Raw genomic sequence first — 68,623 nt, 5'->3', positions numbered from 1 at the left:
CATGCATATACTGCCTAGGTAAGGGATTGCAGTTTGTAGGGTAGTTTGTCCGCCTTGCTCCCTGGCTTGCATTCAGCTCTTACCTGTGGCTTCTAGAAGTTGTCAGCATGTGACAGCAGCCACACATTGTGAAGGGCTTTGATTGGCCGGCTAAACCAGGTAAGGGCAGCCGATGGGTCTCAAATCCTAGATGAGTTGGGGACTTCTCCTGCATACAAAGACAGGCTCCAGCTGATTGAGTGGACGAGACCGATAGCGGGTCCAACAGTCAAGAAGATGGTTTCTCCCCGTGCTGCAGAGGGAAGTGAGGGGCAGATGAGACTCGTCAGCTTGGGAAGGTATCCCATCTAGGAGAAGGAAAACTCTGGTCCTAAAACTCCACTGCCTTGTGAGATATCTTTAGGAGAAGAGAAGGCTAAGGATTAAACCTACACAAATCTGGAGTCCCTAAGACGGTTGGGTGGCGCCTTGTGCGCCTCCTTCCAGCAACTCCTGCAACCAAGCTGGGACCAAACATATTGCTCTGCTTTCCTTTGGACCACATCAATGAGATGGAGAGGGGGGAGGTCTTGTTGTCTGGGCAGCCCAGGACCTCCATGCATGCTGCCCAGGCTTGTGCCCCGTTAGGCAAGGTGAGGCCACGGTTTGGCATCACCCCACAGAGGCGCACTCCATTGTCTTGAGACAGACCGATGCCAACACTGATGGCGTGCTATTAACAACCCAGTATTGCATATCACCATTTTGTCTTCTGCAGCCACGCTCAGCCCGGCCTGTCCGGAAGGTCCACGCTTTTGGGAAGAGAGCAAACTCCATCAAGAGAGACCCCAACTCGCCTGTCATCATGCGGGGGTGGCTTTATAAACAGGTAAAAGGAGCGTGAGAAACGAAGTGGGTTCCTTAGCTCAGAAGCAGCCAACGTGGTTCCCTCCAGGTGTTTTCAGCTACATCTCCTCCCATCTGCCCCAGCCAGTGTGGCCATTGGTCAGGAATGAGGGGAGTTGTTACTCACATAATATGGGTGTTATCACGTTGGCTGTGCATTAGCCTGGAGGATGAGTGGCTGAATGCTGGCATGGGTGGACCCAAAAAGAGCAAAGGAAGCCAGAGGCTGCTGGTGGCATCACATGCTCAGCATCTGTCATTCTTGGGCAGCTGTTAGAGCTCCAGTGTCGCAGGGGCCACCACAGATGAGACCATGCTCCCCACCACCACTGTCAGCGTTGCCAACACCACAGTAGATCAAGATCTTGCAGAGATTTTGAGATCTCGCCCAGAGTTGTCATGATCTTGCCCTAAATCAATGTTGATGGTGGTGCCACTTAACGAGCAGCTCAATAAATAGCCAACGTCGTGTCATCTCCCTGCAAGGAAATTAGGACGAATCTTTGATAGAGAGGTCTTCTGGAAGTAGCCCATGTCCTCTAGCCAGGGACAGAATGTTTCTCCTCCATTTATGGCAGAAAGCCACATGTGTGACTCTTAGCAGCTTTACTACCAATCCTGTACCCACTGATAAAACAATATGTTTGACGTAACCAAGCAGAATGATCATGGGTTCTCCTGGGAGTTGATGCCCTGGCCACCTTTGATTTCCCTTTTCCTTTCCTTTCCTCCTCCAGGACAGCTCTGGTCTTAAACTCTGGAAACGACGTTGGTTCGTCCTTTCTAATTACTGCCTCTTCTACTACCGAGGTAATTGGGATTTCCCCATGGTTCTGCCAGAGGTGGGCGGAAGTGATGTCATTGTGCTTTTGGAGGGAGGGCTTTTTTCAAGTCTCAGGCAAAGTAGGCTGGTCAAGCATCGGAGGGTGTGCCTCCTTCTTCCTCCTGTTGCTTTCTCAGCCTATTACATTCCTTATGGTCTGTCTGGGAAGCAGAGCTGGGAAAATATGCTGTAGGCTGGGGTGGAAGGCTCATGGGCCTCCAGCTGTTTATTCCTTTTACTTACTTATAAGCATATTTTTATACTGCTGCAGCAAAAAATACATCAAAGTGGTTTACAACAAGAATTTCTATATGTATTCTAAAAGCCCATATGTTCTGTATCCAAATCTAAAAAGGGTGTGCTGAGAATTTGGTTGCTTTCATTTCATTTTCGACTCTGCTCCTGACTCTTTCTGGTGGAGGAGTTTAGCCTTATATATATCCTTTTTCTTCTGATTCCTCAGGTTTGCACAAAACCAGATGTTGTGTTCTTTTGGTTCATCAGATTTGCCCAAAGCCAGAAAACTGCACAAGCAGCTATACAGTTGCCTGGCTCTGTGCTTTTGTGTACTTCTTGGGTGGGGGATATTAAAACAAAAACAAGATGAGGATACAGCTATCTGTGGTCATGCCCTATTGGCACTTAACTGGGGTGATAGAATCCACAAACTAGAAAGCAGGGAAAAACACAAAAGATAACACCTACTGGTATGAATAGGAAAGACCGAAATTGTTTCTCATACGGAAATTAAAATATGTGTGGGTGTGGACTACTCCAGTGTAATTCAAATTGGGTGTGTGGGTGTGGATAAACAACTAAATAGTGCTCAGATGTGGACAAGCCCTTTTGTCCCCCAACTCAAGCCCTACGGTTGAGAGAGAAGGCCTTGACTCTTCTCCCTACCAGCCAGACCTTAGGCAGTGAAGTGGACTGCTAGCCAGGTTTGACGGATTGGAATCGCTAGTTCAGGCCCCAGAGATCTTGAGGGCCCCACAGGGCTGGAGGGGAGAACCTGTGGCTCTTCAGACATTATAGGGATCCAACTCCCATCAGCCCTGACCCTTGGGCAGGTGGGCTGGAGCTGATGGGAATTGGAGTCCCAACAACATCTCAAGGGCCACACAGGGTTCTTTCCATCTGGGCTTTAGGGAAAAGTGCATTGAAGCAACTTCTTAGAATCATAGATCTCAAGGGTCCTCTAGTCCAAACTGCCCCCCCCCCCCAATGTAGGTCTCTCCTGTGACTTTTTTCTTTCCTTTAGCAGGGTTGGAAATGTGTGTGTGTTTGTTTTCCAGACAGCCGCGAAGAGAAAGTTTTGGGCAGCATCCTCCTCCCCAGCTATGAGATCCGGACAGCGTTCTCCAAGGAGAAGAAGAACCGGCGCTTCATATTCAAGGTCAGTCCACCCAGAGTGAGATGCTTGTTTTCTTCCAAGTCTGATATTTTGCTGTCACCCAAGGTCTGTTGACAGCCATGAGTGATGGGTGGGAGATTCAACTTGGTTTGTATTTGAAGGTGAACTTAAGTCCCACTGTGCAAAGCAATAGGAGAACCCGAACAGAGTCGCCCTTCGGAACCCGCATTTCTGCATATTTTGCAATGCACACAGTGTGTGCGTATACTAGGGGAAAGTGTGCACGTAAAGGAAAACAGCATACGAAAAGGCATTATATTAGGGGGAACTGCTTTGCAAAAAATGTGTACATGAGGCAAAATTGCACACGAACATACGTATATTAGGAGAAAATTGCCGAATAATTTTCACGAAGCCCTTTTTTTAAAAAAGAAAGCTAATAAATCGCAAACTGATGTGGAAATGTGGGGAAATGACTGGAAAAAATGAGAAATGGAGAGAACCAAAGCCGACAGATTCTCTCCTCCATTAGCCAGCCATGCAGAAAGCCCACCAGAAACCCTCAAGCCCACCCTCGCCTCTGCTCTCCAGCTGTTGTCCACCAGAATTTCTGTATGCCTGCTGCCCCCTTGAGGATGCGTTGGGCCACTGCAATGACCCCTCTTTTTCATCTTTTACCTTCCAGGCCGAACATCCTGGCATGAGAACCTATTATTTCAGTGCAGACACCCAGCTGGACATGAATAGCTGGATCCGCGCCATGAACCAGTCAGCTGCCGCCGAGTGCGACTATGGAAGCTAGTAAGGGCTGGGGACGGGTGTATTCTACGCACAGCCCTGCGCTGGCTGGCTGGCTGTAACCTTGCCTCTGGGGTTCTCTGGTTTGGGGATGGGACATGAGCCCATCAAATGAGGGACTGAGAAATAGGAACTTTTGAAAGGGAAGCAAGTTCCATTATGGTCAGGATCGTGGAGAGATTAAAGGTGCAGATTTTTAAAAGTTTTCTAGGAGAGAGATTTGGTTTGCTTAGGATGGGAGGCTCTTCTTCCTGTGATGGTCCCTTGGGGAGGGGGCATCACCTATCAAGGACCACATCCAGCGGCTGGGACAGATGCCCACTGTGGGGAGGAGGGCAAAGCCAAAAATAGGCAGTGCCGCTCGCCTTTCTTCCTTTCAGCCATCGCCTTCTCTCTCTCCTTCTGCCACCCCCCACCATCGCCCTCTGCCTCCCCACCCAGCAGGCTGCCCAGAGAGGGACAAGTTGCTGATGCCAGACAACCAGACTCGTCACTTTGAGATTAGTTTTGAAATTAGCCCGTGGACAACCTTATTTTAGGAATACGGGGTGTCTGGATTCATGGGTTACCCAGAAGCAACGTGGGCGAAATGGGGAGGTTAAGCTGTGAGCTTTGAAGGAGTCAGCTAGGTTGCGGTGCAGGCGGGTCCATTAGGGCGAAGCAAGGCATGGCTCCACCCATCTCAGCCTGCCCTCAGCCGCTCCACATCTTCCTTCCTTCCTTCCTTCCTTCCTTCCTTCCTTCCTTCCTTCCTGTCATTGACTCTCTGGCGCCACCTACTGTTGGGCTCCCTGCATTCCGCCCTACCAGTCTCAACGGCCGCCACTGTGAGGTTGGACACTGGGTGGGGTTGGAGGGGGAGGAATCTTGATCTCAAACTCTCTGCGGGCAAAGGGGAAGGTCATTGCAGGGGAACCAGGCATCTGGGCTTTGATACAGTCTAAAGAAATCTCCCCTTCTGCCCCGCCTCAGCAACCGGAGGGGTCTCCAAAGTCAGTCCCCATCCACGTGCACCAGCTTTGAGGACGTCACGCTCACGCAAAACGACTACGCCAAAAGCGCAGAATCCCTGGAGATCGCCCGTCTCTCGGAGGCACACGATGGGGAGGCCTCGTCGTCCGACAGCCTCCACGTGCAGGACAGTCAGCAGGGGACTCCGCGGCTCGGGAGGACGTCGTTGTGCAGCTCGCTCAACGGCGGATACAGCCACATAAGGAAAGAGCAACCAGATTTAAGGTAAGTCGGTGGGGGGAGAGGGAGGGAGGGAAGAACCAGTTTTCCACCAGGGGGCGCCGTGGGGAGCTAATGATGATTGGCTCCCACAGGTGCTGTTGCGGCGGTACTTAGATTGTCATGTTTGTTGTTTGATTCTGTGCCTTTCTATTTTTCTTCCCTCTGTTTCCATTGACAGCTCCCTGTCTTCCCAGACTCACGGAAGCCCCTCGCCTGTCATCCACCCCAAGCTCTCCTCCCGGCCACGGTCCCCCTCCGAGAGCCCCACGCCTTCCTCCCCATCCCGGACCCCTCAGCCTTCCCCTCTGCTTTCCATCCGCTCCTCTCGTTCCTACTCCCTCCCCCTGACCCCTGCCGAATCGCCTCAGATACCCAACGCCCGCCAGTCACCCCCTCGCGCCCGCAGGAAGCCCCCGAGAGCTGCCGCCGCCGCCACACAGGCCATCTCCTGCGAGGACCTGTCCTCCGCGGCCTCCCCAAGGGGCCTCGGGCGCCCCAACACCCCCATGGGGCGCGTGGACATTGCCCCCGGCGAGGGCCCTCCCAACAACCCCTATGCCGCGCTGTCACCCACCACCAGGGGGCGCACCCTGACGCCTGCTGACCGGTATGATGTGTTCCCCTCCTCCGAAGACCCCTATGGCAGGCGTTACGCCCGGAGCCCTCACCACAGCAGGGCCCGGCCCGTGGGCGAGGAAGGCCTGGCACCCTCATTGGCGAGGCAGCTGCCGCCCAGCAGAGTAAGTAGAAGCTGCGGCAGCAGTGGGCATGGCGGCTTTGGGTTTGGGGCTTATCTTGGCTTTGATCCACCCCAGCGCTAACCTTTCCTTTCCTGCCAGTTTGCAGACCGAGGTTATCTCTCTCCGCCAGCTGGGACGTCCCGTGCTCTGGTCATGTCTCGGCTACATGGGCGACTGGTGAGTACCGGGGGCTGCGTTCGCCATCTTTCCCGTTCGCCATGGTCCTCCTCTCCCTGGCCTTCCTCTCCCTGTGACACGGAAACAAACGAGTCTGTTGGCTTGAATGTCTCTTTCCCTGCTCATGACCTGGGCTGTGTGTACCCTGTACTTAACGTTTCTGAAATCCTGAGCCAAAGGAGTCTCAATTCTGCAGCAGGAAAAGCTCAATTCCGCAACTTGCGTGAATTATGCAAATGTTGAGCTACAAACTTGCTTCCTTTAAAAAACAAAAAGATTTTTTTCTTTCCTTTTTTTTCTAGAAAGCTGCATTGTGCGGCCAATATTATATTGCGCAGTCTTTCTGTGCAATTTGTGGCATACCCTGTTTAAGGAAGTTTTTAATATTGGATGTTTTATTGTGTTTTTAATACTCAGTTGGGAGCCACCCAGAGTGGCTGGGGAAACCAGCCAGATGGGCGGGTTATGTATGTATGTATGTATGTATGTATGTAAATATATATATATGTAAATATATAAATACATACATACTATTATTATTATTACTATTATTATTACAGTCATACCTCATGCTTCAGGTTACGTGTTTTCGGGTTGCGGTCCGCTGGAAACCCGGAAGTACCGGAACTGGTGACTTCCGGGTTTCGCCACTTCACACATGCACAGAAGCGCCAAATCACGCCTGCGCAGACGCAGCACTTCAGAATGCGAATGCTGCGAGTTGTGGATGTGCCTCCGTCACGGATTACGTCCGCAAGCCAAGGTTCCACTGTATACCACACAGTCCTGCTCATGAGCTTCCCTGGCTACTCTCCCTAACACTTGCCTTCCCTTTCCCTACAGATCACCCCCCACTCTGCCTCCTCCAGCTACCTCCACCTACCACCCCTGCCCCCCCTGCCTAACCGGCCCACCCCTGGGAAAAGGACGTCTTTGGGAACCACGGTATGTGATTTCGTGCTTGATCCTCCCTTGAGTCTAGGACTTATCAAACGCTGGCTTAGCAAAAAGAATAGGCTGGCCAGGAAAGGACAGCAGCACGTTCTCTGAGTTCTGTTTTAATATCAAATTGTCCTCCCGTCTGTAATGGTTAACACTGGGCTCCACTGTTCCCCCCCCCCCGTTAGCTTAACATTGGATTGAACAGCCCTTGAAGTAGTTGGTCTTTGAAGCCATGGGCAACTTATCCTGATAAATACGCCCTCTTAATGCTGAACACATAAATGTCTTGGGCATATTTAATTTTCTTTTTTAAAAAATATAGTTTTTATTATTTTTCCATTTAACAATACATAATCACATCATTATTATCCACTATTATCCGCTCTAGCTCTTTCTAGCCTATCAACTTCCTTCCCTCCCGCCTCATGATATAACCTTTATATCATAGCACTTTATGCATTTTCCAATTCTAATTACACTCATTACAAAATACCTCAAAATTTAAGTAAATATAAGAAGGAAGAAAATTTCTCATCACAAGTCTTCAGACAACCCTGCTAGTGATTTCAATCGCTTACAATGATCTTTCAAATATCGTGTAAATTTACTCCAGTCCTTTTGAAATACTTGACTGTGCTTCTTTCGGATTCTTCCCTTCAGCTTCGCCAGTTCCGCAAAGTCCATCCTTTTCACCTGCCACTCTTCTTTCGTTGGCACTTCTTGTTGTTTCCATTTTGGGGCTCAAAGAATTCTTGCTGCTGCTGTTGCATACATAAACAGTCTTTTATGGGCATATTTAACTTTCGTGGTGCAACAAGCTGGCGTTTCTCCTAGGAAACCATGTGGGAAGTTCGGGGGCTTATCCAGACGTGCCTTTGCATGTTGTTCACACCAACCATTTCTCTGTCTTTCCAGTGCCGGACTCTGGTGCGAGAGAGGAGCATCCATTCTGCCGGGGGGCAGCGCTTCGAAAGCGACACTGATGTACGCACTTCTGCTTCTTCTCATATCAAGGGTTCATTTGTGTGTTGTTGTTGTTGTTTAAAAAAACTTTTAAAATTATTTGCATCCAGCTTAGGAAGCCTAGAGCATAAACATCACTTTGAGCAGGGGCAGGGGAACCTGTGGTCCTCCAGGTATTTGCTGGACTCCAACTCCCACCAGAGATGATGGTAAAAAAGGTAAAAGGACCCCTGACCATTAGGTCCAGTCGTGACCGACTCTGGGGTTGCGGCGCTCATTTCGCTTTATTGGCCGAGGGAGCCGGCGTACAGCTTCTGGGTCATGTGGCCAACATGACTAAGCCACTTCTGGTGAACCAGAGCAGCGCACGGAAACGCCGTTTACCTTCCCGCCAGAGTGGTGCCTATTTATCTACTTGCACTTTGGTGTGCTTTCGAACTGCTAGGTTGGCAGGAGCAGGGACCGAGCAACGGGAGCTCACCTCGTCGCGGGGATTCGAACCGCCGACCTTCTGATCGGCAAGCCCTAGGCTCTTGGTAGTTTAACAATTTCAGAATAAGGAATGCCTCATTTATAAAACGGTGTTTGAAAGCTCATTTTTGAAATCTCTTGCAAAATAAGTAACTACTTCCAAGAAAACGGGGTTGGGATCCACTGTGGGGGTCACTGCAAAATAAATAACATTAAACTGGGTTGGAATCCACTGTAGGGTCACTGCTCAATGCTGAATTTACAGAGAGTTAGTCCTACAGCTTGTTTTATTGTCACCTGCACAGCCGTCAGGAACATCCCCAGATTTTTGCCACTTTCTGTTTACATTTTCAAGCAAAAACCAACTCGGAGAAGTGCCTCTCTTCTGACACTCAAACAAAGGCTTTGTTTGAGTCATTTTACTACACACTGAAATTGGCTGTAGGTGGAATAATTCCCCCCAATAAAACTGTGTACATCGGTTTCATGCTGCAGCACATCAGTTTTCTAACAGCATTAGACGTCACATGGGGTTTTACAGGGTGGGAAATCACCCTGTAAGACTAGATGTGCCCAATGTTTTGTTGTCTTGGGTGAGGTCAGGACAGTCAAAAAATAAAGTGCTTTTTCACACAGCGCACTGTTGGACTGTGGAACTCACTCTCACAAGAGGCAGCAAACGCCACCAAGTTGGGATGTTTTTAAAAGAGGATTAGATACATTGATGGAGGGCAAGGCTATCAAGAGCTACTATCCCATGGGCAGAGTGCAGTTGTGCTCATGTCCTGCTTGTGGGTTTTATATGGCCTCATCCAGCTCTCCTTATGGTTTTTTTAAAAACAATCTGTCTGAATTAATTTGGATCTCATTTTTAGTCCATTCAGAATTTGAGTTTATTAATTTAAATGATTAACTCACTGGCCTTTGGAACGCTACATTGTTAATAGCGTAACCCATCTCTGATTTGGAAGCTCTCAGCGGGGGGAAAAGAATTTCGCCAGGGCTGTCTTAAACATATACGGTGCTGGGATGCAAAGATCTGCCCGGCTGGGGACCCCGCCCCCTCCAGGTCGCCCAGTCCCAGGCGTGCAGGAAGGCAGAGCTGGCCAGCCGCCTCAGCGTCTCGCTGGCTTGGTCACCCCCGAACTCGCGGCGCAGAGCTGCCCACAGCACAAGAGCCTGCTGCGGCACTCTGACTGACGGGCGGGCTCTTCCTCGGACTCAACTCTCGGGCCCCGGACTCTTGGCCTGGCGCCCCTGAGAGCCTGGCTCTCTCACAAGTGTGTTTGCCTGCTTTTATAAAGCCATGGTTGTATGTGCCACAGCAGCTTCTGGTGGCTTCTCTTAAAATAGCACCCCCCTCTCTCTTTCTAGACTCTCTTGACAAAACTTTGCGGCCAGGACAAGGTGCTTCGTGGTCTCGAAGAGGACACGGCACAGCTCCGGGCTGAAAAGGTATGTCTTACTTTACCTTCATTTCCTTTTCCCCTTACTTCTGCTATTAAACCGGCCATCTGATTTATTTTGGCTTAAGTTGAAATGGTTGGCCTCTTTTTTCTTACAGGAGCGGATTGAGAAAGCCTTGGAGGTGACACGCCTGAGGCTGGAGGAGTTTAAAGGCCAAGACGCCACGATGGAGAAAATCTGCTACCAGCAGAGGCAGCTGCAAGACGAACTGGTGCAAACCCGAGCTCGCCTCTGCGATCTAGCGCTGGTGAGCTGCTTTTATTCCCATGCGGGAGGCTGAGCTGAGAAAACATTGTACAGAGGTACTTCAGGTTAAGAACTTAATTCATTCTGGAGGTCTGTTCTTAACCTGAAACTGCTCTTAACCTGAAGCACCACTTTAGCTAATGGGGCCTCCTGCTGTTGCTGCGCCGCCGGAGCACAATTTCTGTTCTCATCCTGAAGCAAAGTTCTTAACCTGAGGTACTATTTCTGGGTTAGCGGAGTCTGTAACCTGAAGCGTATGTAACCCAAGGTACCACTGTAGCTAGGGGCAAAGGAAGGAGGGTGCGGTGGGGGTGGACTGCCCCGGGTGTCACCACTGAGGGGGGATGACAAAATGCCAGCCGGCACCACGGGGTCTGCAGCGCGCCCGAGCCACACATCTGTCCTGGGAGAGACACAGTGGCTTAGGCTCCACGCTGCCCAAACGGTCTGCCCACCGCCTCCCCCCTCAGCTGTAGGGCGGCTGAGTGGAGGAGGCAGACAGACTCCTCGGAGGCCCCACGGAGCGCCCTGCCCCAGCTGGCCTCACCCCTGGGCACACACACCGCCCCAGGCGCCCAATCGGCTTGCTCTGCCGCTGACTGTAGCCATAACCTCTGAAGTTTAGGGTGAAGGGCTGTGCTGAGAGAGCGATGGGATGCTCACAGTAGCTGTGCAGTGACTAGTTCTTGGTTAAAAAGGTAAAGGGACCCCTGACCATTAGGTCCAGTCGTGGCCGACTCTGGGGTTGTGGTGCTCATCTCACTTTATTGGCTGAGGGAGCCGGCGTACAGCTTCCGGGTCATGTGGCCAGCATGACTAAGCCACTTCTGGCAAACCAGAGCAGCACACAGAAACGCCGTTTACCTTCCCACCGGAGCGGTACCTATTTATCTACTTGCACTTTGACGTGCTTTTGAACTGCTAGGTTGGCAGGAGCAGGGACCGAGCAACGGGGGCTCACCCCATTGCGGGGATTCGAACCGCCAACCTTCTGATCAGCAAGTCCTAGGCCCTGTGGTTTAACCCACAACGCCACCCGCATCCCAGTTCTCAGTTAGTTCTCGGTTAATACTACAGATCAGAGATGAAGCAGAGGCTCCTTTTGGTTCCCCATCAAAATTCCTCCAAGTTGCAGCAAAGCTCAATCTACTTAAATTTCCGCCTCTTACCTCCTTCGAAGCCAAATCGAGAACCTGGTCGCATGAGGAAGTCTCATACCCCAATTGCCTTGCTTACAGACTGATTGGACTTTTAAAACTTTTTTCCGCACATGAAGTTGACCCAGCGTAGAGCAGGGACTCCTGCCTTTGACACTAACGTTTTTCTTTCAAGCCCCTCAGCCACAATTATCAGGCAACACCCTCCCACTGGGGATACACAGCAACATTTTGTTGCTTTCTATTCGACCAATGTTCAAAGGCGCATGCCTGGTACTTAGAGGGCCAGAACCTCTGTGCACAAGTAGTAGCAGGCTTACAGAAACCCCCCAAGTTTACAGAAGTACAAAAAAACTTTGGGAGGGGGGAAACATAAATGCATATTGCGGGCACCCTCAAGATAACCCAACAAGGACTGAGAATGCCCAGTGGCCACTGACTGCTGAGTGGCTATTGTTGTTGTTAGGGGGCAATTGCACACAGAACGGTGGGTGGGAATGGATGGGAGCACTCCATACTGCAACATTTTGTTGCAGATCTTGTGTGTGTGTGTGTGTTTTCATAAAATATTAGGCAGGAGGCATTAAAAATAGCATCTTTCACCTGAAGTGGTATAGCCCACCCAGGATTCTACGACCTCATTCTGCAGCAGGGGTTTACCAGGCCTTATCTGCAGTGAATCGATTCTTCATAAGGGATCTGGATAAGCCGCTGTTTTGTTCTTCCCCTACTCAGGACAGTGAACGAGCGTGGGAGGATTACGCCGCCTTGGAAAATGACCTGCAGATGGTGAAGGGCTCCTTGGAGCATATCCGGACTGTGGGGCACCCCCAGGTATGTGCTCCCCGTTTCCAAACCTCTCCCTACCACTTTTTTGTGGTACTTTGCAAGCATTCGGGCTGTGCATAGTTGCTGCAAAAAAGTGACAAAACTCCAAATTCTGTACTCTGAGAAGTCAGGTTTTGTAATCTGAGGACTTTGTGCAAATAAAGACAATTTTGTCACCGTGCATACATATAAAGCAGCAATCCCTCTTGCTGTTCTGGCTTCTGGGATAGCTGCGCAGCCTGCATTCGCTCCACAAGACGCACACACATTTCCCCTTACTTTTTAGGAGGGGAAAAGTGAGTCTTATAAAGCAAAAAATACGGTATTTCTTTTTTTCTGCTGGGTGGGTAGGAAGATGAGCTGTCCACCAAATATTAAAGTCCTCCTCTTCTGACCTGTGGAAATCCACCTCAGTCTTCATCCCGGCCCTGTATTTTCTGGGATTCATGTCTATGTCTGCCGCTGCCACACAGGCTAAAAACTTATTCAAATTTTTTTTTAAATAATAAAAGGCATTGATTCCGTGCTTCGTAACTGCAACCTGCTCAGTAGTTGGTGAAATAATCCAACCCCAAAATGGTCTTCCTCAGAAATAAATGGCAGGGTTGAGATTGTGGAATCACTGCTAGATTGAGCTCATGGCTCTGATCTGGAGATAGTGTGGGTTAGGGGGGGTGAGTGGAAACATGTTACCCCAGGCCCACAGCTCAGAGCATCTGTTTTGCATGCACAAGGACCCAGGTTCTGCCCCTGGCATCTCCAGGTAGGAGTAAGAAAAACCCCTACCTGAACCCTTGAAGTAAGGGAGAGATAGGGAGCTTCAAGCCAAACCTCTCTATCTATGACTCTTCCCCAGACCACGCCTCCTCTCCCCAGGCCACACCCCTTACCAGACCTGCGTTGCTGAGCTGGGAATGGAAAAGTCCTTCCCCGCCCCCCGCCCCCATCCCCTGCCCTGGTGTCAACAATCCTGAGCTATGCAGGTTGATGGCTTGGTGCAAGGCAGCTTCCTATCTTTCCGCCCTAATTCCTGTTGCCTCCACCTGTCTGATCCTTTCCTCCTTAGGACCAAGTAGCTGCCCAGCAAGATTTGTGGAGGATCCACGACATCCTGGCAGGACTGAGATCCAGCCCAGCCAACCACCACGCCCTAGAAAGCAGAAGATCAGGTGCTGAATGCAATACTGTCCTAGGAGCTGGGAGCCGGAAGCCCAGGAGGAGGAGGAGGAGGGAGGGAGGGATGGGGGATATTTAGCAGGTGTTGCCCCTTACGAGTCCTCGTTTGTAACATCTGAACCTCTCCATTGCAGGTGTGTCTCCAGCTACCACCCCAACCCTGGATTCTCATCTGGGTCCAAGCCACACACCCCAGCAGCTTTGTGCAGGAATGGAGGTATGGGGTTGGTCTCTGAGTTCAAATGGCACAGTGGCTTCACCATCGAGACCTTGGGCTTAAAGCACTTTGAAGTTAGGGGTTCTGTGTTTTAATTGTGGGTGTTTTTGTATTTCAATATTGGTGCCCCTGCTTTTGGTAAGCTACTTAGAAGCCTATTTGGGCATTAATCTCTATCTCTCTCTCTCTGTGTGGGTGTGTGTGGGTGTTTATGTACTTACTCTATGGCTAGATAAATACAGTCATACCTCATGTTACGTTTGCTTCAGGTTGAGCGTTTTCAGGTTGCGTCCCGCGGTGACCCAGAAGTACTGGAAAGGGTTACTTCCAGGTTTCGCCGCTCGCACATGCGCAGACACGCAAAATGATGTAACGCACATGTGCAGAAGCGGCGAATCGCAGACGCACAGAGTTCTTTTCAGGTTGTGAATGGGCCTCCGGAACGAATCCCGTTCACAACCAGAGGTACCACTGCAATATTTATTTCATGTACACAGCTTCATTGTAAAGGCAAGCTCAAAGCAGTTTACAAAAATAGGAAAAGCAACTGACAACAGCAATTTAAAACTTTCATAAGTTAAAATAGCCGTAGACTAAAAACGGACTTAAACTTGCATCAGCAATCTGGGTAGGCTTGTCTAAACAAGATTGTTTTTAGCAGGTGCTGAAAAGAGAATAGTGAAAGTGCCCGCCTGATAGCTGTCTATCTATAACACACACGCACACAGGCAGACTAAGGATGCATCACTAATAATGTTCACTCTTTTTCTATGGGCGCCCGAAGGAGTTTGAATCGTCTCCTCCTCCCAAATCCACCCTGTCCTTCCACGAATCCACCACCAGCCACTTGCCAGCCACAGTGGGCCAGCTGGACAGCCCTCGGGCAGCGAATCCGCCTGTAAGTTTCTGCCCCAACAGCATCCTCAGTTCCCTCCTTGCAGCCATGCCCACTTTCTCTTGGCAGCGACTGAGGTTCACTGACGTTGTGTTCTTTGCCGGCAGAGTCCACCTGCTTCCTGCAGAGGGCAACAGGGGTCATCACGGCAGTCAGATGCCACCAGGCGGCCTCGATACAATTCCTCCGGGGAGCCCGCAGAGTCCGAGAAAGTGAGGGCAAAGGATGTGATTGGTCCAGGTAAGTGAGATGCGGGAGGAACATGGATTTACGTATAAGCTAAACAAGTTATAGCTTAGGGCCCCACTCTCTTGGGGGCCCTCAACAAATTTAAAGAAAAAAGATGGATAGACATTTCCAAAATATAAGATAAAAAAAAAATAAAACCTACATACAGCAACAGTGTTTTGTGCTGTTTAGGCTCCTATGATGTAAGTAATGGGCTGTTGGCTGCTCCCTAAAATATCACTGGTTTGCTGATGTCTAAAATAGGGTGCCTACATTCCGCATGGACTGGTTGCATGGCAACAGGCTTTAGATACCTATTGGGTCCATAAATTACCACATAGCATATATTCAACTCAAAAAACAGCAACAATTTGTTGTTTACAAAGGACAGCTGGACATATAAAGGGCCCCATTACCTTCAGTAGCCTCATCAAACCTAAATCTGGCCCTGCACACATACAGGGTGCCTTCTTGGGTCTCAAGTTTCAGTGTGGGTTGACTTGGGTAGTTGACATTTGCTTCTTAACCCAGGATGTGTTTTGGGCACTTCTGGTTAGCAAGAAAGGCGGATCCCTTCATTCTTTTCACAGCTTTAGTTGTGAAACTTTGGATGCTTTAGTTGAGATTGGACTAGATGACCCTCGGTGTTCCTTCCAAATCTCCCGATTCTATAATTCTATGAACTCTTACTTCCCTTTTGAATTACCCACCCTTCCCTTTCCCCGCCCACTTTCAGAGTGCTGCTTTCCCATTGGTCAAACAAGGATTCCACCACTGGTGCTCGCCATTGGTGGTTAACCTGCCCTGATATTGCCACAGAGTGTGATGCATAAGAGCAGCCTTTCGAGTTGCGTTGAGGGCCTATCCCTGCCAGGACAGAGGTGGGAACTAGGAGAGAGAAGCAGAAAACTTGGTTCTGCACCCTCCGAATGAATGCTCTGTCTCCCTCCTCCTTCGCAGATCACGGGAGCCACATCAGCAAACTCTGTGAAGACACTGAGCACAGCATAATCAAGGTACGCAGAGGACACTCAGAATCATGGCAGCAGAGAATCTATGCATTGCAGGGGTGTCGTGCCCCTCCAGATCTTGTTGGACTACAACTCCCATCATCCCTGTCCATTGGCTGGGCTAGGCTGTCTGGAGTTGATGGAAGTTGGAGTCCAAGCACTTCTGGAGGGCACTGTGTTGGCTATCCCTGTTCTAGTGCACAACAGGGGAAAGGAAGGATTTGTTATATTACTTATTAATATGTTTATGCTCTGCTTTTCCTAAAAGGTTTGTAGTGGTTTGCATTGCAAAAAAAAATACAATTTAAGCTTCGTGGCTCCTGTTGAAACTGGAGCGGCTAATCGACATCTTGCAGGTGGGTGGGTCTGATCCAGGCCCCCAAGCAATACCCCGGGCCTGACTCTTACCTATTTCAGCAGGCAGGAACCACCAAGGGAAGAAGGCTCAGAGCCAGGGGGTTAGCAGTGGGGTGATGATGATGAGTGGGTAGAAGGAGAAGCCTGGGAAGCAGAGGTGGAGAAAAGTTCAGAATCAGATGCTGAAGCAGGAGAGGAGTCCTGCTGTTGTAGAAGCCAGGGTGTCTCTTCCTCCTGCTGCAAAAAAACAACTTCCCTCCACCCTGGTCTCCCGTAACCAGGAGAGGCATTAAGAAGGAAGAAGAGAGGTTGGCTTCATGCAGGCGCCGTCTCTGATTGCTTGGGGAAAGTCCTGGAGAGGAAGGAACTAATGGCTGGATGAGGTGGGGACTTCCACTCTCGGCAACTGACCAACAGGGGAGAAGCTGCTGTGATCATTAGGCCTGAGACTCAGGCAAGACTCGTGTTCTTCCTAATAAATAGTTAATTCCAACTTCAATGGTGTGATATACTGCCAGCTCGCTCCTGAGAATGGATAAGAAAGGAAGCCTCTAGGACTCTTGGGGTGTACCACGTACACTTCAGAGCCTGACCAGGATGGCAGGATGCCAGCGTGGCTGGACACTGGCAGTAGCATATAGGGAAGTTTTTAATATTTAATGCTGTATTGTTTTTAACACTTGATTGGGAGCCGCCCAGAGTGGCTGGGGAAACTCAGCCAGATGGGCAGGGTATAAATAATAAATTATTATTATTATTATTATTATTATTATTATTATTATTATTATTATTATTGGCAGTTGTTGAGAGCAAAATCCCATTTGTGGCAAAGGGAGGGACCCGGAGACCGGCGTTGTGTTCTGGTCTGACGCTGGATCCCACTCAGAAAGCAGCAAGGCTGCCAGACCGTAGTTTGCTCCGACAAAGGTTGGGAGCAGGCTGAGTCCAGCAGTCTGCTCAGGGGCCTGATCCTGACTCATCTCCCTCCCGGTGCCCCTGCTGCCTCCGACTCCGGATCACTGCTAGATTCAGGGGTCATGAATCTCAGGGTCGTGAATGAGGTCAGGTATCATGAACGAGGGCCACTGGTCGGCACCATCTCCTAACCCCTGATCTTGCGTCACGTCTAGGTCGTCCCCACAGAAGCGGTCGCCTCTCGCCGGCCTCGCATGAGTGCCCAGGAGCAGCTGGACCGGATGCAGCGGAACCAGGAGGCCAAAAGGAAATCGGAGGCCGCCCAGCCAAACGCTCTGGGCCACTGGCGAGACTCTCTCAAGCGCGGGTCCAGCCGGGTGGGTGAGAAGCCTTTCGGAGGGGGGCACCCTGCGCTCAGCGGGGAGGGGCCAAGAGGCAAGGGCGAGGTCTCAGCCATCCCCTACAGGGAGGCCCCACGTCCTTGACCCTGGATGTCTCGGGACAAGGGGTGGGGGTGTGGTCAGAAGGACAGGTGTCGGAGGGGGGGGAGGAGGGGAGGTGCATCCAGTGGGAAGTGCTTGAGGGGCTGGGTTCCTCATTTTTCCTGCCCGGGAACAGGTGGGTAATGTAGCTGGGAAACAGATACAGTGGTACCTCTGGTTACGTACTTAATTTATTCTGGAGCTCCGTTCTTAACCTGAAACTGTTCTTAACCTGAAGCACCACTTTAGCTAATGGGGCCTCCCACTGCCGCCGCACCGCGGCCGCACAATTTCTGTTCTCATCCTGAAGCAAAGTTCTTAACCTGAAGCACTATTTCTAGGTTAGCGGAGTCTGCAACCTGAAGCGTATGTAACCTGAAGCATCTGTAACCTAAGGTACCACTGTATACCTTTGAGTTCTGTAAGAGGGAGAGGGAAATCTCATTGCAGCTGGAGCGTGGAATAGGAAAGCCAGGACTCCTGGGTTCAGAGAGGGGGGGGGGCTTGGAAGGGCTGGAACTCCTCGGGCAGTGGTGTGAGATGCCATGACTTTGGCTGAAGAAAGGCTGAAATCAGGGACTCCTGCCCTTTTATGCAGCAAAATGGGATTGTGTATGTGTTTTAGAAGAGTCATCCACATCTTTAATTAAAACCACAGGGAAGGTTATTATTTTCGTGGTGTGCTTAAGTTCCAATTTGGGTTGGTGAATGAGGGGACATGCTCTGACCTAAGGGGGCCAGTGGGGACAGAACAGCCTTGTTCATGCCCCGTTCCCCTTCCCCGTGATTTAATCTCTCCTTCAGCCCCTCCCCAATACCCCCCCTGAGCCATCACCCAAGGAGGGCGTGCAAACTGGGGGACTCAAGCCTCCTCGGTGCCCCCCGACCCCTGAGTGGGAGCGACAGCGAGTAATCCAGCTCTCCTACGCCCTGGCGACAGAGGCTTCGCAGCAGCGGGGGAAGCGCATCGCAGGTACTAGGAGAGGCAGTGGTGGCTTTCCGGGGTCTGTGGGACGGGAGGGTCAGGTAGTCAGGGGGTGGGACTCAAATCTATTTGTCTGAAACATTTCTATCCTTTCTCAATTCTCAACCTCCCTTCCCCCCCCCCAAAAAAAACCCCATCTTCCAGCTGCTGCTGGGCCTGATTGTGTCCCTGCCCTGCCTTCTACTGGAACGCAACAACAGCAGCAAATGCTAAGCAGCCCACTCTATAATATATATGCCAATATCTCCTGTTTGCTGTGCACAGAATTCACGTGTCCATATGGTTGATGGGAATTCTTAATGTCGTCTTTCTCCCCAGGAAGGACCAGCTCTCACTCCTCCCTAGACGATATCCCTGTGTCCCATGAAAGCCAGAACCATCACGGCCTCCCCGGTGACAGCCCCTGCAAAGAGCCAGAGCTCCGTGGACCTCTGCTATCTGAGCATGACCAAACAGCTGCTCGGAACTCAAGCTGCCATGATAACTCCAGAACGGCAAATCAGGGGCCACCCCATGCAACCAATCGAGTGCCGGGTGCTTCGGAAGCATCCGATTGGCCGCCGCCTCCTCTTCCCAAGGAGGCGGGCCATTTAAAGCCCAAGACTCTGCAGTTGGAGTCGCACCTGCTGGAACCAGCCAATGAAGAGCTGCCCCTGGTCAGTGGTCCTCCCTGGGCGGCGCCTTTGCCTCAGCCAACCAGCCAGCACCTGTCTATCTCTAGAACAGCCAATTGGGCATCTGAGCAAAGCCTCATGGGCGGGCAGGGTGCAGCCAATGGTAGGTGCCTTAAGTGGAGAGGCGAGAGCCAGTCCCGCCATGTGGTGGCCTGCCTTGGCGAGACGGCGCAGCCTGTCAGGGTCACCCTGGTAAAATCCAGCTTTTAGCTCCAGAGGGTGGAGGACCAGGATTGAGGGGGTGGGGTGAGGAAGCCCTGCTGCCTGGCTCCTTCTTTCTCTAACAAGGACAGGGCAGAAGAATAAGTTCAGTCCCATAGAGTTGGCAGGCTCAGAGCGGCCGTTTCCATAGGAACATGAGAAGCTGCCTTATAACAAGTCATGCCATTGGTCCATCTAGCTCAGTACTGTCTACACTGATTGGCAGCTGATCTCCTGCATTTCGGGCAGGGAGTCTTTGCCAGCCCTATCTGGAAATGCCGAGGATTGAACCTGGAAACTTCTGCATAGAAAGCAGATGCTATACCACTAAGCATCTCTTCCACGCCTTTTTTTGTAACTCTACAACCCTAGATAGCATCATAAAAAAACTTGTTATAAATCCCAGGGGTCAGAACCGCAACACTGCCCCCCCTGCTCAAAGCGCATGCATTCACTTATATATGAACATGTTACACGTGTCTTCGCGCACAAGGGCACGAGTCTGGCAAGATGCACCATTCCATCGCTATCACACTGACTTGCACACACAAGTTTAGGAGAGTATCTTTGACAGGGCTCATTGCACTCGTCTCCTGCAACCACCTTTGCAGGATGAGAGTGGTGGGAGACTTATACAATGGCATGACTGTGGAAGCACAACAGGGATATGGGGGTCCCAAATTCAAATCCCTGAGGCAGAGTGCTCAGTTGTTCCCAGTTTGCCTCAGGAGACTGTGCCTGAAGTCAAGCTACTTGCCCAGGTCTCTACAATGAGTTGGTGGCAGAGATGCTTCCCTTAATGCTGTTCTGGACTACAGCTCCCATCCGCCCCAGCAGCATGCTTCTGGCTGGGGCGGATGGGAATTGTAGTCCAAAACAGCTGGAGGGCATCAGGTTGGAGAATGCTGCTCTGGGTTGTGGCAGATGCAGATATTTATTTAGCCCTTCCCAGGGAGAAGGCCGGGGGTGGGGTGGGATTTTTCCTAAAGAAATGAGCATCTGTGCTTACAGATGCATAACTGCTAGTTTATGATAGGAAACACATACTCAGGCACCCATATCCGTTCCTGCCCGTCTTGACACCCTGTTTGCTCCCATCAGGGGAGCCAACTTGAATAAAATATTGTGGGGGCCCAGGTAAGCCCTGCCCCACATAATCGGTCAAATGATGCAATGCTCACACCATTTGAATGGGAATGCCAATCAACTTTGTGGGGGCCTGGCCCCCTCAAATATTTTATCATGGGGGCTGAAGCCCCCACAGCTCCTAGGAGTGGGCTCCTATGGCTCCCACAGATTCACATCCACCCAAGCCCATTTCCTGAGGCACCCAATACGGCTAGAGTGCCTTGCTCCATGCAAATTCAGCTCTTCAGAAGTTACTGGCCTACAAAGATGGTTTAGGGTTCTTGCTCACAAACGCCTGTGGTCCTCATCCGTGCAGACTGATTGTCATCTTGAAAAAAAGACAACCAACTCTTTTCTCCCAGTTTACCTTTCCTAGTTGCCTGGAGGTGTTTAGTAATCGCCACAGGTGATCAGAGAAGGGGCTTTGTAAAAGCCTGTGCTTTTGCCTTTTGCAAGGCCAGTCAATTTAGAGGGCAAGGTGAACATCTAGGCAGGCAGAGCAGCTCCCCCTGAAGGCGAGTAGGAAACAGCAGGTTCATGGGTCTAGGGCAGGGGTCTGCAACCCACGGCTCCGGAGCCGCATGTGGCTCTTTTACACCTTTGCCGCGGCTCCGGGGTGGATACTAGCGAGGGGAGGAGGCGCATTGTGCGCCCCGACACTCCCCACTGTGGCGGGCGCTGTACTGGCTGTGATGTCGCATGGGGGCGGTGCGTGCGTTAGTCACGCACTGTCCCAACGTCACCTTCCTGCCCGCTACATTGTAAGGGGCATGTACGCTGGTCACTGCATTGAAAGGGGGCATGTACACTGGTCACTGTTTTGAAGGGGAGTGAAGAACACACACACACAAAAAGGTAACTTGTTAATTTAATGTTTATTTCTATGAGGAGGAGTAATTCTGAGGGGTCAAACAAAGAAATAATTTTAAAAAGTGACAAAAACGTTATTTTTATAATGACGAGTTTTGCGGCTCCCAGTTTTTTTTTCTTCGGAAACGGGTCCAAGTGGCTCTTTTTGTCTTAAAGGTTGCAGACCCCTGGTCTAGGGAAATCTGGTTTTCCAGCATTTATTAAGCTATATTTGCACAGGCCCTCCTTAATGGCAGGTGTTCAGGGTTTCCTCTGCCCTGATTGTCTGTAAGAGGCTTTTCTAATGCTCCCAGGCCCTTAGGTTGTATATTGGGCCAGGGTTTTTTTTTAAGAAAAAGCACATGCCAGCAATCTCCCCCCCTCCGCAAATAGTGAATGCATCCTCTGCCTCTGGGTGATTCAAGTTCCTAGAATTGTACAATGTTGGGTGGGGAAAAATGAAGGTGTCTGTTGTTGGAATGTGTACATTAGGGGAAAAGAAGGGAAAGCAGAACGTGAATAGCTTTAAAAGAGGATCAGACAGATTCATAGAGGAGACAGCTTTCTTATGGTTACTAGCCATGACATCTAAGCTTTGCCTCCACAGTCAAAGACAATGATACTTCTGAATGCCAATGGCTGGAAAGGGGGGGAGAGCGCTGTGTCACTCACAGGCTTCTGGTTGGCCACTGTGAGAACAGGATGCTGAACTGGCTGGGACGCTGGCCTGATCCAGCCAGGCTCTTCTCATGTATTTGTGGAAGGGGAACGGTTGGCCGAAGGCAGTGATGTGAGAGGCACCGTGGAATGCCTATCCAAGCCAACGCAGGGGGTGGCGTATGAAGGTTGAAAAATGCCTGCTTAAAACGAGGCCCTCGCTTTTATGCCAGGGCAGCCAGGATTTGGCAAGGGTTAGGTAGGTGTGGCAGTGTGGGCTGCACAAAGCTAGGCAAGGGCACATCCTGGAACAAAATTGCTTGTTGGATAGGCAGAGAGAGAGACGCAGCTCAGAGAGAAAAGGAGAATGGATTGGGCAAGGTGATGGGGGGAAGGGGAAACTGCAAGGGAAGAAGAGGGGTTGTATCAGAGGAGAAACAGTGGGGAGAGGGACACTGGCTGCTGCAGAATTTGGAAGGGGGGCGGGGGATTTCAGTTGCTGAGGTGCCCAGATAAGGTGCCCTGCCAATGCAGAACGGGTTAACTGGTGAATCGTAGCCCTGGTGGGCAGCTCTACTGCTTTGCCAAGGTGCCCTGGCCCCAACACCAGCTCTGTTGCCAGGCTTGTAGCCCCACCAAGAAATGCAATCCGTAACGTTCCTGGATGGAGACTTTGGCATGGCGAATTAACAAGCGGAAACCCAAAATCAGGACTGCGAAAGCAAAACGCCATAACCCTGGGCCTGCCCCGGGGAGCTCAAGGGACGCCGGAGCGATGCAGCTTGAACGAGGGCATCCCTGGGGCAACACACACCTGCACGTCTGCCAAGGCAACTGCTGCATCTCAGCGCTTGGGGGGGGGGGAGGATTCCCTCTACAAAGACTTGCTTCTCCCCCAAAGGAGGCAGCTTCCACCTCCCTTTGCATTTTAACACTAGCAGCTGCCTGCTCCCCATGTGTGAAAGATTCCAGTTCGTATACTCAATAAAAGATTAACACGATATACATCCCGGAGTCTGCCTGACATATTTATTCCAAGGCTACCATGCTGAAATTCACTTTGGGCAATAATGTAAATACAGAGGAGTGACGGATGCAGGGCAGGGATGGGGAACCTGTGACCAGATGGACTACAACTCCCAGCATCCCTGGGCTTAGTTTTTATGGATTATTGAAACTGCCAGCCCTCCAGGTGTAGTAGAGCTACAACTCCCCATCAGCACCAGCCAGCACAGCCAATGGGCACATCCCTGCAACACTGATCTGTTAAGGGGCAGGAGGGGGTCCTGCAGGGAACTTGTGGGTGTTCCTTTTCCATTGAAAATCCTGGGCCTGCAACTGAAAACAAGCAACAGAGCTAAGCACCTCTTTAACCTGGCATACCAGGCAGTGTTCTGGTCAGCCATTTGGTGCGTCAGAGGGGCGAAGGAAGCAGGCCATTAGAGGGTGTGTTTCAACCACAAAACAATTGTGATCTGCGCTCAGGATGTAATGGGGCAGTTAGGCATGACTGTTCTTTCAGTGGCCATTTGCGCCTGCGAAACTTAACCAGTTCATATCCTGCTGATATCCTGTAATTTTCCAGACTGCAAGCCTCCTGCTTTTTGTCATCTTTTTTGGGGTCTTGCTTCTGCTGTACTATAGCAGAAGAGTGCCCCTCCCGCTTCAGCCATGAAACTCACCAGATGACCTTGGGCCAGTCCCTGCCTCATAGCCCAGCCCACCTCACAAGGTTGTTGTGAGGATAAAATAGGCAAGCAGGAAACCACCTTGGAGAAAAGGTGAGGAAAAGAAAACAGATGCTCACTAGATTAGCCTAGCCCCTGCGCAAGGATGTCACACAAATCCGTGAAGCGTCCCATAACTTAAAAAAGAATAGAATAGGAGAAAAGGTAAAAAACAGAAAAATGGATTGATATATGGATGGTCCAGTATGGATCCACTAACGTCCTGTACATCCATAATAATACACCTGCAAAAAAAGATACATTATTGTATATTCTACCAAACAAGATGCTGCCTGACCCTGTTCACGTTTACTTGGAAGCAGGGCCAGATTTAGGTTTGATGAAGCTCTAAGCTACTGAAGGTAATGGGGCACTTTATATGTCCAGCTGTCCTTTGTAAACAACAAATTGTCGCTGTTTTTTGTGTGTTGAATATATGCTATACGGCGATTTATTATTGTTAGGTTATAAGTAAATCCGGCACTGCTTGGAAGTAAAAAGTGTTGTTTAGAATCACAACCGTGGACAGTGAACCTGGATTTTACGCCTGCTTGCTCCAAAGTGAAGTCATTTACACTTGCAACCCTGATTGCACTTACCTGGGAGTAAGCCCTACGGAATTCAATTAAGCTTACTTCTGTGTAGACCCTGGTACATTGCAGTCCTAGCTCTCGTAACTATGTACATAGGATTGCAACCTTAAACGCACCCCCCCCACACACACACACATAGGAAATGCACGCTTATTTAGGAGTTTGAGTAAGCTTGCGCAGGATCGCGCTGCACCGAACACGAAAACGAAACGCAGGAGCAAGGACTGCATTTCCCAGCATGCCCGGAGACACAGAGCATGCGCAATGGGCGAAAACACATGTTGCAGCGTCCGCGTCCAAAGTTCAGCTGGATGTTCGTGATTTGGAGGAGCCGCGACAACATCTGGAATGGCAACTGGGCTGCGGTACCCGGGCAAGGTCGTCATAGTAACGGGGGGCACGCGGGGTATTGGCGAAGGCATCGTGAGAGAATTTGGTGAGGGTGGAGGGAACCGGGGGGCGGTTGGGGTTTAGGGCAAAGGAGTTTCTACAAATAAGTGCCGGGGCTCAAATATGCCAGGAAGGCTGGCCTGGAATCCTTGTTCCCCAATCTGTATGTGTTGAGATCGGAGAGGGACTGGATGAAGTTGCTTCTGATAGGAATGTTCTCTGCACGAGTTCAGAGGCGATGCTGACGTTATTGCAAAACCGAAACTTTTTGGACATAGTTGAGGCAGGGCAAAGAACATTACCCTTCTCTGTAATGTTGTTGTTGTTTTACTGCATGGGTCAGTGTTGAGCCCTTGAACGGAAAACAGGAACTGGTGCCCGGACATGAGCTCTTCTTTTTCAGAAATGGGGAGGTGGGGGAAAGGGGAACGTGTTGTTGAAGCAATTTCAGTCTCCCTACCAGGAAATGCAGGGCGTGCTGACTTTGCCGTGAAGCTCTTAAAGTGGAAAAGAGGAATCTGTAGCCCCTCCAGATGTCACAGAACTACACTTTCCATTATCCCTGGTCATTACTGGTGGGGGCCTCTCCACCCCTGTGTTAAAGGCACAAAGTTCTGCCTTTGTGGCTTTAGGTAGAGAATCTTCCTCCTAATTTTGCCCTCTCACATGTTGGGCTGACAAAATACGCATATTTCAAAGAACAAGGTGGACATCTTTTTCTGGCAGGATTTCTGTACATATGTGGCTTTACTTGGTGATTTTCCACCTGTAAGTCGCCACTGTTAATGGCCAGAGCCTAGGGGGTTGGATGGTAAGGCTTAATCTGAAGTCTAAGAGCAGCCGAAAAAGGAGCATCTGGCTCTGATTGCCTAGGAAGCATAAGAAAAGCTGGTTTTGCTGACCTGCAAACATGAATCTTGTGGCAACTGAAAGACTAGAAGATTCATCATGGCATCAACATGGACTACAGTCTCTTTCATCAGATGCCTGAAATTATATCTTTGGTTGGTAGGCTTTTTGCTGAAGGGGAAGTAAGTGTGGAATGCAAACAGGGAACAAAAGGAGTAATTAAATTAAGAGTTTGTGACAGGTAGGCATGCAACTGACCTTCTTTCGCATCCCCTTTTTGGGGATAGGCATATGTTGATTATCTGCTTGTCACTAAAGGCAGGGAGTCTCTGGCAGGATGCAGAAAGACAGGAATCTGAGTTCCAAATAGGTTCATATGTTTCGCGGCCAGTCATCAGTAGTGCAGTACTTGAAGGCGTTTGTGATGCATGCGGAAGGTCCAGTTTCTGTCTTCCCAGTTCAGGCTTGGAAAGACCCCGGTCTTTCAGCTGGTGTAGGTCAGTGGTTCTCAAAGGGTGTGGCGGGGAGAATGGCAAGTGTGACAGGAAGATGCAAGGACAAAGAAACGTTGAAGCATTTCAGTATAGTGTAATACAGTCGTATCTTGGCTTTCGAACAGAATGCATTCCAGAAGTTAGTTCGACTTCAGAAATGTTCGGAAACTAAAGCGCAGCTTCCGATTGGCTGCAGGAGCATCCTGCAGCCAATCGTAAGCTGCGGAAGCCGCACTGGACGTTTGGCTTCCGAGGAAAAGTTTGCAAATTCGAACACCTACTTTCGGGTTTGTGGCGTTCGAATTCCAAGTTGTTTGTGAACTAAGCTGTTCGAAAACCAAGGTACAACTGCATAGTATAGCATAGTATAGTATCAAAATATTATTTTTGGGGTACACAACCAGAAATAGTGTCTTTTCAAGAGCATTGGTTACACTTCTACAGTTCTCCGCAACATATTGTTGTGACAGGGATTTTCAACTCTGACAAATTTGAAAGATCAGAAAAGAGAAAGATTTATTTGTGTTGATGAGGAGATGATAGTTTATTTGTCTCAAATTAGACCTGATATAAATGAGAAGATTACCTGGCAAAAGCAAGCTCACTCCTCTCATTAGGCTTGTATTATACATACTTAAGGTACATATCAAAGAGGCTTGTTTATAATTATATTTTGGGGATGAGTCATATTTTTTTTGCAGCTGAATTTATACTTTCTGGATGCCCCATGTCCTAAAGTATTTTATTCTATGTTATAAATTATGCACTGCTAGGAGTTGTTTCTTTTTGTTTTCCAATGTATTTCTTGTCAATTAAAAAATTGATGTGGCGTGAACAAATTTTTATTCTGTAAGTCTGGCCCAGAGAAAAAAAGTTTGAGAACCTCTGCTGTAAACAATGGACCCAAGGGTCTGACTCTGGGATGATTTCTATGCTCCTGAGCAAGTGAGTTGCGTTCATGTCTGAGAATTGGGCCTCTGGGATATTTTACCTTGCATTCATTTCTTCCCCTAACTTTCCTTCCCAGTTCGCCATGGAGCCAAAGTAGTCTTCTGTGCCCCAGGATCTGAAGGTGAGGCTTGGAAATCTTTCATTACCCCCACTCATTGTTAAAGGGTCCCCTCGGTCTCTCACTCCCAATACGTATATCCAAATCGGTTTGGCTAATGCAAAGGAGATATGCAAGGTTAAGACAGCAGAGGGCAGCAAAATGTCCCAAGAAAGTTGAGAAAGAAAAGCATGGCTGGAAAAAACAGTCCCGTTTTGTGGCAGAGGTACCGGTAGATATTCTGCAGGTGCAGGCTTACAAAAGATGCAGTGATGAAGCTGCACCTTTGAATTTCTGTCTCTCAAGTAGGTGTCAAATTGTATAAAGAGCCCTGCCAGGAAAAGGGGGGAACCTAATTTTGCCTGCATACTTGCTGCAAAAGCAAACATACACACTGCACTTCAAGTGACAATATACAGCCCTGCTCTCTTTCTTTCCTCCTGGAGATTTTCTTCATTTAGGAAAAAGGTGTGTGTTTGGTCCTGAAAACTAGCAACTTGTGCGGTGGCCTTTTTGTGCGAGGATTTAAAACCTGGGTCATGTCACTAGGGCAGCCTTTCTTTGCTCTTGTTACAGTCTGGGCCAGTTGCAACACCAGCCACTCAGAGTTGCTGGGAGACCCCCAGTCCCATCACAGAGCTACACTTTCCAGAGTGGTTTGACAGTCAGTCCCTCTTCTCAGGGAGCTCTGGGAATTGTAGCTCTGGGAGGGGAATGGGGGGGGGGCATCTCCTAACAACTCTTGGCACCCATAACAAATAATGTTTCTCAGGGTGCTTTGGGAGAAGCTGTGGCAGTTTGAAGTGGCTTCATAGGACTTTGTGGGTCCACTGGCTGGGGAGAACTTTGTTCTCTGTGTGTCCGTCCTTTCTCTTCTGCTCCTCAGAAGGCCACAGTAACTCTGCTAGTTGTGACTGAGCTTTTATATTTTCCTGCAGGGGAAAGGGGAAAAGTTATTGAAAAGGAGCTGAATGATTCTGCAGGGCCTGGGGAAGGTCACTTTGAGGTCTGCGATGTCCTTCGTGAAACAGACATTAAGGTAAGCTGAAACTGTGGAGGAAGAAGAGTATTAAATTGGGGAAGTTTCTCAGGCACATCCAAGACCAGATTTTCCTTTGCTGAACAGGTTGCGAAAGCCCTCCCCCAAATTCCAGCTCTCTGTTATTTAAATTTTCTGCCTTTAGGGGCATTCCTCTTGCTGTCTGTGTCTGACCTTTTCCCACAGATCCAGAATAATTTCCCTGTTATTTGCTAAGTGCTTTCCTCACCAAAGTGACCCAAAGCGCTGTAACATTAAAGCCAATGTTGATACTTGTCTTAAATAAACACTGCACTAATGCATGCTACACTGTGTTTAAAAGAGCACCCTTATAGTAACAAATGTGATAAAAATGAAAGGCAGAAGTCACCTGAACGTGACTGCTGAATAGAGCAAACACATTTCCAATAGTTAGAGAAGCAATTGCCAAATAAACTAATTTAATATAAAGCACCTTCTGTTTCAGCCTTTAAATACCTGCTGAAAACTGGTCTATTCCACCAGGCTTATGCAGGCAACTAAGAACACATCTTTCCATAACCATTAGTTGATGATCTCTGATTTTAAACATCTACAGTGGTGCCTCGCAAGACGAAATTAATCCGTTCCGCGAGTCTCTTCGTCTTGCGTTTTTTTTTCCTCTTGCGAAGCACAGCTATTAGCAGCTTAGCGGCTTAGCGGCTATTAACGGCTTAGCGGCTATTAACGGCTTAGCGGCTATTAACGGCTTAGCGGCTTTAAGAAAAAGGAAACAAACTCGAAAGAACTCGAAAGACATTTCGTCTTGCAAAGCAAGCCCATAGGGAAATTCGTCTTGCGGAATGACTCAAAAAACGGAAAACTCTTTCGGTTAGCAAGTTTTTCGTCTTGCGAGGCATTCGTCTTGCGGGGCACCACTGTATGTGTTTTCATTATCTATAGATATTACTCTCCACACCTATGATATTTTTAGGCTATAGTGGCATAGCTCCTCACTCCCGTTCAAGTAGCTGAATGTTCTAAAATTGCAGAGATTTTTTGATTCTCTTTCCTGCGGCAATTATATTCATGCCCCTCCTTGCAGACTTTGGTTTCTGTGACCGTAGAACTTTACGGACAGCTTGACTGCCTGGTGAACAATGCTGGAAGCCGTGAGTTGTTTCCAAAATTTTGGGGTGTGTGGGAAGAATCGGGATGGTTGTCTCCTGGGAGGTGGGGCCTTCTTTGATTAATCAACGACAACAAAACGGCCATGAGGACTAGGAACCACCGAGGAAAGACAGCTTTGTGGTTGTCTGTTTACAAAACCGAAGAGAAAACCAATCACAGTGAATGTCTGTGTTTCTTTGACAGTTTAGGACAGGGGAGGAGAACTTGTGGGCTGTTTTCATGAAAGTTGGTGGAAGCCTGTTGAGATGGAGGGGGCAGGGAGACATGGGAGAGGGGGGCAAAGCTCTCTGCAAACCGCATCCAGACCCCGGGCAACAGGATAGCAGAAAGAGAGCGTAGAGGAGTTACAGGGGAAAAGGGGGTGGCGGCCCAGCTTTTCACTGACTGGCCTCCAACAGATTACCACTGAGTGAATGCATGGTCCTCCCCTGGTGTAGGGCATTCTAACCACTTCATATGAGTTATTCCATCAGCTCCAAGGCTTACTATTATCCCCATTTTGCAGATGGAGGACTGAGGTTGAGAGAGAGAGAGAGGGAGGGAGAGAGAGAGGGAGAGGGAGAGGAAGTTGCTTGCTTAAGGCTGCTCTTGGAAAGGAGTGAGGAGGGTTGAGCCTATGAGAACTTTTTGACTCCTAGCTGCTCTTGTTACATGAGCTGCCTTTATTTTCTGGGCTCATGCTCTGACCCATGAATATCCTTGCAAGTGTACCTTTTATGTCAAGGAGCAAAACCTAAGCCCTTATTGGAAAGGAAGTAAAACTAATTAGGATACTTATCATTTGGGGGGGGGAGGGACACCCAACTCTCATTTTCATATCTGATGTTGGATCTGTAATATTTACATCCCCTCTAAGATGGTTTAGGAACGACAATGTTGAGTCTTCTTGCAAACAGATCCTCCAGACCAAACCATAGACGACGTGTCTGCACAGGAGTTCCGCAGCCTCATGGACCTCAATGTGGTGAGCTGCTTCTTAGCCGCTAAGGTGAGCAATTCCAGTTTTGTACTTGGGATACTGCCCTTTTACCAAGCCAGGCCACTGTTCCATCTGGGTGAGGATTATCTGTACTGAATGTTCTGAAATTGCAGAGATTCTTTTTTGGGGGGTGGTTCTCTTTCCCCCTTGCACGAAATCTTGTCTTTTTATATCCCTGCTTCTCTAGCAATGGCTGTGCTCCTTAGGACTGGTAGGGGTAGCAGGCAGGGACACATGGAACCAACGAGGGACACTTCTCCACCATACATTTAAAGCCCTGTGATGCCACTTTAGACAGTCATGGCTTCCCCCAAAGAATTATGGGAACTGTAAATTGTTACAGGTGCTGAGAGTCGTTAGGAGACTCATATTCCCCTCCTACAGTTCCCAGAGCTCCCTGGAAAGAGGGGTTGATTGTTAAACCACTCTCAAAGAAACCAGCTTTAATCCCTGGCCTCTCCTGTTAAAGTAATAATTATAATATAATAATAATTTATTATTTATACCCTGCCCATCTGGCTGGGTTTCCCCAGCACTCTGGGCAGCTCCCAACAGAGGACTAAAAACAGAATAAAACTTCAAACATTAAAAACTTCCCTAAACAGGAAGGCCTTCATATGTCTTCTAAAAGTAAGATGTTTATTTCCTTGACATCTGATGGGAGGGCGTTCCACAGGGCGGGCGCCACTACTAAGAAGGCCCTCTGTCTGGTAATATTGGGTAGGCCTCCTGGGAAAGTCCTTCAATCATAGGAGACCAAGCGTGTCCTCCAGATGCCAATGGACTGCAACTCCCATCATCCCTGCCCTGTTGGCCATGCTTGCTGGGGCTGAGTCCAGAAAATCTGGAGGTCACATTGGTTACTCCTGGAGTCAAGACCATTAATCTTCAACTGGTGGGTCATGGACTCTACAACGTGGGGATCTAAGATGATCTAAAGTGGGTTGCAACAGCAGCACTTACCAGCAAACACACACACACACTGAGAACAATTCAGAAGTGGGTTCCTAAATGCATGTTTGGGTTAAGGGTGGGTCCCAGCTGAGTCACTTCTGGAGTAGACAATACTGTGATAGATAGATCAATGGTCTGGCTCCATTCAAGGCAGCTTCATCTGTCGGGATCTTTCCTCTTGCGAGCAGGCCGCCTTGCCTCACCTCCGCAAAACGAAAGGGAACATCATCAACATTGCCAGCCTTGTTGGGCTCATTGGACAGAAGTATGCGGTGCCATATGTTGCAACCAAGGTAATCCAGAGCAACACCTAGAACTTGGATTCAGGTGCCCATCCTTCCCACCCTCCCCTTCTGGTTGTAAAGATTGGGCCACCAACTTTTGTTTACAAGCATCTGCTTCTGTGCTCTTAATCACAAGGGATAATCCCAAATGATAGTGCCTGCCTTTGTGCCATTGAAAATCCACTTTCTGATTTCCACATATCCAGCTGCTGTTTAATGACACAGGAGCGAGTCAGCTTTCCCCACCCCGGTCAGTTGGCAATTCTGTCTAAACCAGTGTGTGTTTGCTTACTATGGCCAAAACAAATTGACTAGCTTTATTACACCACAAAATGACCAGTGCAGTTATTTTGTTTTGTTTTTTTAAAACAGAATTCCATAATTTAACTAAGGGCTCTTCTGTCTTTCAACCTATTCAGTTTTGGATTAGCCTCTTGTGGTTGATGTAATTCAGTGGGATTACTTATTTGCAACATCATTACAATAAAAAAGTCACCCAAGATGGGAGCAAAGCGGTAAGAAATCATTGGCCTGTTATTTGGGTTGCCAACTTTTAATTGTCGACTCCTTCTTTCGTGCCATTTGCCAGAGGAACGCAAGGGACATTGTCAATTTACATGCCAAGAAAAGCTTCAGATTGTTTTCTGTACAGCAAGACGCTGTCAGAGGCCGTGTCATTTCCTCCTCCCCTCTGGTCCGTAGGTAACCCTCCACATTAATGCCTCTGACTTTGCAGGGTGCTGTTACTGCGATGACAAAAGCTATGGCCATCGACGAGAGCAAATATGGTGTCCGAGTCAACAGGTACTGTAGTGGCAGCTTGCAGTGAAGTTCTGTTGTGCACGAAGCTTTCCAGGGAGATCAGCTTTCCTCCTTCCATGTGTGCAGGGTGTTTGTTTTGGACACCTTTTCAAACAAAAGTATGGGAAATGTAGAGGATTTTGCACAAAGTTCTGAAAGGATCCCTCCGGACTTGGTGAATGCGCAAATGGCAAATGCGGTTCAGTGTTAGCAAGTGCCATGTGATGCACACATTGGGGCAAAATAGATCTTAACTTCACATCTGAACTGGCAGGTGGCTTGACCGGGAAATAATGGGTAACGGTGGATGACTCAGTGAGGATGTCAACCCGGCATGTACAGGGATGCTAGACATGATTGAAATCCAGACATGATTTAACGAAGGCAGGTGTTACCCTGGCCATATCTGCAGTCTCCAGGAATGGATGTAGCTGGAGCACAACTTATTTATTGGCAGGACATTAGCAACCAAGCATAAGATTTCACTGTGAATTATAATTATAAATTACCTTATATACCACCTTTGTCTTCCAAGGAGCTCAAGGTGGTGTACATGGTCCCCCCTCTCCCCATTTTATTCTCACAACAACCCTGTGAGGTAGGTTAGGTTGAGAACTGGCGACTGGCCCAAGGTCACCCAGCAAGCTTCATGGCTGCGTGCGGATTTGAACCCTGATCTTCCAGATCCTAATCTGATACTCTAACCACTGGCTCTCTCTGAATCAAATTTAAAGTTGACATGGGAGTCTTTACTTCTGGAAATAACAAAGGAGGGACATCTTTCCTCACTAATTTTGAAATGGATCTGCTCTATTTTCCTTGCTTTCTACCTCTCCACCCCCCCTCTTTTTTTTAAAAAAAGAAACCCCCAACTATTTGAATTCCAGCATCTCACCTGGCAATATCTGGACTCCTATGTGGGAGAAGCTTGCAAGCCAGACAGCTGACCCAGAAGCAACGATCCAGGAAGGCATAGATGCTCAGGCAAGTGCATTGTGAGGAAACAGGCCTGGTGTAGCTATAGGGAAAAAGTTCCATCCTACAAGGGGGGGGGGGGCTGTGTAGCTGTTGTAAACAAAAATTGCCCTTTTCCCATATGGGGTATCCCAGAGCCCATATAGAGTCTTTACATAGGTTCCCTATTGGTAGGAGAGAATAACAGAGGCCAACCAGAGAATATTGAGAAGCAAAGCAGCTAGTAAGCTTGATCTTTATTGATCTGTTGCAACAGGGTGCTCCCCTCACCCGCAGGAGAGAAAGAGGAACCCAGAAAATTGGCGTGCAAGGCCTTATAAAGACTTTTGAAATTGCCACCCTGTAGATGAAGACCACCCCCAGAAACATCATACATACATCACAGAAGGGGTGTAGCCTAAGACCACCCCTCAGATACATTACACCTGCATCACAGAAAAGGCGGTCTAAACAGAAATTTGAATGTTGTTTTTCTCCTGTCGTTGTTTATCTCCTGTCTGGCAGGTTATTTGATTGGATTGCTAGGGTAGCCTGGCCAGTCTTTTGTAATGATAAATACTTAGTTCCTGGGCCATGTCACAGGCTCACACCCTATTAAAACACAGACATACCCTTAAGACAGGATTTGTGAAGGAAAAGACAATGGGGAGGCTTTTCCATTTTCCTTTGACCTTGCAGAGAAAACATTTGGTCAGTTTGGGACAGTTTGGGAATCAAAATGGTTCCAGGTCGGTCTTCCTGTGCTGATCTATGTATGTGCTTGGTTGGTACACTTACGAACATTTAATATCTAAGACCTCAAAATTCCTATCACATAGCCAACACTGGGGGGGGGGGGGGGAATATGGCCAGACCTCTGCACCAAGGAAGCCCTGATCCTGCAACCTCCCTATAGTGTGCAAATTAATGACATTTGTATATATGAGTTATTTCTGCATAGATCCGGTGTCAGGAACCTGTGGCCCTCCAGGTGTAGCTAAACTACCACTCCCATCGCCCCTAGCCATTGGCCATGCTTGCTGGGCCTGATGGGAGTTGTAGTTCAGCAACATGTGGCAGGCCGAAGACCTCCCACCCCTGGCGTGGCTGCCAATTTTTCTGTTTAGTTATGGGAAAAGCCAAAGTGTCATGCAAAGCATTGGACGTCTCACTAATCAGCTTCTTAGCCTGACCTCTTAACTTTTGAGATCTCATAGATTTATGGACTAGAAATTTGTTTTGGTGTTTTTTTTAACTGAGTCTCAGGGGCTAGAAACTTGTGTCTTCTTTAAACTGAACTCTAAGAGTATGAAGTAAAAGCACCAGGTGGGAGGAATGGGCTGTGCACACTCATAATAGAAGGTGCAAAATACTGATTTCCCTCTCAACTGTATTTGCAGCTTTTGGGAAGAATGGGGACCCCAGCGGAATGTGCTGCAGCTGCTCTGTACCTCGCTTCTGAGGCCACCTTCTGCACTGGCATCAACCTGGTGCTTAGTGGTGGAGCTGAACTTGGATACACACAGAAGAGCCACAGAGAGCTGAATCCCAGCTTGGAAGACTAGTTGGAGTCAGCAAGAAAAGCACAAATGACTTCAGTGGTTACCCGGTAGTTGATAAGGTGGGCTGATAAGAACAGCTGCAGCTCCAGTGTTGATTTTACTCAAGCCATCCTTTCAAAAAGACAGAATGTCCGCAGGATAGTGACTATGTTTTTATCTGTCTTAGCCAAAACAGTAAGAGCCCTGTGGCACTTTTAAAGACTTAGCCAATCCAGATATGCCCCAGGGATGAAGGGGATTCTTCTCCACACACACACACACACACACACACACACACACACACACACACAGCAGGTTTCCACACTTGGCTCTGACTATTGTTTAGCAAGCAGAAAGGCAACAGCTGAAGCTTTTCCAGTACAGTGGTACCTCGGGTTACATACGCTTCAGGTTACAGACTCCGCTAACCCAGAAATAGAACTTTACCTCAGGATGAGAACAGAAATCGTGCTCCAGCGGCGCGGCGGCAGCAGGAGGCCCCATTAGCTAAAGTGGTACCTCAGGTTAAGAACAGTTTCAGGTTAAGAACGGACCTCCAGAACGAATTAAGTTCTTAACCCGAGGTACCATTGTACTTTTATGTTCCCACGTAGGACAGGAGGAAGGGGACCTCTGGCCCACAACTCAATTATGGCCTGCAAGGCTGTTTTCCCCAAACTAAACCCACCTGTCCCAAACCTGACCCCATTTGTGATGTCAATTGTGGGGAAGGCAGAGGCATCGCTGGATCGGCTGTGAGATCCAGATTCACATAGCCAGTCCTTGTAGAAAGCAAGTTTGAAGTCGCTGCCCATCTTGAGCCTGAAGATAAGCAGTGCTTTGAAGCCCCGTGATGTAACTGTGACATCAGGCATTTGACAGGTGGGTAGTCCACCCACCTGCCTATCAAATTTGGTCCTTTGAAGACTAGGGGAGAAAAGGATCTGGCCCACTGGACCAGTGAATAACCCTGTTTGCCATGGAGCTAAAGGCATAGGAGCGTAGTCAGAAGAACGGTGGCAACCCAGTCCTTAATATTGCTTTACATGTTCTAGGCCTTAATACTGAAAACAGGTTCTACAGCTTAGCCCCAAGGAGTTCCTAGATAACACCATAGGCCTGTTTGTCATGCAAATATGCTCAAGGTCAGCTGGACCTTGCAGCTGAACATGTGGCGGTGAAGATTTTTCCTTTTGATCAGGGACCATGGAAATTCTTATCCTGAATCTGCTTGTTAAATAAATACATCGGAAAAGACTGCCTTAAAAATGTGACGCCCCATTGGACTTTAATGCTGTTGGCCGACAAAGACTATCATCTAAAAAAAAGCACTACCCCACCTGATTTCTCCAAGAAATTGACGAGCTTATGGGGCTTGTCCCCTGCAGCTTTTATCCTCACAACCATCCTGTGAAATCAGCCAGTCCTTGTGTCCACAGTGCTTTAAAATGATTCGAGTCGGAGAACCCACCCAAAGGAGTTGGGTCAGAGACTAGATTCTGCGGCCTCGTTCCCACCTTTGCACCTTACCCAGGCTTCTGTTCTGTTCCTCTAACTCTGTTCAAATGACATGTGGGTAGATTGATTGTATCTGTTTGCAAAGAGAACTTCCAGCATGACCATCTGATCAGGGGTGAGGTGGAATGCCCTGACTTGCACCTGTTCCTTTAAGAATAGCTTGATTTGCAGAAATCAGCCACTGAATGTGCTCATGGCCATGAGATAAAAAACCCTGCCTATTAATTGTAGGAGTACCTTCCTTTTTAAAACACACACACACAGCCAGATCTCCATGATGGGCAGTATATATACTATCTAAATAGGGCTATTTTGTGGTTGTGTTTTAACCCTTTGAAAAGGATCTCTGGCATATCTTTGCTCCAACTGAGGCTGACCGTGAATGCTGCTTTGGAAAAGGATGTCTGCATAAACAGAATAAAGAGTGCACAAGGAGACCTGGGCACAGTTCCTGTTTTAACAGCTGTTCCCACCCCAGAGGCAGCTGTGTCTCTGCTCTGTTGGGGGGGGGGTAGCTGCGTTGAACAGCCAGCATCTTCTGCGGTAATGAGCAGTCCATGCAGCAAAATCAATTACTCCAGGGCTCCCTTAATTGCTTCTTTCAAGCCAATTAACTAATGTCCTGGAGAAACAGAGCATTAGCTCTTCATTGACTAGGTACATGCTAGAATTTCTGGTTGCCACTCCATGCACCCCCCCCCATGCCCCCAAGAACAGCCACTGCTGCATCAGAAGTGCAGATGGGGAAGGCAACTTCACATGTTGAGTTTCTGGCTGCCAACATGAACAACAGTACTGCCCTGAAAATATAACAACCCTATTCATAAAACCTCAGTCCCTCTGTCTCCTATGGGTGGGTGGGTTGTGGTCACTCCCTCTGACAAGGTTGTTGTTGTCGTCATTATATGTGTGTGTCAAACAGTCATGGCTTCCCCCAAAGAATCCTGGGAAGAATAGTTTGTTATGGGAGCTGTAGGTTGTTAGGACACCCCAATTCCCCTTCCAGGACACTTATTCCCAGAGTGTTTTGAAGTCATCCCTCGTTCCATGGAACTGAGAATGGTAGCTCTGCGAGAGGAAGAGGGGGCTCCTAACAACTCCTAGCACCAAACAACAAACTTCAGCCCCCCAAATTATTTGGGGGAAAGCTATGACTGTTTAAAATGGTATGATATTGCTTTAAATGTGCAGTGCAGATGTGGCCTTAAAATACAGTATAATTAAAAAGGGACCATAAAACAACCCTATTAAAATAGAAACCTCCATGATTAAAATGTGAAATTAAAACAGCTAAACAATACAGGAGACTCAGGTCAAGCAATCAAAGAATTTTTAATGTAAAAAAAGTGCATCTTCAAAAGCTGGCAGAATGCCAATACATAAGTTGCAAGAGTTGGTGGGTAAGTGAATGGTTTTGTTCTAGGTTTTCTCATCTGGATGATTACCCCGTTTCGTTTCCAAAACTCGTGAGTCCAGGATGCGTTCTTTCTGCTTTAGGCAAGCACATAAACACTTTCTACGCCATTCAGATTTTTTTTAAAAAATGTGTTTATTGTCTCCCCTCCCATTTTTACAAAAAATGAACTAAAATAAATAAAATACATGATTATCACTTGGAAAAAATTCATTGTCTTCAAAGTGCTTAAGACCTCCTCTTCTTCATCCTCCTAAGAGCCCTAGTGAGGTAGTTAATTTTTACTATTTTAACCAGTAAGGATGGGAGATCTTGCTGTCATTTTTCTCAAGGACATGGCTAAACAGGGAGAACATCAATAAAATTTAGGATTTAAATGAGTTTTTGTAAGTGCCTAAAACCTTTCCATACATGATCCTAGTGATCTTTGTAAGTATAGCCAGTGTTTATGGTAGGGTAGGATTATAATTATTTCCCCCCCTTTTTCTTACAAAATGGCCAGTCAATGAGTTCACAGCTGTGCTGTGAAGACAAAAACAGGGGGCTTTCCATCTCTTAGCTCATGATTTTAACAACCACAACTCTGGACCCAGATTAACGCTTTAGGCACTGATTCACACAGTGGCTCCTGTGCTGCCTTGTGCATTGCAACTCTTGGATACCTAGACATATTTTTACTGGAGGTGCCTTTCCACAGCTGTGGTTAGTCCAGTAAGAAGTCACGCTTTTCAGTTTCCTTGTGTTGTGGCTTTCCAGTCTAAACCGATTTTTAACTGAACACTTGATGTGTTATGCCCTCCCATTTACTGTTCCCTGTTCTAAGTTTATGGGAGGGCTATAACGTTTAAAATAAATAACACCCAAGCCAGATGACGTGGGTGTTTGTGCACATTCTTGAATCCCTCCCTGCTGTTGGCCATGCCCCTGTGCTGCTGTTTGCTTGCTCTGTGCATAGTCAGATGCAAAGCTGACACATGTGCTCCTTGAAGGGTGTATGTGAAACTGCCAGCTTTGCCATTGGATGGGTGAGTGGGCGTGTGTAGGGAAAGCGAGTGTGATTGGCTGCAACATCCCCCCCTACTTTGTAGAGGGTATTTGTGCCAAGAAAAACGAAGATGTGTTTGTGTGTCTAAAATACATGTACACATTTCCACAAATCCTTTCCTAACAGACAGCCTTCATTCTTCTTTCATCATCAGTGCTTCTGATCTTGCCTTTATCAACTACCCTAAATGTAGCCGTTTCTGTAAATGTAAACGTTTCTGTTTTGCTCAACTTGCTTGTTGTTTTTTTTTTTACTCATACATAAAGAAGAATGTGCTGAATACGTCGCAGTACTGAATATAATCTCGATACAATTCCTTATTAGGGTTGTAGAGCCGTCGCATTTTAACTCGCCTTTAAATTAAGTCGACCGGGGGAAGGGAAGCAAAGCCCTTTGTACATACTTAGCGGCGCACTCATCCTTCAAAATTTGACATTGAAAACAAAGGCGTCCTGAGCTGCGCCCTCTTTTCAGCTCGAGCCTTTTTGTCATGGAGAGCCGCATGAAAAGTAGGCAAATAGAGGTGGAGCTGGAGGCGGGCGAGGGGCGGAACCTTTCTGCCCCGGCTCCAGCAGGCCCCGCCCGGCCTCATTAGACAGAAGCACCACCAACAGCATGGCAGCGACGGCGGGACTCCCGCGCTCTTTGGGGCGGGTAAGTTGGGGAAGGGGAGGGGGGCCAAGAGGGAAGGAGACCCGGCGGCCTTTCCCCGCAGCCCATCCCCAAATAAAAGGGAAGGGGGCTGCACTTCCGGTATGGGGGTCACGGTGGTGGGCTCAGTCCTGTCCTTAAATAGCTCCGGGCTGGAACGTAGCACCCACGTTAAAAACAACCAAAAAACACCCTCGTCTGCTTTTAGCCAATCTCTTCTCTAAATTCCTTGCCCAGTTCCTAAACAGATACTCATTACCCCTTTCCTTCCAGATGGGTATTAGCTTGCTTCTTCCCCAGTCCTTCTTTCCAAGGAGACACCCCAATCCCAATATTCGCCTGGGCACTCACCACCTGGCTTTTCCAATGACTGTTTTTCAGCCTGGAAAAGGTTGGGATCAGTAGTAACACGTTACCTATTTCCCCCTCCCTCAAGCCCCATATCTCTTCTCCAACAGAGGAAATTTACTGAACAGGATAGCCCCGCTCCAGCTGGCTCCCTCCTTCAAATAAATTCCCAATTTGATATTTCCCAAAGGCACATCACTGCCAAGTTGTTACAAAACACACTTCTCCCCGCCTCTTGAGATCTTTTAGTCCTAAAAAGATGGCTAAATCTTTTTCTCCTAAAAATAACACTCTCCTCTGCTATATTTCCTTTAATTCCTCACGAGAAATTCCTTAGGACACCCAGAGCAGTACTTTTCCACACCTAAGGTACTGTTCTCATACTCTTTCTTTTTTTACAATTTTTGACACAAGGGATGCTTTGCACAATAGGAAGAATTCTGATTTTTAAGTCTATGGTGATGGCTGCCTCCCCCTCCCCCCCTGGTCTTGCTTGAAATGGCATCGATTTGACCCATGCAGATTATCCCACTCAAAATTCCTCCAGGCTTAGGGTAGATTTTTTTCCAAGAACAACTTTATCCTGCTTCAGTGATTGGTGTGTATGTTCCTCAGCAGCTGTAACTTCCCTGTGATTTTTAAGAATGGCAATATGCTTAAATGGAATAAGGAGCAATTTAAGTGTTCACAACACAGATAAAACCCTGTGAACTTTAAAAACAACTGCTAACATTCAGTTTATGCATTTCTGATGCGAATGTGTTTCTGATTCTAGCTTAATAGACACTAAAACACGTGGGTTTGGCAGTGGGGTTATGAAAGTTCATGTTGGTTAGGAGGAAATTGTGGATTCTCTATCCGATCCTTGTAAACTCTGCCTGGAAATATCAACACCTGGAGCAACCCCATTTGGTCATTATTCTTGTCCTGACCTGTTATACAAATCTAGGGGCTGCCCCTCCCTTTGCAGCCACAGTCCCATGGCAGCATACCTCCTGCTTTCTTTATTTAAGTTGGCATGATATTCTCACCTACCTGGAACACTGTGTTCTCTCTTCCGCTTCTTTTTTCTACTGCTCCACCCCTGACTTTCTGACATGCATCTTGTGAGAGAGCTGCAACTTCCTGATAAATAGAGCTGATTGTGTTCAGAGGTCTGGATTGGGTTTCTACTGGAGGAGAGAGAGAAAGCAATTTCAAAGTGTTATATTGCTTGTCGGCAATGAAAAGAGGAACAGTTGCCAAGGCACTGAAAATTCTGCAAAGGCCAAGAATTATGGTTGCCACTACTGCTGAGTTTCTCTGTTCAGTCCCCTGCTGTCATGCCAAGAGCAAGGAAGTGCCTTTCTGGTTATTTTGAGATCCAACTCAGTTGCTTCCCACTCATTAACAGAGGCGTGTGTATTCTGCACCCAGGAAAACTAAATTCAATTCAAAGGAAACCCAGGAGATTGGCATTGCTGGCTGCAGGTTGCAGCAGCCCTGGACAAGATGTTCCCTGCTGAGACCCTCCTCCTGTGAGGGGGGCTTCTTGGCTTTCATGACCCTTCTCCGAGCAGAGATGAGTGGATGTATCTATCCTCTCCTTTATGAATGATGCTAATTCAGGGGTACTGTGGGGAATGTAAAGGGTGGTTCGATACAGCTGCCTGTCACAGTCGAAAGTGGTGAGTCATTCATATATAGGGGTGGGGATTGGGCAGGCATCAGCAGTGGGCCCTGCCAGGGCACTAGCGTTCTAGCAACTGCCCATGGATGTCAGGTGCAAGGGGAATCTTAAGCATATGTGCCGCCGGGGTGCAAAGATCCGCCCAGCGCCCCCAAGTCTGACAAGCGCCTCCGCTGTGATTGACAAGTGCCGCCGCTTGCACAGCACGTCTTTGGTAAATGAGCACACAAAGTCAAAAGTCTGTTAGTGAAACAGTAGGTATACATTTCGGTAATACCCAGGTACATACCGTACTTTTCCATGTGTAAGGCTAGGTTTTTCTCTTTTAAAATTATGCTAAAAAGTGTGAGTCGTCTTATACATGGAGCCACCTCCCCCCATTTTCTTAAAATCGAGTTCCCCAAAATGTCTTATACATGGGGACGTCTTATACACGGAAAAATATGGGCATGTATTTTGTTTTTCTAGCTTGATCAAAATTTTTATTTCATAACAGGTAGATAGTTAAGAGCTTAGGCAGCCTGAGCGCCTGGCGTCCGCCCCCCCCCCCGAATTCAGTGCCCGGGTGCCCCGCACCCCTGGGTAAACACGGCTCTGCCAGGTGCTAATGCTAGCTTTGAATACCTGGATGTTGTAGTAGTACCATTGGCTGATTGCAGTAGATCAGCAAGGGCTCCTAACTTCCAGCTGTAGAGTAAGAACAACAAGGCTTTCCTCCTTTAAACTGGAGCTTTAGAACCTCTGATCTGTAATAACTGAGATTTGTACTTGTCTATGTAGATAATCCCAATGTATGGCTCATGGATTGCAGGAAGTAGGTGGTTTCGCCTCCCTCAGCCACCATTTTGCACTTGGTTGGTGCACCTCAGGGTTCAAGTAAAAACAACAGCAAAGTAGATTGCGTCAGCCTGATGTCTGCCAGTACCTGCTGTAGATCATAGGCCTGATGGGTGGGCAACCACTGCCACAGTTTTCTTCTTTTGTTTTGTTATTCTTCCCTAAGAGAAGACGAAAAAGAGGAGAGATGAGAGAAGCCTTAAGGATAATCATAGAGAGAAACAAAGGTGTGCAAACATATATGATATACCGTATTTTTCGCCCTATAGGACACACTTTTCCCCCTCCAAAAATGAAGGGGAAATGTGTGTGCGTCCTATGGGGCGAATGCAGGCTTTCGCTGAAGCCTGGAGAGCGAGAGGGGTCGGTGCGCACCGACCCCTCTCGCTCTCCAGGCTTCAGGAAGCTCTGCGCAACCCTCAGGAGACCGGCTCTGAGGGTTGTGCAGAGCTGCCTGCAGTCCCGGGATCAGCGCAGCTCTGTGCGGCCATCGGGAGCAGGGCGCTAAGTCCCGCCCCGCTCCGGATGGCGGCGCAGAGCTGCCTGCAGTCCCGGGATCAGCGCACTTCTCCCCATCGCCAGCCCCACAAGCTCGGGGGACAGCGGGGAGGCAGAGCGTGCCTTCCCACTGTTCCCCGACCTGGTTCTTCCAGCCCCGCACCTGGGGGGGAAAATAATTTTTTCCCCTTTATTTCCCCCCCAAAAAACTAGGTGCGTCCTATGGGCCGGTGCATCCTAAGGGGCGCAAAAGACGGTATATATAATAATGATTAGTTGGTGAGAAAACATTCCCGCTTAGATGAGTCCTGGCTACCAGAAGGTAAAGTGGCTGTGATTCGGTGGGAGGTTGACTACAATGGGCAATAAGGCTATCATAGCTACGAGCCATCATGCCTATGTTCTGCTTCCACTGCCTCTGAATACTAGCTGCTGAGAATCACAAGTGGGCAGGGAGTGCTCTTGCTCTCAGGTCTTGCTTGTGGGCTTCCCATGGGCATCTAGCTGGCCACTGTGAGAACAAGATGTTGGTGCAGATGGGCCTTTCATAGCAGGGTTTTTCTTAAGTGCATGTGATATTTCTCTTTCCACAGGTCCAGTCACTGTCTGTTTAAGGTTCTCCCCACTTTATTCTTACAACAGCCCAGTGAGGTTTTAGATTAGGATGAGATACAATCACTAGTCCAAAGCTACCTAATGACTTCCATGGCCAAATTGGGGGTTTGAAAACAGGCCTCCCCAGTCTTTGTCCAACATTCTAATCCCTACACTGCGCTGATGATTCTCATAATATCTCATATCCACATCTGATGTGAATCTCCATGATGGAAAAGCTTGGAAGCAGTAGTGTCAGATTACCACCTGCTCCTGCCTTGTGTGTGTTTAAGGTGGCTGTTTTTAAATTAGATTATTCACTGATTTGTGACAGGGCCTGCAGAAAAAACCACCTGGCACTGCACCAAAAAGTTATTTTTTGCATTTCGAAAAATCATAATCCACTTGATCAACAGTCTCCAAGCACCATACAGATAAATAGTAGATAAAACCTAAATCACAATTCACCATTAAAAAAACCCCAACCCAAATATATCATAATTATAAAACAAAGACAAAACTTTAAAAACAAATATAAGTAACCAAGTTATATGTCTGGGTAGGCTTGCTTTTCAGCACGTGTATCCAACAATGTCGTGAGGGCATCTGTCCAGTGTCAGTGGGGCAGGGAAGGTCTGAGACAACGATGCTGGTTCAGGGATGTTGGTGTAGTGTTGAGATGGCCAATGTGGTTCCCTCCAGATGTTGCACTACAATTCCCCTAATTCCCAAGTGGTATTGCCCACAGAGTTTATGGGAGTTGGAGTCCAGCAGCAGCTGGAGGGCACCACCCCACTCGCTGCCCCTGGTGCATTGTCCCCCTTTCTCCTCTGGAATAACTCGTGCCACTGAGGGCCAAGTGGTATGGGGAATCGGGGCTGGCAGAGCAGAGACCCACCACAGAAAGAGCCTCCGCTTGAAATACAGTGGTACCTTGGGTTAAGTACTTAATTAGTTCTGGAGGTCTGTTCTTAACCTGAAACTGTTCTTAACCTGAGGTACCACTTTAGCTAATGGGGCCTCCCGCTGCTGCCGCACGATTTCTGTTCTCATCCTGAAGCAAAGTTCTTAACCCGAGGTACTATTTCTGGGTTAGTGGAGTCTGTAACCTGAAGCATCTGTAACCAGAGGTACCACTGTACTGCGATGGCTTTGAGCAACCTGCCCTTCTTGTTCAGTTTTGTGGCTATTGCTTCTGCAAACCAATGCTGGCTTCTCTGTTTCACAGGAGAGCATTAAAACGCTCCCTCTTGTGGTTGTTATTAATCTCTCACAATCCCTCATTTGCCTCCTAATCCCCTTAATTAGAGGTTGACTTAATGCTTGGAGGCTAGAATTTCATGTCTGCTGTCAAGCTAGTTTGCTCTCTGCCACGTGGCTCTTGAGGCCTTCAGCAGTGCGTCCTGGGGTATCCGATTTCTCCCAGCGGCCCTTCTCTTTCCCCTCAGCTGATTTTGTACATTTAGCTGGCATATCAACTGAATCCCCTGTTTTGCCTTAATTTGTTCAGGGCCTGCCTCCTCTGTCACGTAAAGCGAAGGGAAGCAAGGGAAGTGGTGTTAAGGAGGCTGGAAGCTGAAGGCAAAGCAGTTAAGGGAACTGGTGCAGAGCATTATAAACAGGCTGGGAGGCCATTTTACAGATGGCAAACTGAGGCCAAGAGCTAGTGATGTGTCTCTGTGACTGAGGCAGAGTTTCAGCTCAAGTTTCCTGGGCCCACAAGCTACCCACACAGGATTGTAATGCTTGTGGAAGTTGAATGCTGGAAGAATTGGGGCACACAAAGGAAATAAGTCCTTCACACAGGGCATAGATAAACAATGGAATGTGCTTCCACGAGAGGTAGCAATGACCGCCCACTTGGATGGCTTAAAAAAAGCATCAGGCAGGTTCAACAAGACCAATAGTGAGTCCAGCGGCCAAGAAGGCGGTTTCTGCATGTGCTGTAGAGGGAAGTGAGGGCTTGCCAATCTGGGAAGGTAGCCCATCTAGGAGAAGGAAAGCTCTCATCCTAAACCTCTGCTGCCTTGTGAGGATATCTGTGGGAGAAGAAAAGGCTAAGGAGGAAACTAAGACAGTTGGACAGCACCTTGTAGGCCTCCTTCTGGCAACTCCTGCAGCCAAGCTGGTGCCAAATGTATTGCTCTGCTTCCCTTTGGACTGTCTCTTGAGACAGACAGATGCCAGGAACAACACCTAAGGCCAGCAATGGCCGCTAGCCAGGATGGATATGTTCTGAATGCCGGATGCTGGGAGTCGCAAGTGGAGAGCATGTGCTGTTGCCCTCAGGTCCTGCTTGCAGGCTTCCCAGAGGCACTGTGGGAACAGGATCCTGGATGGGCCACTGGCCTGATCCAGGAGGACTCCTCTTATGGAACTATATGTCACCACCTGCCACCTCTCACTGCCCCCTTTACATGCTGCTCTTCTGTTGGCTCAGCCCCCATTTCTTAGAGCGATAAGGTTGGAATCTTTCACGCTCAGTCTTGTCCTATTGTTCCTCCAAGGAAAGGGGAATTCTCTGGGCCTTCATTGGCTTTGATCCCAGGCGCCCACTTAGAAGAAAGAAACTGGTTCAGTCACCCCCAGGGTTATTATATGTATTCCAACCTCAGCAGGTTTCTTGCTCGAGGGTGGGCTCTTATCTGGGTTGGAATGCGAGGGCTTAAGAATTCTGTCTTCCATTCAAATTTGCACAACTTTCTAGTCCTTGTGGTTTTGGAGAAAAATGCATTTTCCTTAGCTCTACGTATTTGCCCTTATGAAAAAGCAAAGCAAAGCAAAACAAAACAACTTAGCCCAATCTCAGGATTTCAAAATTTAAAAACTGGTCTTGGGAAAACAGAATGATGTAGGCAAAGTAAGGAGATGCATGCAAATATATTTCATTTGCATAAATGAAGCTAATTATTGATTTTTGGATGTGCAAAATTTGAATACTTTTGGGATAGTGTACACACAGCCCACGAAGTATACCGGCTAAAGGCTGAAACACTTTATGGACCATTCTAAATAGCCATTTACCTGATCACCAGTGAACTGGACTCCCTTCCAGACAAGGGAAGTGTCTGTAAACAGAGAGCTGGTCATTTCAGGTCATCAATGTAAATGGTATATATGTGCTGTAAAGATTTTCCAAGGTTCTTTGCCTCTTGCTGCCCCCTGCTGTTGGAATTGTTTTCTGCATCCATTTAAACAATCTTTTCCCAGATTGCAAAATCTGCTAACTACACATTGTCTGGAAGCCTGTTGCTGCTTAACACCCAGAGCACCCTGCACTCACAGTCACTGCATTTTCTTTTTCTGAGTCTGTGCACCTTTAAAATAAGTATCTTGCAGGCAGAAATTCAGTAGACATTTCCCTCACAGCATTGCATTTTTGTGCCTGAAGATCTGTTGAATTTCTGCCAGGCACACAAGTGAAAAATGTACAGCAGTTCTGTCATTGGGAGTGGGAGGCAGATATTCAGTCCACAAGACTCCCTCTCATCACCCATAACAGTGAAATGTCTTCCCAACAGAAGGAAAACCAGAAAGAAATAGTTTGTATTACGTTGAGTTTCCTCCCATCCTATGTGGAGTCCTTGCCTATCCTAAGTATGAAATCCTAGAGCCCAGGTCTACTTAAAACCCATTCTTCTTCCACTAGCTTCCAGGCTGTTCTGCAGTCACTGGGGGGTTTAAACTCCAACCCCATCTTTGGGCCCCTGGTGAAATGAGTTGGGGAAATGACCATTGCTCAGTGGTAGAGCACATTGTGAAAGGGCCCGGGTTCAGTTCCTGGCACTGCCAATTCAACTGGGCACCATGGGGGTGAGGAGAAGGCAGGGGGAAAGACCTCTGTGTCTGACACCCCAGGGAGCCACCACCAGTAGGACTACGCAGCGCTGGAGTGGATGGAGAAAGAATCTGACCAATTTCCCACCTTGATCCAAGAACCTTTCTTTAGAACCACTCTATGGCACCCGTGGTCCCACCTGCCCCCTCAAGATGTTTTGGACTGTAACTCCAATCATGCTGCCCAGGGATGATGGGAGTTGTGGTCCAAAACATCTTGATGGAGGCAGCTTACACCAGTGTTTCCCAACCTTTTTTGGGCAAAGGCACACTTGTTTCATGAAAAAAATCTCGAGGCACACCACCATTACAGCCCCGTGACATCAGCGCGCAGCGTCACGCCGGGAGGGACATGAATTGCTAGCAAATTACATAATCCCCTCCTTGAGGGCTGGCTCATCTTCTCCGAAGGCAGAACCCCATTAATTAACAGGACAGACTCACACCATAGCCAAGACGAGGGGGGGGGAACCTCAGTCATGCACAGTCATGCATATGTGGGGGCTAAATGAGGACGAAGACCGGGCAGAGAGCAGGGTTCAAATCACCCCACCTGGCCAGGACAATCCCTGGGTGCTCCCTTGGGCCACTCGCCTGACCCACCTCGCAGGGCTGTTGTTGCGAGGATAACACAGGGAGAATCACGCGCGCCCCCAGGAGCTCCTTGGAGGAGAAAGCGGGCGATGAATGCAATGCACGAAATATATGAGAGGCGACCAGGTTTTGCAGGTGAGGGGCCCCCGCCAGCCTCCGCTTCCAACACCCGGCGCAACGACGCCGAAGTTTCCCCCCGGGCTCGGCTCGGGGAGCAGCGCTGCTCCCCCCCGGCTCCCCTTCGCCCTCCCGGCTCTCTCTGCCGCCCACTGGGGACCCCCCTCACCTGCCAAGTCCGGAGCGCCGGTGGAAGTTGCATGCATGCATGCAGGGCGCCGCGTTGCCATTGCATTGCACTGCACTCCATGCAACGCCTGCACGCATGCATTGCCTTGCACGCCCGCCAAGGGGTCTCTCCGCGGTCCGATGCGTCCCCTCCGGCGCGGATGCAGCACTGCAAAAATAACCCCCCCCCCGACGCAGCCCTACCTGGGGGGCAGCCTCCGCCTCCGCCGCTCCGCCTCCGTGGGGATCCCCGGGCTCCATCCTGCTGCCCGATCTCCGCGGGGGCGCAGGCAGGCTGCGCGGGGTCTGCGCGGAAGAGCCCCTGCCCGCCCGACCGCCGCCCCTGCGCTCATTCCATGGCCGGGAGAAGAGCGCTTCAAACAAAACGCCCGGCCCGCCAGGCCACGCTGGGAAACGTAGTTTGCGCACCCCGCACGGGTGCGGAGCCCAAGGGCGAGGGGACTACGGATCCCGGCAGCCCCCGCGCCGGGGACGGAGGGGGAGAGGCCGGGTGCAGGGATGGAGGGACGGGTGGGCGAGCGAGTGAGTGAGTGAGTGGCAGCCGCCAAGCCTTGGCCGAGAGCCAGGAAGGGCCTCCCCGGAGGAGGAGGAGGGAGGCGCAGAGAGGGAGGGAGGGAGGGAACCCCAGGGGTCATCTAGTGACGGCGCCCCAATCGAAAATTTGACTTTTTTAAAAAAAAATCTTTCGAATTTTTTAATTTTTCCCGCGGCACACCAGGCAACATCTCGCGGCACACTAGTGTGCCGCGGAACAGTGGTTGGGAAACACTGGCTTACACCAAGGGTGGCTCACAAGTAATAGGCTCTGCCCTATTATTTTGCATTTGGCCTGACCCCTGAGCTTCCATTATGTTGCCTGGCTCTGGTTGGCGAAACTGTATATTCCAGCAGAGAGAACAGAAGCAAGCTTGTTCACAAGCCTGAAGTCTCCTGCTCACTGGACTGGTTGCCTCGGCCTCCCTGTCCCCAAAACGAAGCCGTTCTCCTTGATGCCAGCTTCTAAAATCTACCCCAGCTTTTAATGCTGCGATCTCTAGGTTTTGTCAACGCATAGGCTCTCTTGCTGGCAGTGCTTGCATGTGAAATTTCTATCCAGCTGGAGCCAGAACCGTGTAAGAGTTAGAGTGTAAGACTTTGGCCAGGGAGATCCAGAGTTCAGATTCCCCCTCGGCCATGAAGCTTGTTAAGTAACCTTTGACCAGCTGTTCTCTCTCTCTCTCCCCCTCCCCCTCCCTAGCTTCATGTGGCTTATGGGGTGGGGGCCATAACCTACTCCACATCTGCCATACTAAGCTAATGGAAGGCCAAGATACAAATGCATTTTAATATTCATCCAAGTTCTTCTAAAGTACAGTGGTACCTCGGGTTAAGAACTTAATTCATTCTGGAGGTCCGTTCTTAACCTGAAACTGTTCTTAACCTGAAGCACCACTTTAGCTAATGGGGCCTCCTGCTGCTGCCAAGCCGCCGGAGCACAATTTCTGTTCTCATCCTGAAGCAAAGTACTTAACCTGAAGCACTACTTCTGGGTTAGCGGAGTCTGTAACCTGAAGCGTCTGTAACCTGAAGTGTATATAACCCGAGGTACCACTGTACCTCAGGTTACAGACGCTTCAGGTTACAGACTCCGCTAACCCAGAAATAGTACCTTGGGTTAAGAACTTTGCTTCAGGATGAGAACAGAAATTGCACGGCGGCAGCAGGAGGCCCCATTAGCTAAAGTGGTGCTTCAGGTTAATAATGGTTTCAGGTTAAGGACGGACCTCCAGAACGAATTAAGTTCTTAACTCGAGGTACCGCTGTACTTTCCTCCCAGAAGCTCACATCGTTTTTAAGCGTGGTGTCTTTCCTTTCCTTTCCCTGAGTTGAGGAGGAAAGCAGAGTCTCCTGCCATCCTTCTGAAAGCTGTCACTTCATAAATCATCATAACTCATTGCAAGCAGCTCACACCTTCAGGCCTGATCAAGAACTCTGTGTGGCTTCAAACCTTGCATACTCTTACAGAAGCTGGCTCACTAGGAGAGGGTTTCCCTGCTCCCCTTTCCAGCCCATGGGATCCACTATCTCCCTGTTCCTCACTTCCCAGTGAATTGCATGATTCCCAGTTAAGGGTAGAGGACAGGAGGAGAGGATCCAAACTACCTTAGCGCCCATATTCATGCAAGCTTACCTTTTAAAATCTTCCCCCTTTTCTTCACCAAGAAGAGCTGTGCTGTCTCTGTGCTTTGAAAGAAAATAGTATTTTAAAAGAATCTCGCCGTGCCAGTGATCTCCGCCGCTCTTTGTTCCTGCTGCTTTCCACCCTGGACTGCTGTGATGCAACAGGGGCTGAAGTTCAACTCTGGGAATTCCTCCCCCCCCCAAAAAAAAAAGAAGATAGAAAGGAGGGGAAGGAGTTGGAGACTTGTTCCCGCCTCTGATTGGGGAATGGCTGCCTCACAAATGGAAATTGCAGTGTTCCCACGCTCGGATCACCAGCCTTTTGTGCTGCCTTTGCTGAGTCTGGCAATGAAGGCAGCACTTTTGAAAGCCGTGGCACTGGTTGCCAATGTAGCAGCAGCAGCAGAAAGCAGGCGTAGAGCAGGGCAAGATTTCTCTCTCACACCCACACCCACCCAGGGATGTCACCCGCTTAGCTCCCTGAAGGCCCCTGCCTCATGGCTCCCCTGGTGCTTGCAGATTACACATTAACTAAATCTGTTTGTTCATGGCGAATGAGTGATTAGAGAAGTTGGGTTAGCAGCAAGTCCTGGACTGAGGCTGCCTGGCTTGTTTGTTCCTTTTAATCCTGAGGCAGAAGACCCAGCAGCATGATCCGCCCTGCAGGAGGGTGCTTGTGGTGTCTCTGAATGAGTCCCTGCTCTGGGCTTTCCTCTTCCTAACACACACACTCCTATAAGAGCATAAGGGTTTCCTGGAGCCTGATCATGGGTCCGCCCTAGCTACAGGACTTTGATTGGCAGCAGCTCTCTGAAGATCCCAATAGAGCAAGGGTCAGCAACCACAAGTGACGCACGGGGGTCGTTTAGCCGGCCCACAAGCCACCCCTGAACTGAGCCGCCCATTTGACGAGTCCCCGCATGCTGTGCTAAACCAGTGTGGCGCAGGGACTCGCTTCTGCGGCGCCAGAAATTGCGCCTGTGCAGACGCCGGAAATTGTGTTTGTGTAGACGCAGGCGCACGCGTGCAATCCGGCCCACAAAGGGATCTCAGCTGGAGTGAACCGGCCCAGGCGAGGTAAACCTTGCCAACCCCTGCAATAGAGGCTTTTCTCAGCCTTCTTTCTGATTGTCTTTTTGGTTAGGGTTTGGAGCCAGGGTGGGGTGGAAACCCATAAGTCCCCCTGGATGTTGTCAGACTCCAACTCCTATCAGTCCCAGCCAGTATGGGCGATGGACACTGTGTTTTCCCAGGAATGAATACCTCTGGATTAACATTCACTAGGCGTGCTCCTGCAGCTGCTGAGCCAGGGGCAGGGTAAGAGTTAGGGCAGAGCGAAGACTTGTCCTCCAGAATGGGATGTGTGAGACCCAGTAACTCGGTCCTTCTCTCTTGCCTCAGAGAACAGTGCTGGGAGCTTTGGCCTACTAGGCAGAGGCTGAAGACCAAGGAGGAGGACAGGAAATGCAACCTGGATTGTCCTGGCATTGCAGAGGCCCTGTGTTAATTCTCTTTCTGATACCAGACTTGACTGTGGGGTTTTTTAGTAGCAGGCTCTATAACCATGATCTAGGGCTGCAGAACCAAAGGAAGGCGTACTCCGCCACCAGCCAGGGCACTGCCGGCCACTGTAGACCTAGGTGACTATCTTGGCCCCATCCATTAGCCAGAGAAGGACCAGCTGCCCCAGGGGATTGATTTCCTGTTCCCTCCTCATTCCCTTTTCCTTTTGTATCATTGTCTGTTACTACAGGTCAGTGGAATCTGCAGGCAGGCAGGGGCTGTCTCCTCTTTTAATATATGCACAGCGCTTAGAAAATTATATGTGTTTTCTTTGTGTTAAATAATAGGGACAGGATTTAATACCAGTTCTTCGCCCATTTGCATCTTGCCTTCTAGGTTTTGAGAGGGAGGACCAGCGGCGATGCGCTAATTTCTCTTCTCGGTCCCCAGAGATTTTTAAGCACCACGTTCAAGGTGAGGAAACTTGCGGGCTCAAGAACTCCTAATCTGGGGGGGGGGAATCTGAGCTAGGAAGATGCGGGTTGGATCCGAACCCTCGCAGAGGGAGATCCCACCTTTTAGTTTGATATTGAAAAAGCAAATTCCTAGTCCTCATGGAGGCCTGACTGATGAACGGTCCCTGTTTCTTGTTTTGTTTCAAAACCAGGCCTCGGACCTCCAGATTGAATTGAACAAGCACCCAAAGTCCAAACCGGACCCCAAGGACCTGGTCTTTGGCAAGTATTTCACAGACCACATGCTCATGATAGAATGGAGCCAGGAGAAAGGCTGGGGGAAGCCACACATCAAACCTTTCCAGAATCTCTCGCTGCATCCAGCCTCTTCCGCCCTGCACTACTCGGTGGAGGTAACTGCTTCCTATATAAAAAGAGTCTCCGCTGTCAGTTTCACTAGGTAGAGTCTCTAAATAGCTCGTTTCTTCCATACGACTCTCCTCTCTCTCTCCTATCTAGCTCTTTGAGGGGATGAAGGCTTTCCGGGGCCCAGACAAGCGCATCCAACTTTTCCGTCCCATGATGAACATGAACCGCATGTTACGTACCGCACAACGTGCTTCCCTTCCGGTGGGTACTTCTGGTGAGGCGGCCCCTTGCCTCCCTCTCCTGCAGGAACCGTGGGTTGCTGCATCTTAAGCCGTCTTCGGATATGCCCCACCCCCCCACAAGTGGTGCTGCAAGGTTTGGGGGCTGAGACCCAGGCCCTCCCCACCGCTCATCCTCGGGTCAGGCAGGAGGGTCCCTGAACACAGCAGGGCTGCCTTGCTACCTTCTCAAAGGGATGCACAGATCTCTGAGTCTGGCATCTACATTGACCCAACCATCCCAGGGCAAAGCCTGAACTTCTTGCATTCGGCTCGCCCTTTCCCTTTTCTCTCCTCGGCACAAACGGCGATGCAGTCCCTTTCGCCGCACAGGGTGCGAGCGTGTTCAAAGAAGTGGCCCTCCAGAGTTTTTAACTACGGAGTACGGGACTCGAACTCGGGACCTTTTGCATGCAGGGCAAGATGCTCTGCCGTTGGGCTGCAGCCCTAAAGCATCTTTCTGTGGGAGTGGGGAAAGAGGCTCGCCTTGAGGCTCTTGGGCTCCAGAAAGGAGAAGGGGAAACAGCCTCACCGGTCTTCCTTGCTCTTTCCCCACCCCTCCCTTCTGCACAACAGCCCTTCGACAAGTCTGAGCTTCTCGAATGCATCCGGCGGCTGATCCACCTGGACCAAGACTGGGTCCCCCACGCCGAAGCCACCAGCCTCTACATCCGCCCCACCTTCATCGGCACCGAGGTGTGTTTCCCGGGCCCACCTCTCCGCTCTCCTCTTTGAAGTATACCTTGGAAGTCAAACGGAGTCCGTTCGACTTCTAAAACGTTTGGAAACCAAAGTGCGGCTTCTGATTGGCTGCAGGAAGCTCTTGCAGCCAATCGGAAGCCGCGGAATGTGGGGACGTTTATATAATTTAGCAGAGTTTAAACGATCTCCTGTTTGAGTTTATGCAGCAATAAGCAGGTTGCTAACTCGTTTGAGTCCTATCAATAATTATACCTTCCTGGTTGATAATCCCTTTCTGTGTCCCTCTTAAAGAAAACACACATGAATCTGAATCATATTAACATAAGCTACTTTACTATCAGATTCATTCAGGTTTACAGAGTTGTTCCTTAAGGGCAGGCTTAGGTTACATAACAGATAAACTATATACTAGATAGCAGTTAGTCATGAGAAGACTGCATCTAAGCAGTTACCAGTTAACACTCCTTGCAGCAACTGACCAACTGAAAAAACTGCCTGCCCCATAGAGGCAGTTAGTCCTCTCAGAACGTTGGACTTGACTGACAGCTTTATATCCCACACGGAAGCCCCGTCGTGCATGCGGCTTCCAAAAGAACGTTCGAAAACTGGAACGCTCACTTCCGGGGTTTGATCGTTCAGGAGCCAAAACATTCAAGAAGTAGGGCTGTTCGACTTCCAAGGTATGACTGTATTTCTTCTGCTAGAAAGGCTCCCTCAGCGGCTTACACGCAGTCAAAACAAGGCAGTCTTTACCCACAGCCCCCCCCCAAAGGCCACAGCACCCCAGGGAAAAGGGGGAGGGGAAAATCAAAACTCAGGCACCCCCAGTTTCTAAACAGTAGTTCCTAGATTGGCCAGATGGCATAGTTTGGGGCAGGAGGTGCCTGATGGAGCGAGGCCATCAAACCTGATGGAATGTGCCCTGGTTCCTGTTTCTCCCACGGAGGCAGCCTGATGGAATGGTGACTGTTGAGGGAACAGGAAGGAGGCTTGATGGAGCTGGCCTGTCACTGATGGAGGATATTGCTCGACTGCCAATTAGGGGAGCTTGGTCTATTGGGGGCGCACCATCCTCAGTCCGCCGTCTTACAAGCAGCCCAGCCTCTTGGCGTCTTCCTTCTCAGGGTCACCCTTGAGGGAGGAGCAGCGGGAAGAGGATGGGGACAGAAACAGAAAGAGCTGGCTGCCCCTGCCATTGGCTCTCGTTGACTCTGACTCCGTCCCCTGCTGGGCTGCCCTTCTTCCCACTCTGCCCATTCCAATGGCCACCAGCCAACGCCTGTGCCAACACCTTGCTCTCTCTTTCTCCCTCTCCACAGCCCTCCTTGGGGGTCGCCAAGTCCAGGCACGCCTTGCTCTATGTGATCCTGGGCCCCGTGGGAGCTTATTTCACTACCGGCACCTTCAGCCCCGTTTCCTTATTGGCCGACCCTCGCTTTGTCCGTGCCTGGATGGGCGGCGTGGGGGACTGCAAGATGGGCGGGTGAGTACGGCTTCTGTTTCAGCAGGTACGGCAGCAGGATGGTCTCCAGCCCAACGCTGCCAAATCCAGGGGCAACCAACGTGGTGGCCTCTGGGTCTTGATGGACTGCAACTCCCATCAGCCCCAGATAGCACGGCTAAAAGTTGGGAGAGATGGGAGTTGTATTCCAGTAACATCTGCATTGGCTACTCCTGTCTAGCCCGACTGGCAGTGGATATCCAAGATCTCAGGAAGAGAGAGAAAAGGGAGCGTATTTCCCAGGTGTTTTGAAATAATTTAACTGGAAATGACAAGGACTTCACTAGGCCTGGGTGATATATCGCCCAGGACTGGTATGAGGAGCAGAGATATATCGCTGGTGAAACCGCCACTGCTCCTGAGTTCCTCTGCTAGAAGCGTCCGCTGGAGGGAGTCAAGAGTTCCTTCCTCCAGTGGGTGCTGCTAGCAGAGGGAATCAGGAGCGGCAGCAGTTTCCCCAATGATACATTGCTGAGTGAAACCGCCCTTGCACTCTGCCCTCATACGATGCAGAGGGAGAAACAAGCTTAATAATAATAATAATAATAATAATAATAATAATAATAATAATAAATTTATTATTTATACCCCGCCCATCTGGCTGGGCTTCCCCAGCCACTCTGGGCGGCTTTCAACAAAATATTAAAATACAGTAATGCATCAAACATTAAAAGCTTTCCTAAACAGGGCTGCCTTCAGATGTCTTCTAAAAGTCTGGTAGTTGTTGTTCTCTTTGACATCTGGTGGGAGGGTGTTCCACAGGGCGGGTGCCGCTACCGAGAAGGCCTTCTGCCTGTTTCCCTGTAGCTTCACTTCTCACAGTGAGGGAACTGCCAGAAGGCCCTCAGCGCTGGACCTCAGTGTCTGGGCAGAACGATGGGGGTGGAGATGCTCCTTCAGGTATACTGGGCTCAGGTATATTTAGGGCTTTAAAGGTCAGCACCAACACTTTGAATTGTGCTCGGAAACGTACTGGGAGCCAATGTAGGTCTTACACTGCAATGTTGAAAAGCTGATATCGCCCAGCTCTATCTAGACTTCACCTAGGACTGTCTTACCTGCACCTGTTTGAGCCTCCTCCATCGCTGGATTGGGGAAGGCTGGTCCCCACTCTCTTAAGCTGACATTTGAACAGCTGAGGCTCTTTTTATCGCTGTCACTGAGCGAAATTATTTTTGCATGTTGTTGTGATGTGCATTTTTATCTTTCATGGCTTTGTGAACTGCCCTTGGCGGGTACTGTCACGGCTAAAATGGCCGCTGTTTCTTTAATGTGAATAAAGCTGGGTCAGCATGACTCAGCGGCTTGCAGCAGGCTGTATATATAGGTGAGAACTGTTGGTTTGGGTGTTGGCTGGTGTTTGGGTTGGTTGGTGCTGGTGTGTTTCAGTCGTGGTATTCAGTCGTGTTTTGCACAAAGACTTTTAATAAAACTCTGCAAGGATATTCCCGTGGACTCTTTTTTGTGCCGACAAGGAGACTGAGAAGATAAAGGGAGGTCAGAACCCTTTCCTTCTTTTTTTTGCTTTTCTACAAACACTGACAGGTTATGGGCCCAGTGTTTCTGAGCATGTGCAGAGTGCAAAACGACTAACAGCATTTCAGCAAGGAGCTGGTGAGTCCTGGTGGTGTACGGAGACAGTGGCTGTGCGTTGGAGCAGTTGGCGGCAAGCTGTAACTGTCTGCAGCGACGCTGGAGCGGCTAGGATCTGAGGATCAGGAAAGCACTCAGCATCGGCTACTGGAACAGTTTGAACTGCTAGAGGACCACAGTAGGTGACTCACAGAGCGGCTACACCAGTTGCAGAGCCAGGCGGGACCTGAGGGTCAACAGAGGCAGCAGTTAGAAGCCGGTGAGTGCCAGCCAGGACCATCTAGTTGGACTCTAAAGAGAGAGTCAGGAGAGATTGCTGGAGACCCCACAGAAGGGGCTCAGCAAGCACCAGCAGAGATGGCAGATTTCCAGTCTTCCCAAGTTGTAAATATTGGGGGAGGCATCCCTTTTGAACTTCTCTCAGAAAACAACTGGCTGACTTGGTCAATTAAAATGCAGCAGTTGTTAAGGAGAGATGGACTATGGGACTGTGTTGAAACTGAGGTTTTGAGAAGGGACTCTGCTGAGAAAAAACGGCTAGATGAAAGGGCCCGTGCCCAAATTATGCTGTGTTTGAGCAACTCTCAGTTATTGCATGTAGCAAATGCCAGCACAGCGTTTGAGTGCTGGAATTTATTAAGGGCAATGCATGTCAGAGAAACTGCTGGAACTATCATTTCTCTGACCAGAAGGCTGTTCAGGACTGTTATGAAAGAAGGTGAGAGTTTGGCAACTCATCTTCAAACGCTGAAATCTCTGTTTCTTCAACTACAGCAGAGAGGTAAGCGTTATGATGAGACTGACCAAACCTACATTATCCTTTCAAGTTTGCCTGAAAGCTGGTTGCCTGTAATTAACAGCATGGAGAGTATGCGTCCCCGAGATCTGACCCTTGAGTATGTGGTTGGCAGATTGACCGAAGAAGCAGAAAGAAGGTCAGATAGACAGGCTGAACTCCAAGAGCGGAGGAGTTACAGCAAAGGGGGCCAGCAGCAGAATCTGCCAATGGAGCAGCGCCAAGGTTTGGACTTGGCCATGGCGGTGAGGAGATGCTATAGATGCAACCAACCCGGGCATCTCCAAAGCCAATGCAGGGCAAGACTTCCAGGAGACGACATGGAGCAGAGACAGCAATCGACACAGAAACGTAAGCAGAAGGGGTTCTCTTCAGGGAAGAAGAACACACGTTCTGCTCAGTTTGTGTCTGCATTTTCTCGGGAGGAAAGGAAGATACCTCGAGGAACATGGTTGCTGGACTCTGGGAGTAGCAGGATTATCTGCAACAGTCGGGAGGACTTTAAGACCCTGGAGAAGCCAGCTGATGGAAAAGACTCAATCTATCTTGCTGATGGTCGTAGAAGCAAGATTGATGGCCAGGGAACATGTTTCCTGCAGTGCTTGAACACTACTCTACCAGAGACTCTGTTTGTCAGCAGTTTGGACTATTGTCTACTGTCTGTAAGCTGTTTGATTAATGCAGGGTATAGTGTTAAGTTCACGCAGGATGGCTGTCTGATAAAGAATGGAACTCAGGTATGTGGCCAGGCAAAGTTGGAAAATGGGTTATATGTAATGCAGGACAAGCCTGTTAAAGCAGCCCAGGTGGTTCAGGATAATTTGCCAGTTCATAAGGGGTGTGTACATCAACTGCACAGAAAACTGGGTCACGCCAATTTCCGTGTGCTTTCAGAAATGCAAAAGGTGTGCAAGAACCTAAAAGTAAATAGCTGTAACTGTTTCCTAGATTGCAATGTATGTAAAATGGCCAAATCTAAGAGGAAGCCTGTGGCTTCTAAAAGTGACAGAGTATCTAAAGAGGTTTTAGAACTTGTCCATTGTGACGTGATAGGCCCTTTTCCACAGAAGACTGAAGGGGGCGCCAGATATGCTTTTCTGGTAATAGATGACAAATCACGTTTTAGTTGGCTGTTTTTGTTAAAGCAGAAATCTGAGTGTTTCCCCACATTCAGAGAATGGGTTGCCCAAGCTGAAAAGCTCTTCGCTCGGCCTGTTGTGCAGCTGCAAACAGATAGGGGCGGAGAATTTCTGAACAAACAATTTGGGGCATGGTTGCGACGTAAGGGGATCACTCACCGTTTGACTAACCCTTATAGCCCTGCTGAAAATGGTCTCTGTGAAAGACGTGGGGCTGTAATACAGTCAGTAAAGGACTGTCTGCTAGTGGATGCAGGATTGGGCCACAACCATAGGCTGTGGGGCGAGGCTTTTCTGACCGCGAACTTTTTGATTAATAGAACCTGGTCTAGCTCTATAAAAGATATTCCCTATCGTGTGTTGTTTGGTAAAGAACCAGAGTGGACAATGCTCCATAATTGGGGTTCTTGGGCACATGTAAATATTCCCAAAGCTCAGCGTCAGAAAGGGGGCGCTAGAGCGCAGAAACTGCGGTTTGTGGGATATCAGTCCTATGGCAAAGGGTGGCGTTTCAATTTACGCCCAGGACGCGTGGTTCTGTCACGAAGTGCAGACTTCGCTGACCAGGACAGATGGACTGCGATCCATGCCAACCCTGATTGCCTACTGCCCCTGCAAGTAAGAGAAGAGGCTTCTTCTCAGCCATTGGCAACACAGGAGCAGAATGAGGAGGAGGCACAGATTTCCCCAAAAGATGTGGCAATAGATAATACTTCTCTAGAGGAAGAGGAAGAAGAGCCAGAGATAAGGGGGGAAGAAGAAGTAGTTGTGCCTAGACGCTCCCAGCGTTCAAACAAGGGTGTACCTCCTCAACGTTTGACCCTAGGAGGAGTGAGAGTATGCAATGTGAGTTGTGTGGAACCACAAAGTTATAATGAAGTCTTAGACTTACCCCCTGGGGAACGTGCTTTGTGGGAACAAGCTATGAAAGAAGAAATGGACTCTTTTAAACGTAACAAAGTATTTGAGGTCATAATGCCGCCACCTGGTGGCAGAGTGGTGTCATGCAAGTGGGTTTACAAAAGGAAAACCCTTGCATCTGGGGAACCACGTTTTCGAGCCAGATTAGTAGCCAGAGGGTTCACTCAGATTAAAGGGGAGAGTTATGATGAAGTGTTTTCTCCCACGGTAAAGAGTGAAACTTTTCGTTTAATGCTTTCCATTGCTGCTGTAAGACAACTAGCAGTGCACCATTTTGATGTTGATGCTGCATATCTGCATGCAAATTTAGACCATGAAGTGTTAATGAGACAACCCCCTGGGTTTGAAGAGGAGAATGGTGCAGTCTGGCGTTTGAGAAAGGCTGTTTACGGTCTCAAACAAAGTGGAAGGTGTTGGAACCAGTGTTTAAATGAAGCCCTTGTAAAAATTGGTTTTAAAAGGAGTGTGGCTGATCCATGTCTGTACACCAAGGGGACAGGCAACAAATATCTAATGCTCTTAGTCTTTGTTGATGACTTGCTTGTGGCAGGGAGTTCCACAGATGAGATCCAGAAGCTCACAAGTCAACTGGAAAAGAGGTTTAAGCTTAAAGCCTTGGGGCCTGTAAGCAATTACTTGGGAGTAGAAGTAAGGCAGGAAGCTGATGGAAGCTTCCTATTGAGTCAGAAAGAGAAAATTCTTCATTTAATAGAGCAGTTTGGCATGGAAAACTGCAAGCCAGTTCAGACTCCCATGACACCAGATTTCCCAAAGACACTATGTGATGATGAATTTGACCAGCCTGAGTTGTATCACTCAAAAATAGGATCACTGTTGTATTTAAGCCAGTGGTCAAGGCCAGACATTGCATGTGCTACTAATGTTCTGAGCCAACGTGTATCTAAACCCAGTACTGCTGATTGGTGTGCTTTGAAAAGGCTTATCAGATATCTAAAGGGGACATTAAATGTATGTTTGAAGATCTCTAGTACACAAGATGAAAAACTAGAAGTATTTGTTGATGCGGACTGGGGAAGCTGTGTAGCTACTAGAAAATCTACAAGTGGAATGGTTATGATGTTTGCCAATTCCATAATTGGATGGAGGTCAAAGAAACAAGGATTTGTTGCGACCTCATCATGTGAGGCAGAATATGGGAGCCTGTCGCTAGCATGCAATGAAATCATGTGGTTTATACAGATACTAAAAGATCTAGATTGTAAAGTAGATTTGCCTATCCAAGTGTATGAAGATAGCCAATCGTGCATTGCATTAGCGGGCTCGGAAATAATGAAATCCGCATCAAAACATATTGCTATCCGTCATGCGAATGTGAGGGATTGTGTACAGAATGGGGTAATCAAACTGGAGTATTGTCAATCACAAGATAATATTGCTGATTTGTTTACCAAGCCTTTGCCAGCAACATGCCATAATGAATTGATGACAAAACTGGGTTTATGTATATAATGTATTGTTGTATTGTTGTAATGTATTGTTTCTGTTGGGGTTTTTCGCATTTAAGAAACAGAAGGGGTGTCACGGCTAAAATGGCCGCTGTTTCTTTAATGTGAATAAAGCTGGGTCAGCATGACTCAGCGGCTTGCAGCAGGCTGTATATATAGGTGAGAACTGTTGGTTTGGGTGTTGGCTGGTGTTTGGGTTGGTTGGTGCTGGTGTGTTTCAGTCGTGGTATTCAGTCGTGTTTTGCACAAAGACTTTTAATAAAACTCTGCAAGGATATTCCCGTGGACTCTTTTTTGTGCCGACAAGGAGACTGAGAAGATAAAGGGAGGTCAGAACCCTTTCCTTCTTTTTTTTGCTTTTCTACAAACACTGACAGGTACTATGCCCTGAACGGCAGTATAAAATTACTCACATAAATAAGTGTAATGGGGTTATCTCCGAGAGTTGTGGCCTGCCTTCCCCACATCTTCAAAGAGAGGGTTGACTCGGCACTCTCTGCTGCCTGCAGATGCCTTTTTAAAAAAACCTGACGGCAAAATCCTGCCTTGCTCTTGTGTTTCCCTTAGCAACTACGGCCCCACCATTTACGTGCAGATGGAGGCCGCCAAAGAGGGTTGCCAGCAGGTTCTCTGGCTCTACGGGGACGACCACCAGATCACAGAAGTCGGGACTATGAACATCTTTGTGCTTTGGAAAGACCAGCAGGGAGGTGAGGAACTGGGTCCCTGAGTTGTCGGGAGCTGCAATTCTCAGCAATGGGGGTACTGAGACTCACTGCCTCTGAGAGTGGAGGCAAATAACTTGAATGAAATGAAATGAAATGAAATGAAAGCAGCATTGGCTGGTCTAATAGGGCATGTGGGACACTGCTGCATCGGCCTCCATCTGCAGTCCAGGGGGTGGCAGGGCATGCCAGCTTCCTGCTCTTTCCATCAGCCTTGTCCTTGTAGAACTCAGCAGGGAGGAGGGAGGTGGGAACAGAACTAGCCTTACTTGGCCCTGCCCCTCACTGTCTCTGGCTCCGCCTCTCATTGCCTTTGGCTCCACCTCCTCTTAGTCTCCTTACCTTCTGCTGTATGACTTCCCATGAGCACCAGCCACCACTTAATAAAAAATATTTGAGTGACGCCCTGTATGTGAAGGAAAAGGTGCTTCCGGGGACATATGAATGCTTCATTCAGAAGCAAAGTATATTTCTTTTCCCTTTAGATGTATTTTTTTTGGTATTTTTCAAATGCAAATTTATGCCGATGAAATCTGATTAATCAGCTAAAACTCATATGTTCAGTCAAGCAGGGTTTCTTAATCGGGTGGCAGCTCTAGCTTTTCTTTCCTTTTTTTAAAAAGAAAGAATTTGGACTTTTATTTTAAAATTTTGCAAAATGACATAAAATCCCCCCCCCCCAAAAAAGACGAGTTCACTGTTAATGCTGTCGTTGCATTACAACACGTTGGAAAAAAATTAAAAGCATATGTAAAGGTAAAACAATTTGCGTTAGCTATTACCTCATCTTATTTATGGAGAAAATAAATGTCTGCAGGATTCTTTTTTCTGAACCTTTTCCTTACTAAGTGCAATCCGGGTAGATAATTCCGCCCCGTCCCCCTCAGATTTTGTTCCCCTTTTGATCTTGTTTGTGGTTTATGAAGTGTCTAGATGTGTTGGCTCACATTCCTGGCAGCCTGGTATGTGTTGAACCTGCACCATTTAAAAGCAAAAGACACACAATCTTCTCTACATTGTTATTGAAAAACCATTACCTTCTATGGCTTTTTGGATTCATCCACCTCTTCGGCTTCTGACAATTCAACATGTGTTGCCCACGCAGTTTAAAGTATGTTATCTTTGAAGTTATGAGGATGAGAAAATTGGATCTTAACCAAAAAAAAGAAAAAAAGAAAAAAGCAAAATTGAAGGGAGTTGAGCTCTGTGTTTATATGTTTTCTGCATGTCTGTCACTGCGTCCTCCCCTTCCAGATCTGGAGCTAGTCACCCCTCCTCTGAATGGAATCATCCTGCCCGGTGTGATACGGCAAAGCCTTCTAGATCTGGCACGCGAATGGGTGAGTTTGGAGAAAACAGGAGACTTTTGATAGTGCTGGAATGAATCTGAGGGTGGGTGGCGGATTTGCAAGCTGGAATTTTGCAGCAAAAATCTTTTTTTTGCTTTCTCCAGATGATCTTTCAACACACCCACAACACCTTTAGAAAGGAGGGGAAAACAATGCATTTTGTTGAATGAGCTAAGTTAGAGAAGCATATGAAACTGCCTTGTACGGAGTCAGGCCGCTGGCCCACCTAGCTTAAGATTGCCTACACTGACTGGCAGCAGGGTTTCAAAGTAGGGCACTCTCCCAGCCCATGTTAGGAACTGAGATATGAAAGCTAGGAGCTAAATGGCACATTAAACCTAGGTTGTGGGCGCAACACTGGAATGCCTAGGTGTGCTTTTTTTATATATACCGTATTTTTTGCTTCATAAGACACACTTTTTACTCTTAAAAAGTAAGGGCAAATGTCTGTGTGTCTTATGGAGCGAATGTGTGGTCCCTGGAGCCAAATTGTCAGAGTGGGCTGCTCTTTGGTGGTGGTGGGTCCGCGCTCCTCTGCCGGCAGCCTCGGCTTCCCCCTGCAGCCCTGGGAAGCTTTGGAGCAGCGGGAGGGCTATGCACCCATGCCCCACGCTCCTGGGCTGCTGAATGGGGGTGAGAGGTCTGTTCTGCAGCAGCCTGCCCTTTCCCCTCAAGGTTTGGAGCAGCGGGCAGCCTGCCCCACGCTCCGGGGCTGCTGAATGGGGGTGGGGGGTCTGTTCTGCAGCAGCCTGCCCTTTCCCCTCAAGGTTTGGAGCAGCGGGCAGCCTGCCCCACGCTCCTGGGCTGCTGAATGGGGGTGAGGGGTCTGTTCTGCAGCAGCCTGCCCTTTCCCCTCAAGGTTTGGAGCAGCGGGCAGCCTGCCCCACGCTCCTGGGCTGCTGAATGGGGGTGAGGGGTCTGTTCTGCAGCAGCCTGCCCTTTCCCCTCAAGGTTTGGAGCAGCGGGCAGCCTGCCCCACGCTCCTGGGCTGCTGAATGGGGGTGAGAGGTCTGTTCTGCAGCAGCCTGCCCTTTCCCCTCAAGGTTTGGAGCAGCGGGCAGCCTGCCCCACGCTCCTGGGCTGCTGAATGGGGGTGAGGGGTCTGTTCTGCAGCAGCCTGCCCTTTCCCCTCAAGGTTTGGAGCAGCGGGCAGCCTGCCCCACGCTCCTGGGCTGCTGAATGGGGGTGAGAGGTCTGTTCTGCAGCAGCCTGCCCTTTCCCCTCAAGGTTTGGAGCAGCGGGCAGCCTGCCCCACGCTCCGGGGCTGCTGAATGGGGGTGAGAGGTCTGTTCTGCAGCAGCCTGCCCTTTCCCCTCAAGGTTTGGAGCAGCGGGCAGCCTGCCCCATGCTCCGGGGCTGCTGAATGGGGGTGGGGGGTCTGTTCTGCAGCAGCCTGCCCTTTCCCCTCAAGGTTTGGAGCAGCGGGCAGGCTGTTCGCTGAGAGAGGGGAGGAAGAGGACTAAGAGGAAAAAATGTGGCATTAGCAATGCTTTGGATGGAAACGAAGGTGGTATTTTACATGAAGATAGCGAAGAAAGTGATGTCAGTGATTGTGAGCAACTGAGCTTCATAAATTCTGACTCTAGCAGTGATGAGTTCTTGGCGTTCACAGAAGACTAGAAGAGTATTCAAACCTTAAAGTCTCTCTTCATTTCTTAATGACAGTGATGATGGTTCTTAATGCCACTGTTGACTGCTGTTCACTTTACATGGCTGTAATATGATTCTGATATACTGGTTGTTTATTAAATACACTAGTTTATACGACATTCGATTCAGAATATTTTTTTTCTTGTTTTCCTCCTCTAAAACCTAGGTGCGCCCTATGGTCGGGTGCGTCCTAGAGAGCGAAAAATACAGTACATAAGCTGAAAATGAATGAACTGCAGCTAAAATATTAAGTTCATTTTTCACGTACTCTAGTCCTTCCCCTGCCCACCCCCATAATATTCTGAAGTGGGTCTATTCTCCAGTCTTCAGAGAGTAGCTGGAAGTGAGGAGTCCTCCTTTCCTTCCGCTCTGCAGTTTTAATCTGAAATCTTAGGCACAGTACTGCACCCAGAGCTCAGAAACTGCTTGAAATTCCTGTTCCCAAAATGCGTCCAGAACAATGGGAGTTTTGAACACGGCTCCCGGCCCTTCCTGGAGAGGCCAGGGATTGAACCTGGAAACTTCTGCATGCCGGGCATATGTCCTGCCCACTGAGCTATAGCCTCTTTCCTCAATTGTAGTTGCGTTGCTACTCCTTCCATACTGAACTTGAGAGGTTTAATGTTGCTGCTTTTAAAATAGCTGGCAATGGGTTTGTTTGTTTCTTGTTTTCAATCCTGAATCTCTTTCCACCCAGGGCGAATTCAAAGTTTCTGAAAAGGTTATCACAATGGCCGAGCTGATCCAAGGCCTGGAAGAAAACAGAGTCAAGGAAATGTTTGGCGCGGGGACGGCCTGTGTCGTTTGTCCCGTGAATAAAATCTTCTACCAGGGCAAGGTGAGAGTTAGGACATGGGCCCAACACTGGCCTTTTCTGAACCGTCCGAATTGTGATTCATGTTTCGTGACGAATCTCTCCTCCTCTCTCATGTCAGAATTACCATATCCCCACCATGGAAAACGGACCTGAGATTGCAAAACGGTTTCTGAAGGAGCTGACAGATATTCAGGTATCGCTTAGCAAAGTGGGGCGGCGGGGTGGGGGGGACGGACAAGTTGTTTTTCATTTTAAGAAAACAGTTTGTAGGCCAAGGGCAGAGTCCTGGGTGCTTATCCTGCCTGTGGTTCCCTGTTTAGCCACCAGTGGGCGCAGCGACCTTGTGGAGTAACCTTCTTTTGGTACCCACTATGCAAGAGGAATTTAATACAGTGGTACCTCAGGTTAAGTACTTGATTCATTCCGGAGGTCCGTACTTAACCTGAAACTGTTCTTAACCTGAAGCACCACTTTAGCTAATGGGGCCTCCTGCTGCTGCCGCGCTGCCGGAGCACGATTTTTGTTCTCATCCTGAAGCAAAGTTCTTAACCTGAGGTAATATTTCTGGGTTAGCGGAATCTGTAACCTGAAGCGTCTGTATCCTGAGGTACCACTGTAGGTTGATTTAACCTGGAAGAATGAAGTGTAATGGGATAATTGTGCACAACTGGACACACTCCAGGAACAGTGGGGGCTGGCAGCAGATTCCACCCGTTCTGATCTGGAACGATATGCCCTCTCCATCGCTAGGGGAAGCCACTTCCCTGCTTTTCCACCAGTTCACCCCACATGTTTGATAATCTCTTGATGACTTTCAGCTTCAGGTGTGTGGACACACACAGCAATTTTCTTTTTGTAGGGATGTAAAACCTTCCCAGAATTTTTGAAGCTGTGTGTTGGGCGGGGGGAGTGGTTTGCTTCCACCCCCAAACACACACCCCACCTCATAAATTTAAGGGGAGGTGGGAAAATAGACTTTCTTTTGCTCCCTTACTGCATTGTGGGGTTGGGCCCATTTCTGCTTCTCCCGTCATTATCCCAGTGTCAGGCAGCTGCAAAGCCTAGAGCTAAGCAGGGAAGTGGCCGCAGCTCAGGGATAGGCTCCAGACTCAACCCCCAGCAGCATCTCCAGGAAAAGACTCCCGGGGAGCTGCTGCCAGTCAGGGTTGACATTACTGGGCATATCATTGTCTGTGTATTTGCAGCCAGGTGGCATTTCCAGCCATGCTAACTGACTACTGTATTTTTCCATGTATAACACACCCCCGTGTATAAGACGCCCCCTATTTTGGGGGACTCAAAATCAAGAAAATGCACTATGCACTATCCACGTATAACGGCCTGTATATCTCCACCCCCACCGTTCTGCCCGGACACTGAGATCCAGCGCCGAGGGCCTTCTGGCGGTTCCCTCATTATGAGAAGTGAGGTTACAGAGGGCCTTCTCGGTAGTGGCGCCCGCCCTGTGGAACGCCCTCCCTTCAGATGTGATGGAAATAAGCAGTTATCTTATCTTCAAAAGACATCTGAAGGCAGCCCTGTTTAGGGAAGTTTTTAATATTTAGTGCTGTATTGTTTTAAACCCTTGATTGGGAGCCACCCAGAGTGGCTGGGGAAACTCAGCCAGATGGGTGGAGTATAAATAATAAATTATTATTATTATAAGGCGACACCTTATTTAAACACCAAAAATTTGGGAAAAAATATACTTATACACGGAAAAATACACGGAAATTCCCTTATTCATTTATTTATTTCTCTCTCTCTCTCTCTCCCTGCAGTATGGACATGTCGCCAGTGACTGGGTCTACCCAGTCTGACGTAGGCTGAGCAACAGCCCACCGGAGCCGCCTCTTCTTCTTCCTCCTCCTCCTCCTGCTACAGCCTCTCCGTTTTTCTCTCTCATCTTACCAATGCTGTATTTATGACTTGGTTCTATAGCTTTGACAGTCCTGCCTTTTTCTCTGTCAGAGTTTGGACTGGACCGGTGATGCTCTCGGATAAAGGTGGCCTTCTTCTGCCTGTTACGACTGCAGGCCGCTTTGTGGCGGCAAAACACTCCACTCTGGGATGTGCCCAGAGCTTAGAAGAGCTCCTGCTTGCATCTTCTGTGCAACGAGGAGGAATCTTCGGACTGAAATCGCCGCCTCCGCTGCTCTCTCTGCTCCAAAATTCAACCGCTTCCTGCTTTTAAAGTGCAATATTGAGAGAGAGGGAGAAACTGATGTGTCTTCAGAACTGTTTAAATCCACACAGAAACTCACACATGTTTTGTGTTTGTTTGTTTTTTTAAAAAAAAAGTAGTTACACATCCAGGATCTGTCCGGAAGAGACTGTTTTTAATTTTTTTTTAAAGTATGTTCTTGGATTCACGCAGAAGCACAGAAGTCTCAAGTCTAAACTTTTTGCTCTGGAAAAAGTTAGCTTTCGTACACTAGTCACCGCTGCTAAAAAAAAGCTTAACTTTTGCTTCCTGATCTGCAGTTCTCCAGACATTTCAAATTTACCGCTTGAACATTCTTGCCGCCTCTTTTTTAATATTCCAAATCTGTCTTGGCTTAGAGTTAAGAGAATCCATCTGCATTTAGGGGTTGCAAACTCGCTTTGAACGCCGAAACGTATTGGGAACGGGAGGCAGGTTTTTTTACATTCAAAAAACGCTATTTAAAATTAAAAACCATCTCCTGGAGAAGCTTCTGAGCACCTGTTTCTGGTTTCCCCACATGGAACGACAGTCCACTTCTTTTAAGCAGCAACTTGTTCTGGAAAGAGTTCTGAGGAGAACGGTTTACCACAGGAGGGGGGAAGCTGTGGCCCTGCTTGGGCCTTGATGGACTCAGCCCCCATGAGCCCCAGCCGGCATAGCCAGTGAAAGGGATGATGGGAGTTGTAGTCCAACGGCATCTGGAGGGCCACAAGTCCCCCACACTTGATCTGAAGGGTGCTGTGTTGTGCCAAGAAGAATAAAGCTAGATTAACACCGTAGTTGTGGGTCACATATTCCATCATAAACAATACCAGACGCAGGGGTGAAGGGATGTCCAGCTTGGGGGGGGGGGAGGCGAGGTGCCAAGCCTGTTACCCAGCTTGAAAGTGTCCTTCAACTCTCATGGTGCCTTTTTGCCTGGGTGAAAGAGAGAGCGAGGTGCGTGAAGAAACTATCTTCACTGCTGTATGAAGGTAACATTGATGGTCTTTGCTCCGCCCACTTTTGCCTCTGGCCCCGCC

At 48.8% G+C, this 68,623-nt stretch overlaps 3 protein-coding genes and 1 long non-coding RNA gene across 17 annotated transcripts in view; 3 read left to right on the top strand and 1 right to left on the bottom strand.

Annotated features, from left to right (window-relative positions):
• PLEKHA4 (pleckstrin homology domain containing A4) overlaps positions 1-20,361 on the top strand; it is a 49,698-nt gene extending 29,337 nt beyond the window's left edge. For 4 of the 7 annotated variants that reach the window (XM_083471783.1, XM_083471787.1, XM_083471786.1 and 1 more), the window contains 20 exons: positions 758-868; positions 1,623-1,695; positions 3,004-3,104; positions 3,748-3,863; positions 4,833-5,096; positions 5,272-5,833; positions 5,933-6,010; positions 6,854-6,955; positions 7,868-7,936; positions 9,761-9,841; positions 9,951-10,100; positions 11,992-12,090; positions 13,151-13,253; positions 13,395-13,477; positions 14,262-14,375; positions 14,480-14,612; positions 15,561-15,616; positions 17,098-17,259; positions 18,169-18,337; positions 18,668-20,361. In XM_083471783.1, coding sequence (XP_083327909.1) covers positions 758-868; positions 1,623-1,695; positions 3,004-3,104; positions 3,748-3,863; positions 4,833-5,096; positions 5,272-5,833; positions 5,933-6,010; positions 6,854-6,955; positions 7,868-7,936; positions 9,761-9,841; positions 9,951-10,100; positions 11,992-12,090; positions 13,151-13,253; positions 13,395-13,477; positions 14,262-14,375; positions 14,480-14,612; positions 15,561-15,616; positions 17,098-17,259; positions 18,169-18,337; positions 18,668-19,233 — 3,192 coding nt within the window. In that variant the 3' untranslated portion in view covers positions 19,234-20,361. The remainder of the gene's footprint in view (positions 1-757; positions 869-1,622; positions 1,696-3,003; positions 3,105-3,747; positions 3,864-4,832; positions 5,097-5,271; positions 5,834-5,932; positions 6,011-6,853; positions 6,956-7,867; positions 7,937-9,760; positions 9,842-9,950; positions 10,101-11,991; positions 12,091-13,150; positions 13,254-13,394; positions 13,478-14,261; positions 14,376-14,479; positions 14,613-15,560; positions 15,617-17,097; positions 17,260-18,168; positions 18,338-18,667) is intronic. The other 3 variants (XM_083471784.1, XM_083471788.1, XM_083471789.1) reach the window with 2 other exon arrangements.
• Positions 20,362-24,401: 4,040 nt separating this feature from the next.
• Positions 24,402-35,929, top strand: HSD17B14 (hydroxysteroid 17-beta dehydrogenase 14). 5 transcript variants are annotated; one of them, XM_083472038.1, is made up of 9 exons: positions 24,402-24,543; positions 26,939-26,983; positions 27,898-27,998; positions 29,062-29,128; positions 30,044-30,135; positions 31,269-31,373; positions 32,101-32,168; positions 33,053-33,149; positions 34,520-35,929. In XM_083472038.1, exons 1-9 carry the CDS (start codon positions 24,417-24,419, stop codon positions 34,682-34,684), a joined length of 867 nt encoding a protein of 288 aa, XP_083328164.1. In that variant the 5' UTR covers positions 24,402-24,416; the 3' UTR covers positions 34,685-35,929. The 5 variants fall into 5 exon arrangements, with proteins under 5 accessions (XP_083328164.1, XP_083328168.1, XP_083328167.1 ...); XM_083472042.1 differs by having other exon boundaries at positions 33,028-33,149; positions 34,520-34,657; XM_083472039.1 differs by having other exon boundaries at positions 24,421-24,556.
• A 1,779-nt stretch (positions 35,930-37,708) lies between these two features.
• Positions 37,709-51,763, bottom strand: LOC310691865. Of its 2 annotated transcripts, XR_014518583.1 has the most exons (4): positions 50,142-51,763; positions 42,231-42,303; positions 40,672-40,808; positions 37,709-39,670 (listed from the first exon to the last, which is right to left on the bottom strand). It is a non-coding gene; the product is annotated as an uncharacterized lncRNA (long non-coding RNA). The 2 variants fall into 2 exon arrangements; XR_014518582.1 differs by having other exon boundaries at positions 37,709-40,808.
• On the top strand, positions 38,113-68,375 carry BCAT2 (branched chain amino acid transaminase 2). Of its 3 annotated transcripts, none has more exons than XR_014518575.1 (11): positions 38,113-39,291; positions 52,031-52,108; positions 52,302-52,502; positions 52,609-52,719; positions 53,313-53,432; positions 54,758-54,921; positions 61,422-61,564; positions 62,834-63,129; positions 63,492-65,416; positions 65,514-65,588; positions 67,177-68,375. XR_014518575.1 is itself a non-coding variant. In XM_083472013.1 (11 exons), the coding sequence occupies exons 1-11, from the start codon at positions 39,253-39,255 to the stop codon at positions 67,213-67,215; spliced, it is 1,197 nt and encodes a 398-aa protein (XP_083328139.1). In that variant the 5' UTR covers positions 38,115-39,252; the 3' UTR covers positions 67,216-68,375. The 3 variants fall into 3 exon arrangements, 2 of the variants coding, with proteins under 2 accessions (XP_083328139.1, XP_083328140.1); XM_083472013.1 differs by having other exon boundaries at positions 38,115-39,291; positions 62,834-62,919; positions 65,276-65,416; XM_083472014.1 differs by lacking the exon at positions 38,113-39,291 and adding an exon at positions 42,324-42,369 and having other exon boundaries at positions 62,834-62,919; positions 65,276-65,416.
• Positions 68,376-68,623: the final 248 nt, after the last annotated feature.

The sequence above is a fragment of the Podarcis liolepis genome (assembly GCF_965112155.1).
Source record: "Podarcis liolepis genome assembly, chromosome: 13".
In the NCBI taxonomy this organism is placed as follows: Eukaryota; Metazoa; Chordata; class Lepidosauria; order Squamata; family Lacertidae; genus Podarcis; species Podarcis liolepis.
Note: the sequence above shows the minus strand (reverse complement) of the source record. Positions and strands in the feature narration are given on the sequence as shown.

Bases quoted from the DNA above. Each gene is read 5' to 3' on its own strand.
- BCAT2 (XM_083472013.1), top strand. From the start codon at position 39,253: ATGGCAGCGACGGCGGGACTCCCGCGCTCTTTGGGGCGG. The intron at 39,292-52,030 runs GTAAGTTGGGGA...CTTGCCTTCTAG, and splicing joins TCCCGCGCTCTTTGGGGCGG to GTTTTGAGAGGGAGGACCAG. The intron at 65,589-67,176 runs GTATCGCTTAGC...CTCTCCCTGCAG, and splicing joins AGGAGCTGACAGATATTCAG to TATGGACATGTCGCCAGTGA.
- HSD17B14 (XM_083472038.1), top strand. From the start codon at position 24,417: ATGCCCGGAGACACAGAGCATGCGCAATGGGCGAAAACACATGTTGCA. The intron at 24,544-26,938 runs GTACCCGGGCAA...TTTCCTTCCCAG, and splicing joins GGAATGGCAACTGGGCTGCG to TTCGCCATGGAGCCAAAGTA. The intron at 33,150-34,519 runs GCAAGTGCATTG...CTGTATTTGCAG, and splicing joins AGGAAGGCATAGATGCTCAG to CTTTTGGGAAGAATGGGGAC.